The sequence below is a fragment of the Coturnix japonica genome, chromosome 2, assembly GCF_054131305.1.
Source record: "Coturnix japonica strain WE chromosome 2, WE-NBRP24, whole genome shotgun sequence".
Lineage (NCBI taxonomy): Eukaryota > Metazoa > Chordata > Aves > Galliformes > Phasianidae > Coturnix > Coturnix japonica.
This window is the reverse complement of record NC_140664.1, coordinates 5,865,020-5,937,108: the sequence shown is the minus strand read 5'-3', so window position 1 is coordinate 5,937,108 and position 72,089 is coordinate 5,865,020.

Genomic DNA, 72,089 nt, shown 5'->3' with positions numbered 1-72,089 from the left:
GAAAAGGAGCTGACTCTAATTAAATGAGTTTGGGAAGATTTGGGCTTTGCATGTATTCAGTAACCAAATCTTCTCTGAAAGCATCTATTGAAGATCACAATCATAGCAGGCTACTGGTTGTATGCAAACAATAAGTTTATCAACCATATACTTTACAGAAGGGAAAATATCACTGTTCATACAGAGCTTCCTTTGACCTGAGGAGGTCTCTATTGAAAACTCCTTTACAAAAGAGGACCAGCAGTGGGATCTAACATCCCTCAGAGCCTTATAAATTCAGATCTCAACTACTCCCCATAAGACTTCAGATCCTTCACAGCTTGGCTGCTCTTCTCTGGACACACTCTAGGGCATTAATGTCTGGTCAGTGCCCAAATCTGAACACAGTACTCAAAGTGTGGCCTTACCAGAGCTGAGCACAGAGGGACAATCACCTCCCTGCTCAAACTGGCAACACTATTTCTGATACAAACCAGGATCTCATTGGCCTTCTTGGACACCTGGGCATACTGGGCTTATGTTCATCTGAGCACCAGCCAACACTTCGGATCATTTTCCTCCACTGTCTAAACTGAACAACTTCTATCCCTCAGCCACTCTCTCCTGATCTAGTGTTGTAGACCTGACCATTTCAGCGGCCTCCACTGAACTTGTATTAGTTTGTTGACTTTTCTTTATTGAGCTCTTTTACTTACATTTAAGTGATTTGAAATATAATGAGAGTTAAATACTGAAAACACTGTGGCCTTGACACTGTGCTCAGACTAGTTATGTGATGGATAATAACTTGCCCTTTCCATCTATGAATGCATAGAGGATGGAATTATCTTGCTTTCTAGATGAGATGCAGTGGTATCTCTCACCATGGACAGAAGTTGAATAGTTTGTCATTGCCAGAGTCATGCTTATTACCTGGGTCCTTAGTCCCTTTCCAGCTATGCTGGACTAGACCTCAAAAATCCATCTGATTTCACTGGTACGGAGTGGGAATTATGGCTGAATTGGGAATGAGTGTCAGCAAGTACTCCCAAGAGGCACTCAGCACCCTCTACAGGAAAGTCAGCAGCCAATATTAAAAATCAATTAGCATTTCCATAGTACAACCTTTGCCTTACAATGTATAATGACCTTTACAGGCCAGTTTACAGCCTGTTTAATTTACTATATAATACCAGCTGGTAATGTCTTTCCTCATTTAGGTGGGTTGTGATTAAGCTCAATTTTCTCAGCTACCAATTGACCTTTATCCATCTCCCACAATTTAGTGAATGGAAGTTGGTTAAAGCTAAAAGGGTGCATAGATCACATTCTGACAACTTCTCCTTATACCAGTACACAAGTGGGCAGTGAGGCACATCAGAGATCCAGTCATTTTAAGCACATATTGAATTTGTCCTGGTAAAGGAGAACTAGTTGAGACACAATCAAGTTACTTGTATGTCTGTCATGCCCTACATGTATGTTTTCCATCCAGTGAGAAAACTGTAAAACTAGTCCTCTCTTCACTGTTGAGCTGTACTGGAGGTAGACATTAAACTTGGTTGTTCTATTCAATAAGTGAATGATTATACATTTGTCATATCCTGGCTTGTGTCCCAGTAAACATGAAGGGAGTTTATCCTCTGCCTCCATGTTTGTAGATCTGTCTATTTTCAAAGGACATTCAGTACTTGATAACTTAGAGGGGTATAGAGCAATTTATAGCCTTTTCATGTGTTGTTTGTCTCCTTTCTGATACAATATCTTCCGATGCAGACAGTTTCTGGCATTAGAGGTCTGGCAGATAAGGATGCAATACCAGTAGCAAAGTGATGCGTCCCAGTACAGTTTCTTCCTTCTCCTATGATCCAGTGCACATGCTACTCTAAAACAAGTGACAAGAAGATAGATTAAATGGGCTCGCTTACTACAGCATGGTGAATCCATGCTGGAGATAGGTCTAGTTGACATTTCATTATAAACCACATACATTTAAGTGTGTGTGTGCAAGGAAAGTAATTCAATCTGAGGTATTTATCATTTACAATTGCCTTTTTACTGGGAAATCTTGGCTTTTACAAGGCTGCAGCTTGTATGTGGTACACTTGCCTTACCTGGTAAGGTTCTCCCAAGTAACATGGTCCTGTTTCTTTTACTGTTCCTCACAACTACTGTGTCCTGAACAGAGTCTCAGGATACCAGATCCAGTAGTCTGCTTTAACTGTGAGCTGATTGGAGCTCTTCCTATGGAGCAGGATGTGGTTAACTCTATAATCCAGTAATGCCAACACATAATTCAAAAGGCTTATTTTAAAGGAAACAGCTTGTCTTTGTAAGAAATTGTTTTGTTTCTTCAACACTTTAACACAATTTTCTTCTAGTGAAATAGTAGGAAAGAAATTAAGGGAAGCATAGTTTTATCATGACATGTTCCTATGGGCTCATTTTTCCCTCCTTTGCTCATTTTCACGCTGCTTGCTGTGTTATAAGTGATGCCTGAAATTGCTTCCCCATTGCAATTGTCTTTCAGAGCATTCCTTTAATGAAGCTTTCTTTAGGGTTATTTTTTTTTTTCCAGACCCCAAAGGTGTCAGCATATGGCAATGAAAGACCACCACTGAATTACTGTCTCTTTTCACAGTAATTAGTTTAGACTTTTGGACTACATCTATCCCAGCTAATTGAACAGTGCCAGGGAACATTCCCAGGGATGAGAACTTGATCACCAGTCATGTTAAATGGCTCCCGTTATGGTTTTCATTGCAGCCAACTGGTGCTCTCCCGAACTCATCCTGGACACATTGGGGGAATCGGCACAGAACAGAAACCATTCCCAGTTAGCAGTTTGGATGTGCTCACCCAGTTTTGCAGGCTAGAAGAGTTTAATAGTACAAATACAGACCACTCGGTGCCAAATAATGATCCCAGACATACATACATTTCTAGCATAACTGTCTGACCATATTACAACCCAAAAGCAAAGTCTTTCACTAAGAACAGTGCTGTTTGCTATTACTTCTTAACAATATAAAATGTTTTGTTAAGCAGATATAAACATAGTATTGGAAACAGTTTCTGTTCTACCTGAATTGGTGTTGTTCTTAAATATTATCGTCCATACATTGGCTATGCAAATATACACACATACTAATTATATATAACATTAATATGTTTATATATTATGCATTATATGTTACATATTATACATTATATAAAATTCAAAGGATCATCATGTTGAAGGAAAAGACCTTCAACACCATCTAATCCAACTGTCTGCCTACCACTGATATTTTCTACTAAATTATGTCCCTCAATACAACAACTAAATGTTCCTTGGACACCTCCAGGGATGGTGACTCTACCACCTCCCTGGGCAGCCCATTTCAGCACTCTTTCTGATAATAATTTTTTCCTAATATCTGAAAAAATCATCCGAACCTCCCTGGTGCAACTTCAGGCCATTACTTCTCATCCTATTTTTGTTACCTGGGAGAAGAGGCCAATGCACACCTCTTCAAAATCTCCTTTCATGGAGTTATGGAGAGCAATAACATCACCCCTAAGGCTCCTCTTCTCCAGCTAAAACAAGCCTAGCTCCCTCAGCCGTGCCTCATAAGACCTGTGCTCCAAACCCTTCACCAGTTTCAGTGCCCTTCTCCAGATATGCTACAGGACCTCAGTGTCCTTCTTGTACTCAGAGGCCAAATGCTGAATACAGTACTTGAGATGCAGCCTCACCAAAGCTGAGTACAGAGGGGCAATCACCTCTCTTTTCCTGCTGGCAGCAGTATTTCTGATACAAGCCAGGATGTCTTTATATATATTGGGCACATTTTACAGATGAATCAGGACTGTGTACTGAAAGTGCTTCACTGCCTAGAAAAATTGATCTTGAACCAATTATATAGATTACAGCAAATTCAGAAGTTAGCTTAAAATAATCTTATTCTAGTTTCATACTATCCTTGCTATGCTTCACCGACAGGAAATTTGTGGCAATATATAGAATTTCAGTTCAAATTTGGGAAGATTCTGAAAATAATTCTATTTTCACGGAATACATAGATCTGAATAAAGAAGTTCTACTACATTGCACGACCAAGTTTTATACCACTGAAAATGAAATAAAGTTTTATTTTTCCATTTCAGCCAGCTAAATGTATTGACACGTTCTATAAATACACCTGTGCTCCAGAGATATACAATTAAATATCCTCAGAATGTAATATCAATGGCAGCAAGTAATATTGATTGATTTCACAATACAGGTTACAGTATTCACTTTAGATAGACACTCAATGCTAGTTACCAAAATATACACAGAGGACAGATGGAGGTTATGGAATTGTCTGGTGAACACAGCTAACAAAGTAAAGTCTCAGCTACGCTACGTTCTGTGCATGTCATTACTTCTAATAAAGATTTGCATATTAGAGGCCCGATTGATCATTAGTAGCTGCACTTCAATTCAGAATTAACAATGGTAGAAAGACAAACACAAAAAATAATAGCCCATTAATCTAGGTGAAGTTTGGCATCTATTTGAAAGTCGCTGGTAGAATAATTTACTTCTATTCATGTAATAGATACAGGAGGGAGAAGGAAAGGTAACGGCTTTGCTACACCTTTGACATTGGTATCATAACTGGTACTACTACAAACCCACATTGTTTCCTCTCTAGAAGCATTTTTTTTCAGTGTCCATAATGTCTAACACATATATTTGTTTTCATTTATGTACTTTAACTCCTACTACAAGCAATCCATTAAATGGAAGGTAAATGGAATGATTCTCTAATACACATAGGCTGTAAATCCAGGGGCAACTTGTTTGATACTTCTCTACTTCTGTTGTTCCTTTTATCACCTTTCCTTTGCATTGCAAATAGTTTGCCAGAATATCTAGAATAGCTACTTACCTTTTCTTATTCAGAGCCACTGGTCTTCCCATTACATATGCAACCTCCAAAGCTCAGTTGTAATACATATGAATAACAGGCCTACTAACAACATTCAAAATTCATTGCTCTTTTGATAAAAAATCAACTTGCTCCCTCAACTACAAACAACAAAGTAAAAAACCCCTCAAAATCACCTCAAAATCTGGCATAATTAATTAATTTTTAAAGTCTCATATTTATGAAGTTACCTGGAAAATTCACACTGGAAACTAAAACATTTTTGTACACAGTAGCTTTAGTCAAAGCTATATTAATTTCACTGAATTTCCATTGTTGTTTGCAGTTATTTGAGGTGACTAGGAAAGCAAGAGAGGTGGACTGTGTCAGCCAGGTGATGAATGTGGTAGAGATCACTCAAGTTTCCTCCTCCTACCAGCTGAAATGAGGAACCTCTCCTTTTCCCAGATGGATGTAGTCAGCCAACCACCTGCAACATCGAGCTGTTACAGCCCAAACTCACTGACCTGCAAAGTCCAGGAAGAGTTAGGATTCCTTTCTTTATAGCTGAAAAGAAACTGGAAGGAGTCATGGCCCATAAAGTGGAAATTAGCACACTGATCTCTGTCACTGTGGTGACCATCTGTCTCTGGCAAGCTTGCAGATTCGTTTAGCTGGTAGAGACACATGGTGTACTGAATTAACAGGAGTGGAGAAGGCAGAAATTTCAACTCACCTGAGCTCTGTAAAATTACTTTTCCCTATGATGTGGCAGCTTTGTCATCTTTTACAGTGACTTACGAGTGATCACAAACACCCTTTACGCAGAGGCAAGTCTAACTCTCCTATCGATTTTTCCCAGTCCCGTGTGCTTGCTTAATAAGAAAAATGTTGCTTGAAACTGACTCTGATAATCTTAAAGATGTTATTTACTTTTTGAAAGGTGAGCTGGATTATGATTAATACGGTGAATAGCTAAAAGCTAATAGAGTCAATGCTTCTTTATATCTCACAGTGGTCCTCACACTGCACAGTCCTTATGCAGGGAAGAAAGTAACAGCCAAGCCTGAATTAAACACTCTTGGTTTTCATGTTTGTGCAGAAGGTGTTTATATATTTATTTATTTATACCTGTGCATAGACCTCCATTTAATCACAGGAGTTGATGCCATGCTGCTGCATAGAATGGGGTTGACCAGCTCAGCTGTCTGATGGGTACAACTTAATTCTCCACCTCCTCTGCCACTTTCTGGGGCAAATCTCAGTGGGAGCCTCCTCAGGCTCCCTTCCTGTTCATCATCTGAATAACCAGCATGGCTTCATTAAGGGTAAGTACTGTCTGACCAATCTAATGGCCCTCTATGATGGCATAACTGTGTCAGTGGACAAGGAAAGACCCACTGATGTCATCAATTTGAAAATCAGCCAGGTGATATGTACCTGCCCTGCCACCATATCTCTATCTTTTATTTACACATCCCTCTCCTGAACTCTTCCCTTTGTCACCCGCAGTTGCATCCCTCTGGTAAACCCACTCTCAGCAAATCCCTTAGGAGTCACCTTAGTTGGGACCAGCCAGCTGCCAAATGCCTTGTGTCTCCCTCTGCTGGAAACAGGGGATCATTTATGATGAAACTGCGGAATACACTTCTGCTGTTCCTTGCTGGCTCTCAGAAGGGGATCCAAGGCTCAATCAGCCACTAAAATGTTGTATGAGATCTGTGTTGAGTCTTTTCAGTAGAAGAGATAGGAACAGGAGTTCTTTTTGCTATTGATTATCAACAACTCAATATAAAAACGTAGGAAATGGAGCTTTACTGGAACTGCAGTTGCTCCCAGTGCTGCTGACTCTCAAAGACAGAGCACCATTCATTACACACTTCCTGAGCTCATCCTCCTTTCTCTTGAGATCACAGCGTACATTTGTCATGTTATGTGGGAGGCTACAAACACCAGTGCTTGCTTTGATTTTCCTCTTGGCATCCCAGCTGGGCAGTGATATGTTGTCTTGTCATGCTGAACTACCACATCGTTTTGATATTTTTTACTCTATGGCATTTTATTTCCCAACACCTTACCTTGACATTGGAGCTGGGCCTAAATAGATGAAAAACTAGTTGCTAAAACTTGTTAAAATGGAATTATAAATAAAAATAAAAAGTTAAAAACCTTTATGTGTTTGTAAGATTAAGAGAATTTATCTAAAGCTTAGTTTGTATCATTTTTTTTACACAGAAGTTTAAGCTGTCAGTAGTTTTTACACAGCTAAAATGCACTTAAGAAAATGACTCTAATAAAGCATTTACTCAGTATAGAAATCTTCTTTCCATACTCCAAATAAGATAAAAAAAAAGAAAGAAATCCAGTCAACTTAAAAGGTAATTCAGTAGTTTTGTTTTTTTGTTGTTGTTGTTGTTGTTTGGTTGGTTGGTTTTGGTTTTTTTTGTTTTTTGTTTTTTGTTTGTTTGTTTTTTTTCCTTACTGATGCTGGGAGGAAGTCATGAGGTGTTTTGTGAATTCTCATCAGAGATGTTTGGCTGTTCATCCAGGACTTGTTCTGCTGAGGAAGAGAGCACAATTAGGTTAGTAGCATAGCAGTGAAACTGTCATGCAGCGATGAAGCATAAAAAATCCCCACAACAACTCACGATCACTAGTTGTGCCTCACAGAGAATAGTAATTAAAAACACTGACTGCAGGAGGGTTTTGATTGTTTGCTTCTGTTATCTCTCTCATTTGCTTTAACAAGAATACAAATACACATCAGAAAGATACTGATGGATATGATTCTATTATTTTATAAAAAGACATGAGCAGCAAAACGAGTTACATAGTGGGATGTCTGCTGCTTTGGAGTCTCATGTCAAGATAATTGATCTTCATTATACATTATTTCTTCGGGTGGAAAATTTGTAACATTCCCCTCACATGCAGGGGCTTTCATGTTTTTTATTTCAGCTAAGATCAGTGTTCACCTTTCCTTTCATTTAGGCCCGCCTAAACATTTGTTAGTTTAAATGTAGGTGTTCACTTCCAGTTATGCTAGATTTCTCATTATCATCACTTAAGCATCTCTTAAGCATCTCATAGGCGATTTAAGATGATACCTAAGCCAGGTAGATTCTAGGCCACTAGAGGCCAGGTAGGACAGCTTGTGGAGTCTTAGACCTTAGTAGATGTTTCTCTGTAGGCAAGTAAATCCAGACCAAAGTCATGACAGAGAGACCTACAGCATTATTGAACTGACCAAGTATTGTAGGATCTGTTCAGCTGATGTCCCAAAGACAACTAGTCCTTCTTTTGATGCCCTACAGTATCTCTCACATCTACATGATATAGAACTATAGAATGTTCTGGGTTGGAAGGGAACTCAAAGAATACTTAGTTTCATCCCCCCCTGCTGCTGGTACGGTTGCCAATTCTAAATCAGACACTAGGTCAGGCTGCCCCAGACCCCATCCAACTTGTCCTTGAATATCTCCAGGGATGGGGCATTCACTACTTCTTTGGGCAGCCTGTTCCAGCAACTCATTACTCTTTTAGTGAAAAATTTCTCTTGACATATAATCTAAATATCCATGAGACAGCATTGGCTAGAGCTCTACAACCATCTAGAGTAATAGCTAGAGGCTGGGTAGCTGTCAAGCATGGTTGTCCAATTGGGCAACTAAGCTGAATCCCTATTTAAGAGATTGTAAGTTCTCCCTAGGCTTCTCTGAATTTATTGACTGTTTCTCCATTCTGATGATTAAGCACAGGCATCTAGTGTCAAGATACCTGAATGAGATTAGTAGATCTAGCACACGACTTATGCTGGGAGACCAATATCATGTTCCTGAATCTAGGGGAAAAGTAAGATGCTCTAAAGTCTCTTAAACAAAAGAGGATGTCTACTTTTAAGGCAACTGAATCAATCTCTAGCTCCCTGTACTATGCAATGACAACACTGGATCCTATTGCTGAGATAGACATGTAAGTTTGGAGTACAAATCTGTAGCTGCATCCCTCTTACAGAAACACTGAGGCCACTACCCATCTGTCAGGTTTATTTGACAGCACCATTTTAAGGAGTTTTGTTTAATTGTTTTAATATTAGAATGCCTAGCTTAAACCTGGATGGACTAAAAAAACCCACAATCACCCAAACGTCCATTCCAAACTAAGAACAGAAGACCCATATGCTTGCTTTTCACTTCTCTCTTTTTCAAGCTTATAGATGCTTTCCTTACCTTAACTCCCATATGTGGGAAAAACCTCTATATTGGAATTCATAACCTTTGTTCTTTTTACTCTCAGATGTACTCAGCCTCTTTTCCTTTTCCTCCCTTCATCTGTCTGAATGGCTCATCTATTGCAGCCCTTCTGGCATTTAACTTCTGAGTTGTCTGGGCAAGGACTGTACTGTGATTTCACATTTTAACATCTAATTTGAAGGGGCTCTGATCCCCAGTGACAGACTTTCAGCATTCTTGCTTTCCCAGTAATTCTGTCTCATGTAATAGGCAGCTCTGGAAATAACTGAAGATATATTAAGCATATAGTAGAATGAGAATTCCAAGAGAACCTGAGTTAAAGCCAACTCTTTGCTTTTATTGTATACTTTCTTGTTGAACAGTTCAAATTGAGGACACAGCATCAGCCTAAATTTACCATCTTTCCTTACCTCATGGCACAGTCTTCGCATTATTTTTATGAAGTTTGCTCAGCCATACAACAAATAAAGGTCGTTTCATTCTACTTATAAGAAGTTTTATTTCTTTGCTTTAAGAGTGAACTTACTGCTAGTGTAGAGCAGAGTGTGGAAGAGTTGGTGTTTATACCATTGATAGTAAAGCAGCAAATGTAAAAGGGAGAAGGCAGCTATTCCTGACGGCTTCTTTAAAGAGATACACATGAGCTGAGGAATGAGAACCCATGCACTTTCTTCTAAATACCTGCTTGGCTATTAATATCTAGGAGCATGGGTGGGAAATAAATGCTAAGGAAGGGTGAAGCATGGAACATTTAATTGTTTGGTTGTTTTTTTTTTTCAAGTACATGTGGGGAACGTTATGGGATGGAAGTGATCACTACAGATACGTGCTCGTTAGAACACATCTAGGTCCAACAAGGTGGAGATAAACTGTGTGTACTAATATGTGGATGGAGTATATGGAGGGCTACCTCTTCAGATATTTAAATAGTCTAGAAAAGAGCATGGCATGGACATCCAGCTATGGTGGGACCACAGCAATTTCTGAGAATTCCACCTTTATGTGCAGTTCTCCTTCCAGGCCATGCCACAGGCTGACTGGAGAGATAAAGGTGGATCATCTCCCATACTCCAAGTCTTAGCTGAATGGTGGTCCTTGTCTCTATGTTACACAAGAGGTGATGCCCTGTGCCTTGAGACTTTCAAGGCAAGGCTGGTTTAGGCCCTTGGCTGACTTAGCTGTGGTGTCTCTGTTCATTGCAGGGGAGTTGGACTAAATGGCCTTCAGAGGTCCCTTACAACTCTATCCTTGGGAAACTGTAGGGCAGTCTAGTATGAAATCTTCACTTCCGTCCTCTAGGAGGTGGTTCTGCAAATAGGTGAGGAAGCTTGAAATAAGACCATGTGAGAACTTCTGAAACATTTAGAACTAGACAACATTTAAAAGCAAAGCTGGAGAAAAAGTTATATCAAAAGAAATAGAAGAAATAAAGCAAACAAACAAAATAAAACTGCTATTTTTACATACCCTAAGGGGTAAGTGAAATACTGGGAACTTCACATAATGAGACTGTACATTGTCAAAACCATAAGGGACTGAAATAAATATGTAATGTCAGAATCATAAAAAAGGGAATAAAAGAATTAAGCTGTCCGGTAATGACCTCCTCTGTTTTTCCTTTGAATTCTTAAACATCAGTCCTGTAACCATACTCCTTCCTTCCTCTAAATCAGAATTAAATGTAAATTTTTCATGTTTGTAGTGTGATTGTTCATTTCAGCCTCAGCATTGTATATGAGTGTCTTACAATGACCGTGACATCGTGTAATATTTGAAGAACACTGAAAGGAAATTAACCTGTAAACCAAAGGATTGGTCAAAGAAAGATGTGCACCAAGATTTTCCCTGTCCCACAGATCACCATCTGTTTGCTTAGTGACAGTAACAATAACTGCACTATAAATACCATTTTCCATTTGACGACTGTAATATTGGCAGAAAAATTTCCTCTTTATCTTTGGGAATTGTCTGGAATTTAATTTTTAGGAAAAGAAGAATCTTCACAAAATGAAACAAGTACTTAAGTTTGTTATTGCTTTTATTAGTAGAAAATAGAAGTAATAATACTATTTGCACAACAAGGCTACTGTAGCATATAATGGAATATAAAGCTCCTTTATAAAAAGGATTCTATTAATCTTTCTAGCAAACAAATAAAAAGGAGAAAACGACAGTAAAAGCAGAATAGATTTCCTATTGAAGTAATAAAATGAATGAAAAAGTAATGAATGAAAAGTAAATCTTTTTCAAAATAATTACAGTATATTCAAGTGACATAACCTGCTGAACAAAGACTGAAAAAGCCAGTTTAGTATGAAAAGTGACACAGTCCATGCAGAGGAGTGTCACAACAAACTTTCTCAGCTCTGCATGTTGGAACATTCACATTTGTTCAATGGATCCAGTACAGAAGGTCCTGCAAAACAGAGCTTCTTTGTAATTTGCATAGCATTGAACCCAGCGGACTGATGATTTAAACAAGACATCTAGTTTTCCAAGTAGATATGTAATCAGAATGGAAATGCATTGGAAATTCTTTTATTCACGCTACACTGGATTTATCTCACATAAAGACACTTTGCAACGTCCTTTTCTCAGGATCAGCACTGAAATGTCATTCTAGCTAACGCTTTGCATTAAAAAGGGCATATTCTATGAAACGTGAAGCTGGCTCTCCTACTAGTTAAAAGGATAACCCCGATAGAGTATAAAATGATGAAGAAAAGAAACTGCATGTTTTTGCCTTGGAAATGTCAGTATAGTGGCTTTTGCTTTGTGGGTGTGAAGAGGAGTGAGAGAAGCTATATTAAATTACCCAACAAAAGAAAAGGAAAACAAGCATGCTACTGCGAGACAAAGATGTTGTATATGGACATTGCCTGCTATCCCCAGCCCCTGCCCATAATGCATTTAGAGAACTGTTGCTATTGTTTAAGTGAATAAGTGATATTAATTAACAGAAGAAAAGCACTGCAAATTCCTACTTGGATGTTTCTAAATCAGTTTAAACCAGAATTATTTCCCATTGAGGCAGCTAGGAATAATCTTTAGTGAAATGCGATTACTGCTGTTTTACTTTACAGTAAGTAAGTCAATGAAGGTACAAGGGCTGTTCTGGAAGTAATGCCTCCTATTTTATTATCTTAGCCCACAAAGTCAGAGGCAGATGTTGATGGTATGGAGGTATTGCACTCACTGACATTTATCAATGATTACTGAAAATTTATGGAGACCAAACAGTGGATGTGAGCAGAGTAAGGTGGTAGATGATGTATTTCAGCTGTGGCAACAGCAATGAGAAAGACAAATATGTTCCAGATGGACATGCAAATATTTACAAGCAGGGCATGCGGCTCTAGTTCATCACTGGTGAAAATACACAGCTAACAGTGGTGACTATGTTGAAAAGTAGTGTTTTGTTGCTAAGAATTTGCTCTATCAGATAGCATTCCTGTGCTCCTTGTATCTGTTGTAAGTTCCATGGGAGTAAGTAGGAAGCATTACTTTCAGAGAGTATTATATCTTTTCCAAACTGAGAACACCTTTTTCTTTCTTTCATATAGGTGAAAAACAAAAAAAGTAAAATGAGCAGCAGGCTGGAGGTTTCTTTCTTATCAGAACTGACCAGTTCAACAGAATTGTGCAGTTTTGAGGAGATAATGGTCAATTTAATGTTTTTCGTGTGCTCCGTGACACATTGCCTATCTCAAGCATTTCAGCCCACTCACTTGTCTACCAGATTACAAGTTTTGAATTGTTTACTGTTTCTTGACACCTCTTCTACTATGTGGGGCAATACGGGAGGGGTCTTTTAGATCCTCGGGAGCCAAAACTCAGTTTACTAGTTAGCAGAAACTCTGAAGTTTCCACTCTTGTTCATCTCCTTCAAAGTCGGAAATCAATCCTCTTTCAAGGTAAATTTTGATTGGTACTTCTCCTCTGAAAGCAGAAAATAAATCTAAATGTCAGATCTTCTGAGAAGGTGTTCCTTGCTCATGTTCCTTAGACCAGAATCCAGAAGTTGGCTGAACCAGGTCTGGCAGGTGTACAATGTGGTTTTGTTTTCTTCAGGTTGCAGCAAGAGAAGTGTTATTGCATGGTTTCAGATGTGGCCATTTCTCAGTTTCCTGTTACTGTCTCAGGTCCATTTGAGTGCAATATGAGGGAGACTGGATTAAACCTCGATTTGCACGTAGGTCACTCCAAAAGTAATGCCTCCTATTTATTTATATGGAGACTACAGCAGATACAAAGAGCACAATGACATTATTTGATGGAGAAAATTGTCAGGTACTGAATATTATTCTGCAACATAGACACCTCCATCAGCTATGCTTTTTTACCAGCAATGATCAAGGGCCTGTATGCCATGCTTGTAAACATCTGCACCAGCTGAAGTGCCCCTCTGTGGCTGTTTCCACTGCTGAAATGAACTGCCCACCACCTCATTATGATCACTTCCACTGTCTGATCTCCATAAAAGTTCAGTAAGTTTTGATGAATAGGTGCAATTTTTGCTGCATAGAAGAAGTCAGTTACACTCCTTTGAATCATATGCACTTCCATTTTGCACCTCTGCTGTCATGCTGTCACACAGCAACAAAATTCAATGGGATATTGGTGGGAAGGTTTACCCTCTACTGCCTTACCACCAACATTCATCTCTTTTGTGGACCAACATAATAAAATAGGAAGCATTACTTCTGGAGCAGCCTTCATGTTAAATAATATTATTACACAAACAGGTGTCCTTTAAGTTAATGGAACAAACAATCTATCAGCTTTGATGGAATTATGTTCAGATTTGTCCGTTGTTTTTCAGTTTCTATTCACTGCTTGGTTCACTGCACCCACAGGAATTGCTAAAATGTTGCTAAGAGGTTAGATTAGCAGAAGTGAAATAGAGACGCAGGAGATGAGATCCCATATGGGTGTGCTTGACTCACCAGAATGCATAATCATGTGTTGATCTGTTTTTCCTGGCTAAAAAGCTATCTCTGAGTCTTTAAGATGTTCACCTAGATCCTAATTAATCAAGGTCATCAGCCAAGACAATCAATTAGTCAGTCAGATTTTCATAAGTAGTGATATTGATAGAAAAGAGGTGTTGGGGACAAAAGTCCGATTTACATAATCCTAACTTGGATATAGACATATTTCGAACAAAATAGTGACCCTCTGGGAATGCAAGAAAACCAACCACTTCTTATTACATACAAACTCACATAAGAGGGCTTTTCTCCTTTCCCCAAGAGGCAGTTATGGTGCTCTATTGACCATGAAGTTTTATGGCCCTTCTGTTTTTTTATTCCCCCTCATTCCTGCATGTGGATTACAACCAAGGCTCAAGGGCATGGTGCCAGATCAAACACAGGCAATATAATTTATTTTCCTTTAATAAGAATAAGACAGTGCTTACATAAGCAGTAACATACTACAGGATATCAGAGCACTAGGTTCTGCATACCTGATTTTGTAGAAAATTGGTGACTGTAACTTGGTGGGTTTTGTTGCAGCCTTACAGATGCTGTCTACAAACAGCTCCATTGCTACTTCTAGCTATGTTCAACTTTGATGATCCTTCGTATTCCCTGTGTGCTAGATTAATTAGTTGTCCTCTGGAAGGTATCAGTTTTCTCTAATTTGATTACACATCTGTCAAAATATACTTTCTTTGAAATCCTCTGCATCTGTGTTATTTTCAGATAACATGCTTAACATAGGCACAGAAAATGAAAGATTGGATAGATGGATGTATATGTGTAATACCCCTATAATTACTTGTAACTAGTGTAGATGTAATTACAACACTGTTGTTGGTGTTTATCAAACTTGTTTAATGAAATTTTTTCAACTCTCTTGGGATTCATCTAAGTATAAGCAGATGAAGGATTATTCCTTTCATTTCATCAGGATTAAATCTTTCTTGTAGACTTTGCTGTCCTGCCTTACCTCTCTCTGCCCAAGGCAGGACGTGAGGGAACCAGGGGCTGCTGCCAGCACCTGAGCATGGTGGTACTCAGCTCCCATCTGCTCAAGTTCGTTGCTAAGGAACATCTGCTGCAAAGAACAGCAGCACCTTCCCACCTCCAAGTGTGCTGCTCCCTCTCCTTGACTCCTCAGACAGAGAAACACCAGCTGCTCCTGCTAATGCAAGATTCTTTCCCAGTCAGTCCTTAAATTTAAGCACCAGCTGCTATACCTAGAGGAAGCTTTTTAGCGTGCTCTCTCCCCATGTGAATCTCAATCACTAAGAGTTTTGTTTTTTTCCTTTGGGCTCACTTCCTTGCTGACTTTCCTTGATCTGGTGTGGTACATCATGATTTAGGCCTTCAGCTCCAAATGGCTTGTGTATGGGGTTGCAGCAGCAGGGTGGGAATTCTAGTAGCGAGTTCCTTTCACTATCCTTTTCTTACATGCATGAACAAGACTGTGGTTTTGATTTCATAACTGTATTCTTGTAGGGAAATAAAAAGTCATGTGCCAGGCTATCCTCTTACTTTAATGATTATTCCATTTGAATTAACTGTATTCCTTTCGGCATTTTTTGGAAGGTCTGTGGCTGATGGTGTGAGATGTGATTTTGTAAGAACAGAAAAGCTGACCGCACATGTGATTATACAATGGTATACAGTTGAGTAAAAATTCTTTATCTCTACTGAAAGCTAAAAAAAGTTCATAGGAAGAGCACCCTACTATGAATAATCTTCTTATTTCTAATGCCACCCAGCCATGCAGACTTAAAGATAAGTACAGATGAACTAAGAGAGGCTGAACTTATTAAATGTAATGGAAATGGACTTTAAATTTGGTGAATCAAAATTTTGCATTAGCTTTTTTTCTTTAATACACTCAAATTGCCACCGTAGCAGTTCCATTTTCCTCATCAAATTAGTTAAGTGGGAGATGAAGTGATGCAAGTTCTGATCTATCAAGGAATCACAGCTTCTAAGCTGAAACAAGCGAAATATGGAAATGGCTGTTGCAAAACCAGGCCTGATGCCAAGGGGAAATTGAAGCCTTTATTTTCTTCAAAGATCCTTCTGAAAGTAAGCTTGTTCCTCCAGTGAATGCAATGGTGCCTGCCATATTCTGTCATTTCTTCCTGTGTTGGATCCTCCAGGCTGTTTTACTCTTCTCTTTTGGCAGCACAAAAAACAAAAACAAAACAAAAATGAGGCTTATTTTGCCTACACTGACCACAGAGGAAGGAACAACTGGGTCCCTGCATGCCCCTCAGCCAGAGCCAGGAGGTCTACACCTCTCTGCAGCAGTGGTCTTTGTGGCTGTAGCTGTGTCCAAAGACTCAGTGCTTGAGCATGGGTTAAAGCTAGGTATGGGTGACTGTGGATAGGAAGGCTAACTCTCCCACTTGATCTCACACCTATTTGAGATTTATGCTCTTACAAAACCCCTTTTTATTCCATATATGAGAGAAACATTATTTCAGCAGAAACAAAACAAAAAAAACCCGACACTGTAAATATCACACAAGAACTGAAAACACACAGAATGCAACACTTCAGGATCTAACCGTCATCTTCACAGAAGAAATTGCACTGGGAAATCAAAGGTTTCTCTTTCATTTCCGTTTAATTTCCATTTCATTTTTAAAGCAAACATCAAAAAGCCCAAACATTTACTCGTTTTTCTTAAATTAATGCCTCTGTTGTAAACCACCCCAATTAGCAAAGCAGTACAAATTCAAAATATTGTTGAAATCAGCAGAAATATCCCTAAGTTCTGGTCTTCAATAAAAATGCTTGTCTATTTTAAATCAATTTGGTCACAGTTATGCTATCCAAAGACATGATTCCATAAATAATAAAGCGTGTGAATAGCTTGTCTCTGGTTACTCTCCTCACAAGTCAGGTGTCCTTATGAATTTGCAGGTTTGGGGGCTATAAATACTGTGATTCTTCTGCCAGCTGAGCCAATGGAAGCTCTGCCGGTAGTTTCAGATGTAAAGGGACATTTTTCATATATCTTGGGGATCTCCAATTCTGTGGTCTGACCTCAGCATGGCAATAGGTTGAACTCAGTTTTAGACTAGAAAGGTGAAGCAAGTACATCCCCCGAGAAAGCTGGCAACATATAAACTATCTCTGTTTAACAGAACCAAACCAAATATTGTAGAATCATAGAATGGCCTGGGTTGAAAAGGACCACAGTGATCATTTAGTTTTAACCACCTGCTCTCATTCACAGGGACATCCGAACTTGCTCTGGAGGACTGAGATGTAGATCCCAGGCTCTGGAGCACACAGCAAAGAGATATCAAGGCTGGCTTGTATGGGCAATTTGTGTACTCTGAGCAAGACGATAGATAAAAATTTTGGTACTGAGCTGAAGCAATTCACTGCATTGCTCTCTGCTCTATGCCTCAAGGGTGCACTGAGCAGTCAGTTACTATGGGAATCTCTGCACTTCACCTCTGATGCATTGACAAGACATGCACTGCTTTATCGAACTGGGAAGATTATTTCTATTCTTTCTTGTTTTGCTTACTACAGCAGCTGTTATTTGATGTTATCGGAGGTTGGGGAATGGGGTGTTAGAGTTCTTTTTCATTCATTCTTCTTTAGGATGTATCGATAATTTACATGGCAAAATGACTTATCTATTTAAACCATATGTTCTTTAATTAAACTTTCAGGTACCCAGGGACACTGGCATTGTAACAAACAGGAAATCCAAAGCTTTTACACAAAGAAATGTGAAAATTACAGTTAAAAGATCAGTTCAGATGAATGGTGAGGATTATTTGACTGTTCCAGCTGATGTTCACAATAAACCAGGGCTGGAGCCTTTTGCCTCTGGTTTCTTTGATCCCTCTTCCACTGCTGCAAAGATACAAAACGCAGTAATTGCATACCAGGCTGCCAGCTCCCCATTTCCCATCCCTAACCAAATCCCAAATATTCATGTTAAGGGGATGTTTATAGGGTGTGCTGTTAGTAGTTGGTTGGATTTTTATTTTTTTTTTTTCTCCCCTTTTTACCATCTGTCTGCTGTGAATAAATCTGAAATCCCTGGCTTTACCAGCTAAAATGTACTTAGCTACTCAGTATATTTTTTTTCTTTTCTAATTATCATTTTAATTTGCTTCTGCTCAGCTCCTACACCTCCTCCTCCTTAACAGATTGTTTATATTTTTCCAAAGAGCTTCTGACAATACCTTATCCTGCTCTTTGCACCCTTCCCTGCTCCTCATTCCAGAGATTGCTGTCTCTTGTGTTCAGGAGAGAGTGTGGTTCACAGCCTTTCCAACTGTTACTGATAAATTGCCCCATGGAGCAATAATCTGCTATATTAAGAGATTTTTTATTTTTTATTTTTCCTGTTACTCAGGCCTTCCTGTTCTGAATCAGCAAGTGGGACAGATTCTAGTGATCACAATGAGATTTGGTTCAAGCATGTATGGGATCAGTCCAGGGAAAAATGCATCACTGAAAGATTTAGGAGCAAAACAATTGTTCCAGTCCTTGGGGCTTGACCAGACATGGATACAAACAACCATCATAAGGTCTAAATGAGACTGACGTGTCTAGCTCCAAAATAGCACTCCCACAACACCTTTTCAGGCACCATTCAAATGCTCCTTTCCTTTGAGCCAGTACCTCCTCTATAAATGTGATCCAGGAACAGAAACAAGGCAGAGAGAGGCTGGCGCCTCCTGAGGAGTTCCATACACTGTTTCAGATCTTACCTAACATGCAGTGACAGAATTGGGTTCCTCAACAAGCTGTTGGTGGTTGTTATATGTAATACCCAGATTCATTATCACATTTATAGATATCTATAAAAACACATATTCTGTAGCATCTGCATATAAATTACTACAAATTTCATGGAACATACATCAGTGTATACAACATGATACATGTGAGACATCATTCACAGCAAACTGTATAACCACTATTCTGTGTCACTGTATAAAAATAATCACCATACTTATACATGTGTGTGTGTGTATAACATAAAAACTAAAAAAAAACCTGGCTGATTGGAAGATCCATCAATGAAGCAGATCTTGCCTGGGACTTGAGTGTCCAGTCTATGCCTTCAGGTATGATCTTTCATTTCTACAATGGAAAGGCAGGGAAGGGGATAAAAAAAGTGACAAAATTCAGTCCACTGCTGAAGCTGAGCTACTTACTATACGGATAAAAACTGTAATTTCACCAGAGAGAGACCATGCCATCAGCAGACACCTTTGCCTTCAAAAGTGTGGGAAGTAGAGAAGGAGACAGATATAGTCCATTTTGTCATTTTTCTTTTGCAGCACTTTTTTTTTACTGTGAAAAATTCAGAAGCATTTTCTCCTGCAGGCTCTTCCCCGCAGACTGTTGTTGGGAACCAAGGACTCACAATTCTTTGAACCTCCTCCATCTCTTCATCTAATGCATTTGGGAGATATATTTTCCTCTTTTATGAATACTGCTTCTTGCATCTGCAAGAATAACAGTGAAATCAGCATATATGGGCTACCGATTGTATTATATTTTTATATGGTTAGAAATGCTGGAGAACAGAAAAACATGATGAAGACAGATATTGACTATAAAAAAGAGTTGGCTGGAGGTAGAATGTTTCAAGACTGCAGAGAACAGAAGAAGTAATAAGGTTAAAACTAGGGTAAGACACAATGGTGCTACAGAGTGATGGCTCTACTGCTTTGAGTATACGTCAAGAATAAACCTGGAAAGAATATCCTTAGTGCTATAAAGATACAAGAGAAAAAAAACAAACCAAAACAACCAAACAGCAACATCATCATCATCATCATCAACAACAACAACAACAAAAAAAACACCACAAAATCAAACAAAAGCAGATACGGCCCAAAAATACTGAATGTGTATGGTAAATATATCTAAAGAGGTGTACATAAGCCCTGAAGCTGGTATGAAACAGAAAACAATGGGAGGGTATCGTTTTATAAGTTCTTCTAAAGTAGCTGGTTTTTAGAACACTATGATGTCTAGTCTGAATTTCACTTTGACAACTGCTAAACAGAAATTCCGGTCCTTGAAGGAAAATTATTTATAGTGATTAGATTTTGAATAGATAATCTGTCAGTACTGTTCTTTGAGGAAAGCTACTAGTTACAGGTTGCCAGTTGGACTTTGTACCACTTATCATTGCTATTTGAGGCTGAGGCTCTTGCCAACATACTGTCAACGTCACCATCCACTTATCCAGTCCATATCTTACCTATTTGGCTAAAAGTACAATATACAGAGATGATGTTAAAGGCCTTGTGAAAGCCAAGATATATGACTTTGTGGTTAATTGACTTTGTACTGTGGCTTGACGCCCACTCAGACTCTCACTGCTCACAGCTGAAAAGGACAGGAAAAAAAATACAATGAAATAACTCATGGGTCAAGATAAGAACAGGGAGATTATTCAACAAGTGACAATCAAGGAAGAAAGCAATTAAACCAATTCAATGACAATTAAAAACAAAACAATAAGATGAGAAACAAAGGAGAACATAAAAACCGTACCTTCCTGCCCCTTTCCTATGTCCAGTGCTCCTCCATCTTTCCCAACTCCTCACTCCTAAGAATTGCAGGGAGTGGGATGGGGGTTGTGTTCATCAGAGACCAACTTTTTACATGGTATGATAGGATGGGAGCTCTGAGAAACCTATTCCAGTACAGGGGAGTTGGACTAGATTGCCTTTATAATCCCTCACAAATCACATGATTCTACAGTTCTCTGACAAGGAGATTGGTTTTAAACTAAAAGAAGGGAGATTCATATTAGATGTCAGGAGGAAAGTTTTTACTCAGAGGGCAGTGAGGCCCTGGCACATGTTGCCCAGAGAAGCTATGGATGCCCCATCCCAGAAGGTGTTCAAGGCCAGATTGGATGGGGCCTGAGATGGTGGGTGGCAGTCCTGCCCACTGCAGGGTGTTGGAGCTAGATGATCTTTAAAGCCACTTCCAAACAAAACCATTCTGATTCTATGATTCCTGCTCAGCCATGCCTGTGCTGAAATCTGTTCTCTGGGAGGCACCACCAGCTTGGTTCTGGGCTCAGCTATGCCCTGTGGTCAGGATGTTGAGGCCAGCTGGAACTTGCTGGACTCAGCCATGTCCAGCACAGGGCAGCCCCAGTTGCTGCCCAGAGAGGACCTGCAAGACCCTGGACAGCACCCACATGCTGACACACATATCTATCTCCCTTATTCATACAGCTGTTCTCTTCATATAAGACAAACAGCTTTGTTAGGCGTGATTTGCCTGTGGTGAATCCATTCTGGATGTTTCTGACCACATTCTTATTCTTCATATGCCTGGGTATAGCTTTTGGGATGATTTACTCCACAGAGACTGTGGTGAGGATCAAAAACCTGGAGGTCCCCATGAACCTATCCCCCAGGCACTGAGAAGTTTCCCTAACACACATGACCTTTCTTAGAACATGGTAAGTTTGAAATTTAAAAATTTAAAAAATATTAAAAAAAAAAAAAAAAAAAAAAAAGAGAGAGAGAGAGAGAGAGAAAAGAGAGAGAGAGAGAAAGGGAGTATGTCTGAGATTTAGTCTTTCAATTAAGCAAATTAAAACAAAACAAAGAAGAAACAAAAGAGTAGACTTCTCACTGACTCTTTGGTAGTGTATCCACTGCCTGTTAAATTCAAGCTAAATTTTTTCCTGAACTCTAATCTGCTCTTGTGAAAATGAAACCATGTCACAGAGACCTTTTCCTCGGTTAACTGTGTGGATACACGAGACCACAGGAATTCTTGCAAATTACAGGGTGAGAGACTAGCCTGAGCCAAAGGATGGAGAACAGATAAAAGACCCCAGATCTGAATCTGTTATGAGAACAGTGAAGGACAGCTGAGGGAAAGACAGAGGATGCCAACTATACAGTAATGTAGATTTTACTACAGTATAGTTTCTGATCCTGAATCCTCATACCAACCTGTGATGCTGCAGTACTGGCTGTACAGTCAGGTTTTCAGCAGAGCAAGGACCCTGCCTGCAGAGTTGATCAAACAGGCCATAAATCAACTGGTTCACATTATGTACTTAAACTTCCTTTTCAAAGTCAGGTTATAATTCATACGACTGACGACCTCCCAAAGCAGCTGTGTTAAACTTAAGGTAAGAGCTGCAAAAGGAGGTAAAGCAGCAGTAAAATTATATCTGCAGTTACTAATAATAAACACCAGAACCCCTTTCAATGACCTCTTCTTAATGGGTATCTCATAAAATCATAGAAATGAGGGTTTTTAGCTCACCGGGGATTACACTTGTGTGGTAATGAAAGGAGGAACATTAAAGAGATTACTGGCACAGGAAATTGCTGACCATGCAAAGAGTGGGCAGTGAACATGGACTTAAAGAGATAGCACTAGCCAACTGTGAAAGGCGGGCATTGTTTTCTTGTTTGATTCTGCAACAATTAAATTCTGTGGGGCTGGCTGGAACTTCAAACCTTAAAGGAGCTCAACACTCAAGGGAGTTGTAACGTCCCATTGCAAAACCACCACATTCCCTCTATGCAGCACTGGTGAGGCCACATCAGATGTCCAGTTCTGGGCTCTCCATTATAAAATAAACATGCACATACTGGAGAGAGTCGAACAAAGGGCTACCAAGGTGGTGTAAGGACTGAAACATACTTCTACGAGGAGAGGCTGAGAAAGCTGGGACCATTCAGCCTAGAGAAGAGAAGGCTCAAAGAGAATCTAATCAATGTACATATACAGCAGTTGAAAGTATGAAGAGTACAAAGTCATATTCATTTCAGTGGTGCCCAGTGCCAGGACAAGAGGCAACAGGCATAATCTGGAATACTGAAGACTCCCTCTGAACATGCAAAAGATCTTCTATGCTGTGTGGGTGATGGGACACTGACACAAGTTTCCCAAAGAGATTATGGAGTTTCCTTCCTTGGAGATCTTCAAAAGCTGACTCAATATGGTCCAAGACACTCTGTTCTGGATGTCTCTGCTTGAGCAGAAGTTGAACCAGATGGACCCAGAGATCTCTTTTTACCTCAACAATTTTGGGATTCTGGGATTCGTTAGATCAATCTAGTGGAGTAAAATTGAAGAAGTAGGTTTTTCTATCACTGAGTGAAAATAAGGGAAAAATCTGAACTTTGGTTTTGTTTTTAATACAAGTTTTTAAAATCAAATTCAATATTGTTACTTATCTGCTCTTTGCTATTGTCATTGGCATGGACAGCACAGAACCACAATGTCAGAGTGCAAAGAAATGTGATAAAATTATCTTAAGTGTTTATCCCAGGAACACACATCATCCCACAGTCTGACTGTACAAAATCGTTTATGTAGTGTGAGAAATTTGCAGTCCTGGACTTGACAAGATACTGAATACAGTTGTGCTGTAGATTTCTGGATTTATCTAGTCTTTTTTTCTGCTGAGATTCTGTATTCTTGGAATAAAATGTTGTGTTGCTCGAAAATGTTATCAAGGGATGGGACTGTATTCTTCTAAAGCTGAAACTACTCTGGAATCTGAAGCAGTAGAACACAGTAAGTACAGGAGATTGTTCAAAATTTTGTCCAGTACTTGGGAACTCTCTGATGGTATAACTTGGTTCAGAAGATCCAAGGTACTTTTGTTCCTTTTCAGAAGTACCCCTTCTTCAATGGAATCCTCTCTGCCACGGCAATTTTAAAGTGGAAGACCCGGGCTTGTGTAGGGCAGCCCAGTATGTGCTCTGTCCATGGAGATCCTGTTTCTTGACAGAGTTCTCTGAAGATTATAAATACAAGGACTCCATGTCTTGTTCTTGTTTTCAGTTCAGTCACAGACTTTCTTTTTGACATTTGGCAGATGGCATCATCTATGTTAAATGGCATTTTCCTATCTATAAAATGAGGCTGTGTGGGGAGTAGACAACATTTCCACATGGGAGTGCCAGAATGTAATTTCCTTTCCTTAAGCACAGCAATGGAAACTGGGCCTGCATGGGTTGAATCTCTCAGACACAGCATGTGGCTTCTAGTGGCTCGGAGCTCCTAGTTGTTGTGACCCACAAGAGTGTCTGGCCATGAAGACCAGAAAGACACTATTCTTCCAGATGGCTCCTTCTTTGTCTTCCCTGAGCCCCTGATACTGTGTGTTGCCTGAAGTCTTTCCATGGGATGTCATTTTTGGCCATATTATTTCATGTCTGTCTTCTTATGGTAGCCATGGGGAAATATATAAATATATGGCAAAGAAAGGAAAACAGTGGCTTTGGGACCCAAGGAAAAACATGAAAAATATTTCAGTGGCTACCCAGCATCACATTCTGCTCAAATACAAGGTGAGTATAATGTAGCAGGACTACATTTCTGCCTGAACTAAAGGGAGCTATTGCTTTTAAAATAAATTTTACTTTTAAGTATTGGCGGTCATATGAAATCCTATCACTATATCAACAATGGCTTTCTAACTCTCATAAAGTATTGAAAACTAGTAAAAAAGAGAACTTATCAAAATTGGTTGTCAGGAGAAAAAATATGCTTGTCAGTAAAGACTTTAAGATATTTTAAGAGAAAATACAAAGAGGATTTTTCCCATAGTCTTTTTTATGTTCCTGAACTGAATTCATATTTTAATATGCAATATGGATTTATGGGCTTTTTTGATAGTGTGTACTGTAGATTTGACACAAACTAGCCATGTAGTGTATCATTGTAAAGAGAGGTGGGAATCCAAAATGACTTTAACAATGTAATTGTCTGGAATTGAATGGAGGAGTACTTTTTACTGTGTTATCTGTATTTATTGTGATTTCATTTTCTGAAGTTTTATTAAGAAAAAAATTCAGAGAGCCAGTGAAAAACAAAATGACAATTTTCTCCCTTGTAAATTGGTTTTGTTGTTGTCAGAATCTCTTACCCAGGATCTTCTCCCATACTTTTGTAAATAGATCAGCTAAATTCAGTGGAGAAGCACTGATATAAAGCCAGTGCAGGTCTTTTCTGTACTGTGTTATATAGCATTCCTCCCTCCCACCACCTTTTATTGTAAAAGAGCCAAGAATTTAAAGGAATGTCTGAATACCATATAATAATTCTTATATTTTCCTTTTCTGTACTTTCTTTCAAGACCTTTAAATTCTGTGACAGTCATCAATTAATCATAGGAAAAATCTCATAGAGAGATGAAGGGTGTTTTTTAGATATGCATAGAAGATTTGAGAGCAAGATTTCTCTGGAAAATGCAGTGGCCATTTACTTCTGCTATTAGGAATTCCAAGTTCTTTTCAGAAGGGTTTAGTTCTAAGAAGCCCTTTGCCTCCTTCACAGTAAACTTTTTCATGACTGTCAGAACTAGGCAGCAGCATCCTTAGAACAGAACATACAACTAAGGCTTTTAGAAGCAAGGTGAAACCTGGAAGGTTTTGTCTCTACCAGCAAACTGCCCCTGAGGAAAGGTTGCACATTGCAGATTATTTTATATGGCTAAATTCCCTTTTCCTAACTGCCCATAAGGATGGTTCTGCTCTACGCTGTTCCCTGGAGTATTGTGACTGTGATCTGCAAGAGAGTTTGCAGATAATTAAAGGAATGTGCAGTTACAGACAGTGCTGGCACTTTGTTCTTGGTCCTATTATTTCACCATTCTGGATATAGCCTAAGAGACAGTGTCAGTCTTATAGCATCTGTAGACTCTGGTTCAGCTATGTTGAAGTAGTATCTACATGTCTCAGATCAAATTAAGACCTGATGAACATTTGTGGAGCTAGCATATACCCACTACTCACACATCAAAACAGAAAAATCAAGAACATGCTCTGAAAGATACAGTAACTATGTCCAAATCCAAGTCACTAGAAGAATAAGAAAAATAATTCTGTTCTTCTGCTTCCAGATTGCCATATGGCTTGCTAGCTTTGTGCATAGCAATAACATGCTGTTAGAGGGAGGTCACATCTCAGTGTGAAACAGCAGCATCAGAAAAAAAATTTCTTTCGTTATTTAGGCAGACTCCAAGCTACTAAAGCTTGGAAAGATAATGCTAGAACAAACCCCACATCACTATTCAGGAATTCTCACATATCCATCCCTGTTTCATATCTGTCTCATGGAGAAACAGAAATTTGGCTTAGCCATTCCTAATCCATTTATCCGCACCAGTATTGTGCAGTTCTACATCAGTTCTATCCAGTTCTTAATATCTAGGTTGCATTGGCATACATCTAAATTGCAGGAACTTCTCTTAGCTCTTTGTAATTCTAAGTAATTCTAGTCTAAGAAATATTTGTTTCTTTTTCTTTTAGCTAGAATTCTGCCTGCTTGAGTAACCAGGAGTTTTTGTTTTGTCTCAGTTTTCAACAAGCGTTGTCTGTTTTGTGTTGATGGGGAAGCCATCTTGGAAGGTGAGCACATAGATAGTCTCAGGTGGGATGCCCTTGCTGTCCTCTTTATACACACATAAAAAAAAAATAATAAATCTTTTCAAACTTAATCTACTTTCCTGTCAGTTGCAACATCCCTCCCTTCCTCCTATTCCCAATGTCAGTGTCCTAATTTCCTCCCTGACTGATTGCATGAGTCTTTTTTCCTTCTGCTGCTGCTGCTGTTACTGTCATTGTTACCTGTGTTATTTGGAGAAGTTTTCTACAGTTCAGTTAAGCATCTTGAAGCCAAGGAAAAAATGTAATAGAAAGTCACAACGATTGGAAGGCATTCAGTGGGGACATCTGCTGACAGTTCTGTTAGGTCAACAGCCCATGGTGTTGACAGCCTGATAGTCTTGAAACTTAGAAAACTACAACACTGGAATGCTGGAAACTCATGCTGCCAGAAATCTGAGGGTCACTTGTCATAACAAATGCATGCACAGCTCCTGATCTGTCAGGGTAAAAAACTGAGCCTGGAAGGTACAGAATACCTTTGCCTGCTGTTATGAAAAAAGCAAACTGAAAATGATCAGTTTGCAAATAGTCTTGGCCTGGATTTTCTTACAAGAACAGACTTGCAGTGCTGTGTCCAGTGCAGGATCCCCAGTATGTGAAAGACATCAAAAAAACTGCAGGGGGCAACTGAGGTGACAGGGGCTAGAGCATTTGCCCAGTGAGCAGAGGATGAGGCAGCTGTGTTGTTCAGCCTCAGAAGTCTGAGAGAACATCTTAATGGGAGGCTATAGGGAATATGGAGGGAGACTGTTGCTTACAACAGACAGGGGAAGGCTTGCAGATGACAGATGTTAGGAGTGGTTATTAAGAAACACTTTACAAGGAAGGTAGTCAAATTTTTGAGCAGGGGCCCAAATAGTCAGGATAAATCAGCAGGATAAAGTGTTGAGCTGTCTTATTTTAGCTGGCTGTTTTTTTTTAAGCAAGGGGTCAGACCAGTTGTCCTGTAGAGGTCTTTTCCAACCATCTGGAATTCTTTGTCTATAGATTATCTAGTAGAAACTCTTGGCTCAAACATGCTTCATGTCTTTGTGGAAAGTAAAAAAGATAAAAAAGCTTCTGCTTAACTTTAGTTAAGCTAATGGCTAAAAACTAATGATGGACAAGAAAAGAAAACAAAAGTGTGGTAAACATAAGCAAAAATGCAAGTTTTAGATTATTTTGAAAGTGCAGAAGGCATTCAGGGAATTCCACATATCCCACATTAATGAAGAAATAAGGTAATTGAAAACTTTTTCTTCGGAAAACATCAAAGTGAGATTATTTGACACTTTACATTTCAAAATGTGAAATGTGACTTAGAATTCAGTTTCTTTGGTCTTCAAAGAGAAACTATTTTTGTTCCATTTTGTCAACTCCATCTAATCCATAATGTCAGAAATAATCTGTAAATACAAGGTAGAATAAATTTTTTGTTGTAACAGGATACTTGGCTAGAGAGTGTGCGTAGGAATCTCTTCCAGTATCTGAAAGGTGCTTACAGTGAGAACGGGGCAAGTCTCTTCTCACTGGTGACAAGTGACAAGATGAGGGGAAATGGCCATAAGTTGAGCCAAGGTAAGTTTCAATTGGACATTAGGAAACACTTTTTTTACAGAGAGAGTAGTTAAACACTGAAATAGGCTCCCCAGGGAGGTGGTTGAGTCACCATCCCTGGATTTGTTTAAGAGCCGTTTGGATGTGGTGCTCAAAGATAGGATTTAGCAGAGGGTTGTTAGAGTTAGGGTATTATGGTTAGGCTGTGGTTGGACTTGATGATCTTTGAGGTCTTTTCCAACCTGAGTAATTCTATGATTCCATGATTCTATGATTCCATGATTCTATCTCTGAAAGAAGCGGCACCTCAAGCCTTTAAAAGTCTACTCGGCAAACCAGTAGAATTGAGGTTGCTTCCTTGTACACTGTTGATAATAGCCACTTGTTTTCTTCTGAATCTCCATCCTTAGAGTGAAATTTTTCAGATATATCTTTTGCCAGAAGGTCACAGTTTGTGGGTTGTTAATGAAAGTTCAGTTATTTAGGTATACAAAATGAAGGCTATGTAAAAACACCACAGTCATTTTAACCATTTTCACTTTCTTTTGCCACTGTTTTCTTTGCTCCAAACTTTTTATTTAATCTATGTGGACAGTCATGTAACTCTTAGATTGAAAATGGAAGTTTTTATTTTATATTTTATTGTCCTTTCTCCATTAAGCTAAAGCCAATTAGTTCTATTTATGTTGCCCCTGAGTTTTCCATTTTCTATTCTTGCTGAAATATACTTCTGATCCCTGCAAGACAATTTGGGTAGTTTAGACTTCAGAATGGACTGCTCCCAACAGAGTCCTAAAAAGACCTAAGGGCTGAACTATTTGTAACATCCATAGCTTGTTCGTGAGGTGGCATATGCAGGACCACAGGTAATCCATGGGACAGATTACTTTGGAATGACTGAACAGAGACTGCAGATGGGTCTGCTTTTATTAGCAAATGCAAAGGAGATCACTTTTACAGCTTGCAATAAAGAACACCGCAGCTCTTACTTTTTATTTGTATGGTTGGCATGGCCACATCCCCTTCCTCCAGAAAAGCATCAGGCTCTTTATAACTACCACTGGAAACACTGAAAAACCCCATATCAGCTGTTCTATCTGAAGAGACAGGGTAAAAAAATCCAATTATGCCGCATGTCAGAATTGTAGAAGCCATGTCAGGCTTGGGAGAAAGGCATTATGTTGGGTGATCTTCACAACAATCTTCTACCTCTGTAATCTTCAAGGTATCGTTGCAGCCAACCCAGTTGCTTAACCTAACAGATGTCAGATCCAAAGAGTGACTTGCCATCAGGAATTCATTAAAAAGGTGGGAAAAAAACCTTCCCCACATAAGAGTCAACGAGTCATTAAAAGGAAGAAGGATCTTTCACTCAGGTTATGCTAGTTGAAGATATGACTAAGAGCTGCGTAAAATCAGGAGTGAGGCTGCAGGAGCTCTCTTACTCTTTAGTGTTACTAGTCTGGATGAATAAAACATGCCTTGTTGCAAGCCTGGCTGGCTGTAAATGTCTGATCTGAAAGCTGAGGTATCTTGTGTGTGTATGTACATGTACACATAATGCAGAGAAAGCAGAACTCATGCTGGAATGGCTGAAGTGCTTATAGAAATTGGAGAATTATTGTGTATAAGGGTCATTAGCTACATCGTCAGAGATCTAAAGCCATCTCAGACCAAACAGTCAGTACATTTTCTAAAAACATTAAGTATCTTTTAGCATGAGAAGCTTCTCCTGCAGATGCTTGCTTTTTCCTTTCTGTGTTTAAAAGGGGTGTGATGTGATACAGAGCAATTCCTTCGTAGAGTCAGAAAAATACCCTGATGAAGAAAATAGGGCTGTGACTGCCTAAGGACATAAGATAATGTTCAAATTCAGATCCATGATCCCTTGTCTGAATTAGGCCAAAAAAGACTTTTACCCTTGATGTCTCACCCTCAAAGTGACCACTCATTTAATTTATATATTAGCCAGCATATTGAAGCTTAAAAAAGGGTCCCTCAGATGTTTATAACAATATAAAAAGAGATAACTCTCTTCAGTGAGTTATCATCTTGTGGCAGTGACACCTGCCTGGTGGTATGCTCTGGAAGAGCAGCATTGTACTGCCATTGACTGATCCAAAGCCCTGATCTCTGAGAAGTGCAGTGGTGAAGGAACCAACACATTTTTTGGTGAACTGTTTTATATAAAATATTTGTCCCTCTATGTATCTGGAACCTATGGAATCACTGTCGCCACTCTCTGTGCTTACCTGAAACTAAAATCACTGACAATTAGGCTCATGCTAAGGAGCATTAATGCAATCCCAGGTCCTTTCCTTGCTACAAAAGTTCCAAATGAAGCAGTCTGATTCTCAACTTCACTTTTAAGGTTTTCTCAGGAGAAATAGGCATTACGACTATTTTTTATTTTTTTTTTTACTCTTCCTATATTAACCAACAAATCCATTTAGGAAAACCATATGAATTAAGGTTGCTAATTCCCAGTTATTATAAGAAGAATGAAGAGAATACTTTGAACTGAATAGCCTAATTGTACATCTTTCAAAGTGTTTGAAAAACATGGGCTTACTTGATATACTTACTGCCTTTATTATCTGTACAATTTGTAACCAGAAATACACAGGAGTCAATTAAGGTTTTCAAGAAAAGTTTTCTTTTCTTTTCCAAATGAAAGTGTCGTATATCATGCAATATCAACTGTAGTGTTAGTCTAGCAGAAATTTACTGCACTGTGTCCTCGCAGTGAAAATTTGCAGCTAGATTAATGTCCCTTTAGATGGCATTAAATCAATTTCATACGTATGCTCGTATTTTCACCAGAGCGACATTCTGCAATAGCTGATGTTTGGTAGAGGCAGCAAAGAAAAAAACTCGGTGGATTTTTAATCAACTTTCATGCAAACAGATATATATATGTATGCACAGTAGACAAGAACGTACTTCATGCTTCACTCTCTGCAAAAATGTCTTGATTTTTCAAAGTTAGATAGATTTCTACATGTTATTCATATATACTATGCTATCTGTGCAGCTTCCCACATTTGAGAAACATCCAGAGTTACACTTATAAAAGCTGAAAAGAACTAAATATATGTATTTTTTCAACTATATTGTAATAGTTCTTAAATACTTTACACTGCAACAATTGTTATATGGGATGAAAAACACGTGGTGGATAATTTCTGCCAGTAACCAGGTAACAAACTTGAGCCTGTTTTGCAATGAGTTTTCTATCTTCCTATGTCTTAGCTATGTTGATTAATTCTAGCTCTAGCTCAGTTCCTGTGCTTCTAAGGGGCATCCAGAAATGATGTCATCCTCTTATTTTTCTTCCAAAGAGGGATTCGATTTAATTTTCTGGAAGGCTTCATATGTCTTTTGTCACTTATTTCTTAACCCTTTGTCCTGTCATGCTGAATACTTTTTGTCAGCAGAGTATGCAGTTAATATTTAATTACCAGGAAAAGAGGACCTTTTTTTCTGCTATTAGAGGCTGCAAAATTATAAATTAATACCCGTGTCAAGAAGAAACTGACCTATTAAGCATTTATGGTTGTAAATTGCTTGGATGACTTGCATTCAGCTTTTGTCAACAGTGCTGGGAGAAAGGGAGGCCTCTTATGTATGCATTCACTGTGGAAAAAAACAAAAGAAAGGATCAAAAGAGGCTGTACAAATATGGTTGCCTTCTAATACACACATTTTGGAGCTTTTTTATTTTTATTTTTAGCTATTTGTGTATATGTATATTTATTTTCCACATGATTATTATTTAATTTTCAGTATAGGGCAAACTATACACTAGCAGAGTCATAAAAGAAAAGATGACTGCAAAAAATCCCCAAAGATTTGACAGGCTTGGAAGACAGCTGCTTTGTAAACAGTTGCCAAAAATGTGCATGGGACAGCCATTGCCTATACCTCCACCTGCTTTATTGCTCTCAGGAAGGCTTTTCAAAGTTTCCATGTAGGTGAATGCCTTTCTAAATTTAAAGATGAGCTGCACAAGACTTTATTTCATATATTTCTCTTTTGGAATATGTGCTATGTGTTGTATTTATTGATTCTTTAGCTGTGTTGTCCTTTGAGGCTTTATGATGGAAGAGAATAGGAAAATAAATGTTGAACATTATATTAGATTTAGACTTGAATCGGGTTTATGTGGAAAGATTTTGGTGGTGGGGGGCTGCAGAGAAGACCTTTGTGAGCAGAACACAGCACTGCATCATATCAGATCAGAGCCAGCTCCAGTTGCTCCAAAGGAACACAACACTGGGCAGAGCCGAGCTGTGAGTAATGCTGGGTGTGCTGCGGGAGAGAAGATTTAAGAAAGGGGAAAACTGCTTCACAGCATCAGCTCGGAGAGAAGAGTGAGAAATGAGAGAGAAGCAAGCCCTGCAGGCAGTAAGGGGAGTGCAGGAGGAGGGCAGGAGGTGCTCCATGTGCAGAGCAGGAGTTCCCTGACGCCCCTGAGAAGCCCACAGTGAGGCAGGCTGTACTTGTGCAGCCTGTGGGCACCACACTGAGCAGATCTCCATGTGCAGTCATGGAGAAGCACAAAGTACAACAGTGGATGAGGCTGAAGGAGGCTGCAGCCCATACAGAGCCCCTGCAGGAGCAGCTCCAGCCTGAAACTGCAACCATGGAGAGGAGCCTGCAGAGGGGCAGGAGGGCTGGGGGGGATGCCACCTGTGTGAATTCCTGCTGGAGTGGTTCTGAGAGGATGGGGCCCATAGTACAGACCCATGCTGAAGAAGTGTTTGGGGAACTTCAGCCTGTGGGAAGCCCAAACAGGATCAGTTCAAAAAACAGCATTGTCTGCAAGGGACAGACAGTGACCATGAAGACACCATACAGACAAAGTGATATGGACAGACTGCAGCCTCCATTCCCTGTTACTCTGTGCTGCTCAGGGAGAGGAAGGAGAGGAGAGTGGATGGAGGAAGGTGTTTTTAGTTTGCTTTTAGTTTCTTACTGCTCTGGTCTGTTAGAAATAGGCGATAAATTACATTAATCTCCCTATGCTCAGTTTGTTTTGCCTGTGACAGTTGATCAGTGATCTATGTCCCTGTCCTTATCTCTACCCTTGAGCCCTTTTTCACTGTGTTTTCTCCTGCTCCTCCTTTGATGAGGGGACTGAAAGTGGTGAGGTGCAGTTCAACTGCACATCAGGGTGAAGCCACCATAGGGCTTTGGTCTTCAAATGTTCCATTTTTTCTTTTCTGCACATACTTCCTCTGTCATTTCTATTGCCTTTCTTGCCTGTTTTAAAAATCACTTTTTAAGTTTTCTGACTATTCTCCGTGTCATATTTAATTTAATCCCGTATTTATAAACATGGTAAAATGAAAAATCACTCAGAGATTTTTTGTGCATGGTTTGCAGCAGTTTTCATAAATAAGGATTTAATAAAAACCAGACTCTATTTTTTACACTCTAATTAAAAATTAAGAGGAATGTATATATATATATATAAAGGAGCAATAAAAACAGACCAAATTCTTCTCTCAGCTGCAAGCACTGGGCAGATTGGATTTGCTGGATTTACTCTCGTTTATAATACGTGCAGAGAGAGAAGCAGAGCTTGCAATAACTACTTTAACAAAGCGATGAGCTGGAAGGAGTAACAGGGTAGTAATTAAAGAATGCCTCTGGCATGCTCTTTTGAAGGAGCTCACATAGCTTCTCTCACACTCACGGAGTGTTACCTGCACATTCGTTAATCACAAAACTTAGAGATTTTCAAGGCAGCTAAGCAATGACACCATTGAATTACTGCAGCTCAACTGGTTGTACACTTTCCTACCACTGCCCTACACTGCTGTGTGGGGATTTAGCAAAATTGTTCCAATGTGATCCTGTCAGAATCCTCAGGAAAGCCTCTCTCTATGGCATTTAATTGTAATGCTCCAGCTGACATTTCTGTATCTGGGATTTTGCCCATTTTCAGAAAGACTGAATCAGGACTACAGTCACAGTATTTTTGGCAACATATTGAGTGAGGTGATCTTTCCATTTAGTGCTGGTGAGGACACTCGTGGAAAACTGTTTCCAGTTCTGAACTCCCTATTATAAGAAAGACAGACACACAAAAAGTCAGAGATGAGATTGTTCAGCCTGGAGAAGAGGACGCATGGGGGGATCCCGTCAATGTCTTTGAATAGCTGAAGGGAGGATGGAGAGAGGATGAAACCAGGTTCTTTGCAGTGGTGTTCATGGCAAGAGGTGACTGGCACAAAATGAAACACAGGAGGTTCCATCTAACCATCAGCTAGCACTTTTGTGCTATATGAGCGGCTGAGCACTGGCACACATTGCCCAGAGAGTCTGTGAAGTCTCCTCCTTAGACCTAGTTGTGACCCTGGGCACTCTGCTCTGGATGTCTCTGCTTAGGCAGGAGTTTGACCATGTGAGGCCCCTTCCAACCTCAGCCATTCCATGAGTTTGATCCTGCATTAACTTTGCAGTTTTCTGCTGGGTACACTGTGGGAATTTCCATACTATTTTAGCATCCACCCACTGACAGCATGGTGGAAAGCTTTATACTGTCCCAAGACTTTTTCACTTTCAGCTCATTTAGTTCAGTGGAACACTTAAAACCAATGGAAAATATGGATGGACAAGTGGGTTTTTGATATATGAGGTAATAAAAATGAGTCGTGTGACAGAGTTCTTTTTCCCTACAGTGTGGCTATGAGAATCAACTACATGGCATAGGCAGATTTTTGGTGAAAATTAGTTGCAATTAAGTGAGCTTAAGTTGCCAGAGATCTGGGCTGCAAAATTCTTGATTTACTCTTTTTTTTTTTTTTTTTTTTTTTTTTTTTTTTTTTTTCCCAGCACAATGCTGAGAGCTGATTTGCCTTCTTAGTGAAACAATGCCTTTATGAACTGGCAAAAACAGCGGTATGTGAGGATTTGAGAAGGCAGTTTGGAAAGAACTCTGTAGATACCAAATCTGCTTTCAGCAATAGTATAGTGGTAGTAAAGAGTACATGGATAAGAACAACTGTGAGGTATGAAACAAAATTGCATCTAAGGACTAGTATTGATGCATTGGAACAGGCTGCCAAGGGAGGTGGTGGAGTCAGTGCCTCTGGAAGTGTTCAATAAATGTGTAGATGTGGCACTGACATGGTGGGGATGGGTGGATGGTTGGACTTGATGATCTTAGTGATCTTTTCTTAATTGAACAATTCTATGATTCTATGATTCTTTGAAGAGAAAACAGTAATTCAGTAATATTTATAAACTTTCAATCCTTTGCTTTTCTTGGAGAAAAAAAAAAAAAAAAGAAAGAAAAATGCCCAAACATATTTTCACTTCTTAGCTTGTCTCATGTTGATTTATTTTAAGCGAACCTGAGACAATTCAGGTATGGTGCTTCTCTGGAATGAAAAGGTGAGTTTAATATGACATCTGAATCTAATCCCCTTCCACGATTTGTACAATAGGAAGCCCACCTAACAAGTCACTGTGTCTTGTCTGAATCAGAATGTGTTATTTTCATATCTGAAATTGCCATTTGTCCAGTTCTGAGAAAAGATTTCTGCTATGGAATTAAAACCCAACTGCTATCACAGTGGAGGCAACTGCACAACAGTGAGGGGACAGGACAAATCATGTTTTTAAAACCACAGTGTTCGTTATGGGACAGCACATCACATATGGAAATGAAAGACTTTCATGTGCTAAATGCTTAAAAGTGAAAGTCTTTGTCCTAAGGGAGGGAAAGAACTTTTATAAATTAAAACATTCTCATTTGGGTTATTAAATGATTTCTCAGTGGGAAAAGAGTAAAATTAGAAAGAGTACATTTAGGCTGAGAACTGTGACTTTTAATGAAACTCTTTTAGGACCAATGGAAAAAGTTGCCTTTTTTTTTTTTTTGACTAATTCTTGTAAAATCATTCACACTTGGTTTCCAGAGGGCCCCAAACAGTGCATGTGAGGGAGGGAGGAGGTATTCAACTGATGGGATGTACTATCAGAGAAGGCTTCTAAGGTTGCAGAACTCAGTGATTGGTAACATGGAGAAAGGTTGTTGGATTAATGATTGCTATTAAGACTGTGAGGCAAAATCATGAGAATGGGATTTAAACTAATTATTCTTTTAATATTTTTGAAAATGGTGCTTATAGTTTTGCAGGTTGGCCTTGCACGGATAAGAACTGGAGACAGCCAGAGACTGGATATGACATAAAGCTTTTTCCACAGTTAATTGTTGTTAAAATAGAGGATTGTAATAAAGACGTCAGAGTAAAACTGTGCAAAGATCATATTTATTTATGCTTTATATACCTACATATACTGACTTTTATTATTTCCTGTTGCAAGCAAGTCGTAATAATTCTGTGTCTGGCTTCATAAAGTGTATGGATTTGAAAATATGTCTGTATCAATATATAGCACGACACAGCCGGCTAGCATTCTGTGTGCATCTAGCTGTATTTCTGCAGAGCTAATCTCATCTTCCATCCAATATAAAACTGCCAGGTTGTCTGTCATGCCAGTAGACCATTTATTTTTTCACTTGTTTTGCAAGTGGTTTTTCACTTGGTTTGCAAGCAGCTTTTAAAGTTTTCTCGTTGTGCCACTGTGTGTCTGTGTCTCTATTTCTTTAGTTCTTTGGATTAACAAATACTGTGTTGGGAGCTGCCCCAAAAATCTTGCGAACCCAGCATTAGAGTCCTTCAAATACCACTAAACACTGTTATCTTTCAGACATACATAGGTTAGGAGATATAGTTTCTTGTTTGTTATAGCCTCAGTGCTGTACACCTTATGTTGTTGATTAAAAGGATTTTAATAAAGCCTTGTGGGATTAGGAAAAGGAGGTAAAATACCAAAACAGTCTGATTATATTGGAATCAATTAACTGCACTGAAATCCTCATTCTCTGATGATGGACTTCTAAAAGAACTGAGTTTCCCTTCACTGTAGTTTATAGCAAATTTCGAGAGCTGAGTAAATCAGACCACAGAATTACAGCCTCTCTCTGACTCCTAGACAGCATGAAAAAAATATGATAGGAGAAAAAAAGGTCATCAAAGTCATTATTTTGTCACTTGTATTACAGTATAAACAACTGCTTGGGTTTCTGAATATTCACTGATCTATATTTCTCTCCTTTTTTTTGCATTCTTAAATTTAGGTCAGCCTTTCAAAGCAAAGTTAGTCATTCTTCACAGAGGCACAGCCCTATTTGATGCATTTTTGTAGGCTGCTCGAGGTGTTTCATTGCTGCTTGGAATGCAAAAGTACAATCCTCCTCCAAAAAATAAGAATAAAAATAAAAAATAAAATAAGAAAGTAAGAAAAGATTCAAACTTCAGCTAGCAGAGATATGCAGCTCCATTGCCTATGAAGTATGTGTCAAGTGAAGAGGTATATAAAAACTGTGATTTTCCTCCTTCTCAGTGTAATACTTATGTACCCACATGTATATTATGTATCTTGGAACACAAACCTAGCGACTCTTCTGCAAAAGTGTGGCAATGAGGCGGTAACAGGCTTCTCAGACTGTGTAGGTGCAGCCAGCCACATCCAGCAAAGGGAAAAATGGAAGATCTTTAAAACTGTATTTCTCCCACATTTGAGACAATTGCTGTATTGCTTATTACATCTTTTTTATACACACCAAGTCCTGTCCTGCTGAAGTCTGTTCATTGTTTTTCCATTCATATTACTGGCAGTGAATGTAACCCTAGCGCAAGTTAAAAAATAGCCTTTGAAAAAAGAAGTTCTATTTTTCTTTTGGTTTTTAAATATTTTCTTTTGACTTGGATTGGTGTTTATTTTTTTCTTTTCTTTTCTTTTCTTTTCTTTTCTTTTCTTTTCTTTTCTTTTCTTTTCTTTTCTTTTCTTTTCTTTTCTTTTCTTTTCTTTTCTTTTCTTTTCTTTTCTTTTCTTTTTTTTTTCTTTTTTTTTTTTTTTTTTTTGGGGGGGGGGGGGAGGGTGAACGTATCTTGCAGGATGCCCTCATGGAGGCAGTAACAATGATAAGCCAGGGGAGAGTAGATCTCTGTAGGACACAGATGTATCTTCAACATAAATATAAGCAAATCTTCTATTTTGTCTCCAGATGTAACTGTTGCCAGTGCTATTTCTTGACCCATTTGGTCCAATAAGTGGTCCTGAGCCCACTTGCACAGCATGCGCTTCCTTATGCTCATCCTTTCAACAGTGTGGGTGATAAAGCACTAGCACAGGTTGCCCATAGAGGCTTTGAAGACTCCTCCTTGGAAATCTTCAGAAGCTGCTTGGGCATGGTCCTGGACAAGCTGTTTTGGGTGTCTCTGCTTGAACAGGAGTTGAACCAGATGCACCCAGATGTCCCTTCCAGCATGAGACATTCTGTGATTCTGAGAGGCTGTGAAAATACTGAAACAACAAGATTTGGGTTGCTTTTTCCTTCTTGGAGAAGTCTAAATTTGGAAATCTTTGGCACTGTTGATGGGAGATTAAACCTGTTGGTTTTTGCGTGATGTATCTATCCCATAAGCATGTGCGTGTGTATTTCCTATTATCTGTAATAAGGATAATGTATTGAGAGCAGATGCTGTTTAACCAATAACTGTCTCATACTGTTACATCTAGGTTTATTTAAATGCTGTGCCTCTCCATGCCATGTGAGCATTATAGTGAAGCTTTCCACAACAAGCCATGGAGAAAATGCTCATTGCTGCTCATCATCAGGCTGCAGGAATGCATTTCAGATCCACAAGGCTGACTTTTCTTCTAAAGCAAACTTCACTGTTGGCAAAAAAGGTTTTGAACTACAAGAAGTGAGTGTTTTGCTTAATTGAATGCTGCCATGCAAAATCATCTTGGGTATGAGATAGCAAACCTCCTCATATGTGCTCAGGCTGGCTTGCACATAGATGAGATTTTGATCGGAATTAATAAAAAGGCAGAGATTGGAGAAAAAAAAAATCTGTAACAAGTTTACTTTTGGGGTGAAAGTGCTATTTGATGTGAGCTGGGTTCTCTTGCTTCTCAGTTAGCAGTCGGTGTCCTGAAGTATAACCAAACTCACTTTTCAGCTCAAATCAGTGAGAGCAACAGGTCAGAAGAGCCTCTGTGCAAACTCTTGTGTAACATAATGGGCAATGCAGTGTGCCACAAAAGTAAATAAATAAATAAATAAGAAGGCAAGGGTAAAAAAGAGAGAGACACAGAAGGGAGAGTATGGGAGAAAAAAAGCAAGACAATAAGCACAATAAGAAAACACATTTACTGTACACAAGTAGTATAGCACAGGGATCTGAAGTGAGTCAGAGAAAGGTAGGGATTTTCTTATCACATGCATATTTCATCTCAGTCCTCATCTCTTCCCACACACAAAAGCAAAGGGATAGGCTCCATCTATATAGCACAGGATTTCATGTTTATCCTTTAGCAGTGCCTGTGCATCTAGAAACTCAGGACTGTCCAAGGATCTGTCTTTTTTGGGTGTTCATGCCTTCTCTTTTTGAGCCTGTGGGTCTGTGACTTCAGTTTCTGCTGGTAGAAGAGGATAGATTTTTTAGAAGCTACAGCTGAATAATTAGATCTCCTCCTTCTATACAATATGAAGTTTTGTGGTGCAGAACAACCTTATGGTCAGATTTTGACTAGGGTATATAATGTCCTCCAACTCACTTTGCATAAATTACTGGTTCTGAACTCTTTGGTCAGGAGGTTTTTTGGAACACCTCTGTGTTTAAGTGGGAAGGCAATTCTTAGCAGACACCTTAGGGTAGTGTGGTTAGGGTTTATCAGTTTCTACCCAATGCACAGGAGTCTAATGTGATCCTCTTGTTTCATAGCCAGATTCTTTTTTGTCTCCAAGGTGACCAGGAGTCAGCTCTAAGAAGGAGCCCAGCCTGTATGAATCTATAAGAAAACAACTGAAACCATGTGCTGAGTCTCCAGTTTTATAGAAATCCAAGTTAATTCAGTGACACTTGTCAGTACAAATCCATATTTATCCACACAGTTCCTCAGTGTGGGTGCGAATGTGTAGCCGAGTTAGATCTATACATTTTTGAGCAGCTGGTTATAATCGTGTGGGTGACTTACTTTTTGCATGGAACATTTTTTTCCTCTGTATATTTAATGTGTTATGGAAGATGAGCACATGTCAGGGGTTATATATACCGAACACTCCAGAGCAACAGAAAAAATGACCTTACTGACTGGGTCTTTTGGTGAGCAAGGGAATGTTTCTCTGATGTTTGTGGCTGTTGCTTCAACCTTACAGGGATATTTTTGCAGTGCAAATGTCTGACCAGCCCTCCAAAGGCTGAGATGATGAATTCCACAGGGGAAGCAAGTCAGGCATTCAAGACACAAGGAGTTGTTGAATTCACAATGTTTTTGTCTGCTTTTCTAACCTAAACCCAGACTTAACAGATGGTTCCTGAGGTATGTTTCTTGACCTCCTGTGCTGTCACTGAGATTGGAAGTCCCCTCTGCAATCACTTGCAAGTTGCTCTGTCCTCATCTGTTATGAATGTTGACTCCCCTGGGAGAACATAACCAAGAAACTGAGTCATGCTGACATTGTGATACTGAGCTAACACAAATCATTATCCTTTGCTTTTAGGGGGAGTAACATATTATTCCATTTTTTTAAGACTGTCCTTTCTGGTTCTCCTCAACTCTTAGTAATTAAAACAATATATTTAAAGGCCAATACTCTATTGCATGGGAAAAGGTCAATTATAACCAGAATAAGAAAGGAAGCAAAAGGGGCAGAAGGAGATAGTTCTGCATTGCTATGGATCCCTCAGTAAATTTTGCAAAACACAGAATGCTGCAAGCCCTGGAAAGGTTTCAACAGCAGGCCCTTTTGTAAAGCTGAGTGGCTCTACATCCACTTTTGTAATTGCAGTCTTTGCTTCAGTTACATTATTCTTCCTCAGCTTGACTAAGTTTTTCTATATTTCCCGTCTATTTTTTGAAGAGGCAATTGTTGTGAATGGTGGAGAAGGTTGAGTGCCTAACTGAAATAAAGGAAAATTAGTTTTTAAGAAGAGTAAATTGGATAGAATAGGACCCATAAGGATAACAAGCTGGTGATAATTCAGTGTAGTCTTCCTGTTCTGCTTCTGTTTATTAAATATTCTTATTGACTTCTGCTTCTCAGTACTCTATGTTCTGTGGTGTACTAAATTACAGTAACTGAATATTCTGTCTACATATGCTGACTGGTCATTTGAGAGATGAGTGTACTTAAGACAGAAATGCTTTCCTTTAGTCCTTGCATCTTCGAAATGCCTATTATAAAATGCACATCTGTGAGAAGGCACTTTCCTCTGCCAAATGAGAGTTAATGCTAAAAAAGCTACAGAACTAAACAAAAGCATAATATTTAAGGAGGAGCCTTCTTTCTGACTAACAGTTCTGTTTCCTATCCACGGCTAGGATCATGGGTAGGAATTAATGCCAGTGCCTCTATACATAAACCTTCCCTCAAATAAAAGAAGTCCTACCAAAGAAACATTTAAGAAAGCTCAGTTTCCCCTTATGGAGATCTAGAAATGTTGATGGACATTCTTTGGCTATATAAATTTTGCTTTTTTTTTTTTTTCTTTGCCTAGGAAACAAAGATGCTCTGAATGCCATCCATTTCTGGCAATTGAGGGTAAATTGCACAAGGCAGAGGAATGCTCTCAAGAAAAAATAGACATTTATTCATGATGTTTAACTGATATCACTTTCTCTGAATTATCTTTGACTAGTGTGTCAAAACTCTTTTGGACGATGCTCAGATGTGTCATGGGGAATAGCATAAAGCAGTGACTTCCCCCAGTAGATTGCACTTAAGATGCCATCATGCTCTGGAGAAAGAGTTTTCTCTCCATGGATGTACACTGTAATTTTGTAGGCAGATGGCTGGTCTTGGGCAGTTTTCATTGATACTGCAGAATGGATGAGTTTTTTTCAAATTTCTCCCCTTTTCAGAAGAGGAAAAGGGAAAATATCACTTCTCTTACTTCTCTAACTTATCTTCCCCTTCCCTAACTGTTGAGTTGCACAGTCCTATTCCCACTAACGCTCTTTTTCTTTAGCTAAAAAGATATTTAAAATTCTACTTTTTTCAAGATTATTATTATTATTATTATTATTATTATTATTATTATTATTAATTATTATTTTTTCCTGTGACATGTCAGACTTTCATTGCCAATCCCCCATAGTATACTCTATTCCTGAGAGACAGAACATTTGCTGGGTTATAGCTCAGAGGGTCATTCCCCTGAAGAACAAATTGAAACTGAGTGTCCCAAGTGCCAGGAGACTACGAGTCCAATTTTACAACAGTGCAACCATTTTTACAGCAGTGTGGTATTTCCTCCAGCTGAAAATTTTTTAAGTGTCACTCATATCTGATATGTTGGTTGTGCTCTGAGAACACTTCTTGCGAAAAACTCACAAAGGAGAAAAATGAAGGGAGAAATACCTGATTTCCAAATCCCAGTGAAGCTTGCTTCTTAATCAGATATTGAACTGCTCAACAAACAGCTCAGAACAAAAGAAAGAGTTTCTCCACTTCCTCCGAAGTAGAACTTACAGGCTTGAGAGATATTTGGGAATGAAAATAGTACTATCTACAGACTTCAAATGCTTCTAAGGACAAATGGAAACAGAACAAACTTAAAATGCTAATGTTGGTGTATACATACATTCAATTTCTTGATGCTCCCCAATCTCACATTACAGGACTACCTCTATTTCCTGAACGAATGATGGAGATTTGTCCTGCTTCTCCAGCACAGCCATTCCTTATCTTGCATTTGCTGAACTAACAATAAGACTAAGTGTCTTGCTTAGCTATCTACAGCAGAGGCTAAACATGCATCCAAAAGGGAATTCTACAAATTCAACATACTAGGTAATTTGGAAGCAGCAAACAGCAGCTGTTCAGAAAACATTCAGAGTGTTGTCATTGATCTCTGTTTTCCATTTGGAGTAGCAGTCTTTTAAATCAACTATAACCTTCTCCCATTGAGCTGGGCCCTGGAGCATTGTACCTCCCACCAAAGCTAGGAGAATTTCTTTTTCCTTATAAAACTGTAAAGTATATCTATATAGGCTTTTACTGGAGGGACATGTATTTCTAGAAAGAAATAGGCAGCTTTTTATTTCTTTTTAGCCATTTTACATAAAATATGTGAGATAAGTGTATCTAATTACTCTAAGATGCCATGCTTTGAACTTTGGCACCCCATCTCAGAGAAATATTTGGGAGCAGGAAAAGCAATTCTAGTCCTCAATACACTCAAGGTGCAGGTTTTATGCCCCGGGGATTCTTTCAAACAATTAAGGCTGTGCAAGTGTTTCACTTTATTTTTCACCTTTGCTAACATATTTGTTTGGTATATTTAAAGAAAGAGGGTTGAGAATTTCCTCAGCCTTCTGATTGAAGAAGTCCTTCAACTCCAAGTGCAGTCTTCAGAAAAACAGAAGATGTTTGTTCCCATGCTTGCATGAGAAGAATCATTGTGAATTATGAAGCAAACCTGTCAGGTTCTGATATTTCTCAGGGTCAAATTCAATCCATTTAATTCAGGAGTTTATTTTATCACTCTGTCATGGAGAAAGGAAATGAAGGAAATAGAAGCAACTCAGGTGAACATAATCATTTAGGCAGAATAGATTTATTCCATGTGTTGTGTTTGTTTTTTGTTTTTTTTTTTTTTTCCAAGATGAAGAATTTCAAGACTAGTTTTCACTTGTTTCCTTTTTGTCATTGTGGTATATTATTAGAAGTGACGTATTGAAATGTCTACCTCTTGAGAGAAGGTAAATCTCAGGGTGAAATGTAGTGGATAATCCATTCCATGACAACTCTCTAAGGGATGTGGCCTGCAACCTTGGCTGTTAGCAAACACCAGGGTAGCCTCATATAGCCCTGGCCAGGGTGGAGGGCCCTTGGCCAAACCCAATGATCATCATGCAGCGATGGGCACTTCAAGATGTTGTTGAAAGTGATAAAATATGTTGCTTTTCTAAGCCAGTCCCAAGCTAACAGTTTTCCACCTTTCTGCCTAAAATGTGTTTTCATGGAAACATTGCAAAATCAAGGAATGTTTGACTAAAATCACTCAAGTTCCACCTGAAAGTAAGAAAATAGTATAAAATAGCTAAGAGAGATGGAATCTGGGGGAGGAAGGATATCATCACAGACGAGTGGAAGATACCATCACAGACAAGACTGGAGGACTGGGACCAGATGATGGGCTGAGCCCATATTCCCCCTCTGTAGGGACACTAATTGGGTAAGACTCAGACACAGTTGTTTGAAGTGCTTCCACCAGGAAACTTAGAAATCTCTGTAGAGTTATTCCATAACTTAGTGCAACTGTAGTTGGCTGTGATATTCATGTTCTTGGTTTAACCTCTCATCTTTTACAGTGCATTTATCAAGAGCAATCAAAAATTTTTTGATGTGCTGCTTTAATAAACTTCATTATTCATTAATCTAGCCATGAGAACTCTCACTGGGCCTGGTCAATTTCTCATGGAGTGGTCATGAGACTCCAGTTGAACATGACTAGATGAATTCAGCAGAGTGCTATTTCCAAATCTGTAATCATGTCAGTTCAAATACTGAACACAGCTGGACTTACAGCACCAAATAGTCACTTGTAGTCCAAGCTCAGCTGCCCCTAGCCACTCTGATATTCAAGGACAAGGAAGATTACAGAGGGATTTATTTTCTGTCCAAATTCTTTGCCTTTTTTCATGCAACAAGCATTCACAGGGGCAGAACCTAGAAAAGGCCTTTGAATCATTCTCTCAAATCTGCTATTGGAAAATTCACTGTCTAAATAAACTCACAGACATCTCAGGGATGTGCAGGCATCTTGTAAACTGTTGACATTTCTTTCCAGACCCAAATATGAAAAAAAATAAAATAAAACATGGGTTCTGACTGAACAACTGAGCTTGGTTTGAGTTGGACTTCATGATCCCTATACGATCCTTTCAACCTAAATTATCATATAGTTCAGTCATCACAAGGTATACAGGTACTTGCAGGTGCAAAGACTACCCATGCAATACACATGGTAGAATCAGTAAGGTGTTCAGTGGAGATCATAGAATCATTAAGTTTGGAAAAGTCTCCTAAGATCATTTAGTCCAACCATTCACCACTATTATTGCCTTCTAAACCATGTCCATCAGTGCCACATCTACCCTTTCCTTAAACACCTCCAGGAAAGGCGACTTCATCACCTACCTGAGCATCCTGTTACAATGCCTCACCACTCTTTCTGAGGAGAAATGTTTCCTAGTACCCAACCTGAACCTCCCCTGGCAAAACGTGAGGCCAATACCCCTCATCCTGTCATAAGTCAACTGGGAGAAGAGGCCAACACCCACCCACTACAATCTCCTTCCAGGTAATTCTAGAGAGCAATAAGGTCTACCCTGAACCTTTTCTTCTCCAGACTGAACAATCTGAGTTCCCTCAGTTTCTCCTCACAAAACTTGTGTTCCATAGCTTTCACAGTGTAATTGCCCTTCTCTGGACATGCTCCTGGGCCTCAGTGTCTTTCTTTTAGTGTGAAATCCAAAACTGAGCACAGTACTTGAGGTGTGGCCTCACCAGAGCTGAGTACAGGGGGGATGATCACCGCTCTGTTCCTGCTGGCTGTAATCTACAAGCCAGGATGCCACTGGCTGCCTTGGCCCCATTGAGCACACTGCAGGATCATGTTCAGCTGAGCAATAACCAGCACCCCCAGATCATTTTCCTCTGAGCAGCTTTTGAGACACTGCCCCAAGCCTGAAACAGTACCTGTGGTTGTTGCACCTGATATTTGCTCTTGTTGAACTCCATCCCATTGGCCTCAGCCCACTGATGCAAAAATGTGCAGGTCCCTCTGAAGGGCCTTCCTGCCTCAGAAGGATCAACACTTCCCCTCAGACTTGGTGTCATCTGCAGACTCACTGAGAATAGACCCAATTCCCTCATCCAAATAATCAATAAATATTTTGAAAAGGATGGGTCCCAATATCAGCCTCTGGGGAACGCCACTGGTCACCATCTGGATTTAACTATGTTCATCACCAGTCTCTGAGCCTGGCCATCCAGCTATTCTGGATACAGCTATACCCAGAAAAGAATTACCTGTCCAAGCCACAGGCTGCTAGCTTCTCTAGAAGAATACCATAGTAAACTGTATCAAAGGCTTTGCTGAAGCCTAGGCAGGCTACATGAGCTGCCTTTCCGTCATTTACCAGGTGGGTCACCATTCATAGATGGAGCTGAGCTTGACCAAGCAGGACCTACTTTTTATGAATCCACACCATACCTGATCCCCAGGTTGTCCCACACATACCCCATGACTGCACTCAAATTTTCACCTCTCCTGAGCCTTTTGGAGAGAATAAAAATGTGATAAAACAATTGTTTGTTTTTTGTTTTTTTTGCAAACGTTCTAGATGGCTGTTTTTTTTCTTATTCCATGTTCATTTTACTTCAGCTTCATGTGCTTAAGCCCAAAAATGTTTCAAAGCAGAAGTTTTAAAGGGATGCTAATGTTTAGAACAGGGATAGACATGGAGCAGTAAAAACCTGTTCAGTGAGAGAATAGGATGGAGAAGAAAAAGTTCATCTTTATTTCCTTTATTACCACCACAACTGTTTCCTTCCTCTTATGTTAATTACTAAAAGTGGAAATCTCTGGAGTGCCAGACACACAGCATGAGGAATAGGCAGAAATACATCCATCTACTGTAGTATATTCTCTACTTCAACACATTCTGGATCTCCACAGAAGGAAGAAAGCAGAAGTGATGGCAGGAAGGCATCCCTTCACCAAATTTGCTAATGGTTTGTTAAGTGTAACTATCTATGGGCCGGATAGTCTCTGCTTCCAAACCCTTGACCAGGCAGAAGCTGCACTAAGAAAGACATCAGAAAGGCAGAGAATGTGAAATAATTTTCTGTAGTACTTAGGGTCTGAGAGGTTCCATGGACACAGTGCTGAAGAGCAATCTGATTTGAAACTGTATCTGTTTTCAGCAGCGTGTCTGAAGAGTTTCTCAGCTTCTGTTCCTTTTCCTATGCCCCTTTGCCATTTATCTCCAAGCGAGGAAAGCAGATTGAGCTTATTGTCATGATTCCAGATTTACTTTTGAATATTTCTACATGTTGGCAGAAGAAAAGAGGACAAAGAGCTAAGATCAGCTTTGTTCTAGGTGCCAATGAGTTATTCAATTTGTGCTAGAGAAAGAACAGTCATTATAGGACTGCTCAGTAAGGCTGAAGCTGGCCATGCAGAGCCAGCATTTCGACCTGTTACATTTTTTGGAGATATACCAGGAAATCCACCTTCAGCTCTGCTCCCAGGTTCATACCTTGTTCTCAGTGTAACCATAGCCTTTCTTATACTTGTTATTGCACACATGGTGTCAGTGAGTTGTAGGGAAATTTTAAAGGTCTTCAAACAGACTGAGCACAGTGGTAGACAGAGGTAGCTAAGGAAAGACTGCTGCATATTGCAGAACACCAATACAAGTCAGCAGGAGACCTGCAAAAGGTGACAGCTCTCAGAGTTGTATTTCTAGGAAAAACAAGCTTTATCTCAGAACTGTCTCTCTCTATTGCCTCAGCTCCAGGCTGTGCAGTTATTTCCTGACCAAGAAGCAGTCACTTAAGTAGCTGCTATGGAAATGTGTGCATTGAACAGATACTCATTTGAAATGCTCCATCCTAAACATGTCTTTTATGAAAACAAGTAGCACAAAGCATTATATTTCAGTGTCAGTATGAATGTAGTGATACTGATGCAATCACTGATGTCATTACATGTATTCTATGTGCACAAAAGATCTCCTTGGACAGATCACAGCTCATTAGAACAATCACTCATTCCTGAAAGTTGATGAGGGAGAGAAAACAAGAAAAGACAAGAGTAAGATTTCGCCTGATATACCTTCCTAACTCCAGGAAATCAGCATTTTTTGAAAATTCTGTCTGGGCACTGAATCCATGTATTTATGTTTAATAGTTGTTAATGGGTTTTATTTCCAAGAAAGTGTCAAATCACATTTTGGCATCACTGAAATTGTGTTTCCATGAGTTCCACTACGTCCTTGGGCACTATATGAAAATATAAATCTGTTTGATGGTTGCCAAATAACTACTTCATAATTTTACTTGTGTCCTTACTCCCACATATTCTTCGGTTGTGAGAAGTCTTGCATCACTGCCAATTTCTTTTTTTCCAGGATTTTTAAAACTTCTATTTTCTGCTATCATATCCCCTCATCATCTCTTCTCCAGACAAACATATCATCTGCTTTTTAATATCTTTTCAGTTCGAACACTGTTTATCTTTTTGGTTATTCCTTTTTCCCTTCTCTGTATTTTTTCTAGTTCCAGTGTATCCACTGGATAACCAATCCTGTTTTATTTGCCTTTGCATCTGCACTGAGATTTTTTTTTAAAGTGAGTCTGTTGTAGAAAGAATCAGCGCTCTATCAAACAACAGTGTTGGTGTTTTTGTTAATCTATATGTAGGAAGGATAACGTCCATCTCATAAAATTTTTTTTGCGTAGCAGCATGCACAGAATACAAATCTAAGGGTATGTTATCAGTCTAGAGAGACAACCTCTTGGTCTTGAGAAGAGGTTTCTGTTTAAGATGATTGGGGTTCACATTGAATGGAGATCTATATATTCCTCAAATGTGGGCATCTCTAAGAAAACCATGATTTTGAAAGATATGTAGCATGACTGTGACTGAATCTACTACAAGGAAAGAAGGAAAGAAGGAAGAAAGGAAGGAAAGAAAGAAGGAAGAAGGGAGAAAGAAAAAAAAAAGAGTGCAAGAAAAAAAACAAAGGATGAAATAAATAGATAAATAAAGAGTGAATAAGAGTGAAAGAATGAAAGAAAAATAAAAAAAAGTAAAGAATTTATTTCAAAGTGATTGTTTCAGATACTCTTTGCTTGCAGGCTAATTTTGAAGTGGAGCTCACGGCACCTGTTCAAGACGCCGGGACAGAGGGTGTTGTTCACAGAGGGATGGAACTGTCCTTTATCAATAACTCCAACTCATTCAGTATAAACAAGATTCTCTTCCATCTGTGCAGCATCCTGTCATTGACTAAACAATGCTGAAAGGAAAATCCTACGCCCCACTTACTTCCTGCTTCTGACATATGAAGCTCCAAGAGAAAGAAGACAGCACATGGTTGAAAAGTAGGAAAATAAATGAGGTAATGGCCAAACATAGCACAGCTCTTGTATCTTGCAGACTCCTCTACTGATTACAGAATATATGGACTTGAAAAGGAATCTTTTGAATGTCATGATGTGACGTGAATTTTAGGTGTTATGTTATGCTCTGGCTTTATTGAAAAACAGAAGAAATAGCAAGTTGGGTCATTTGTTTCCCAATCCTAGAAACTGACACTGATGAACAAAAGTCATCTCCAGTTTTGTAAGCAGTAGTTCTGAGATGCCAGGGTGAGGAAGACCAACTTTCTACTTCTTGTGAATATTTAAGCTGAGTATTCCAGCATGAAAAGAGATAGAGAATGGAAAGATTAAATTAATGGACCTAATAGAACTAGTCATACATGACATACAGGGGCTACACTGGAAGAAGACACTGCATACAGGAAGTATGAATCCTGCTAACCCTAGTAAAACTCATCTGAGAGACAGGCATCAAACACATATTACAGGTTATCATTCAATTCCTCATTCTTTGCTGAAAAAGAAAAACAAACAACTGCATTTCTGGAGATCTGGGAGAGACTTTTCTTCATGGAAATGGTGGTAAAAGCTGCACATTCCCATGAAAAATCAGCCTTTTCTTCTCCCACCTTCAGACAACCTTTAAGTCTCATGGCCTCACTGGAGAACAGTTATTGCTCAGCCCCTCATGTGACTGAAGTCAAAGTATTTTATGGAGGCAGTGAGGCTTGCCACAGAAGACCAGTCTTTTCTGGCAAATGGCAGAAACCTCACCAGCCTTTTATACTCCTGTGTTTAGTGTGTTTGCTGGCAAGATGAGCAGTTCACTGCACTGCAAATCAGGAGCATCAATGACAATAAGCTATTTTAGACAGTTCTTCATTCCCAAATCCCATAGCTAATTATGTACATCATACCTAGAGGAAAGTAGTGTTTTAGTTTTCTGCAGAGTGCCTGATTACTGCTTAGTTTATGGAGAGAGACATATGCTGAAGTCCTTGTGTAATAATTCCTTCTCACATTAGAAAAACATCCAGACTAAGGCAAGTGTTCACAATAAGCCCTTCTGTTCTTCTAGAAGCTTTCAGTTTTAGCAATAGCACCTCTTCTCTTTCCAGAGAAAGGTCTGGTATATACATGTCACCAGCTGAAATCTCCAGGTTGTGGCCCACAAGCAACCTCTCTTTGTGTCTTCAGTGGGATGATGTAATTACCTGACGAAGCCTCAAGGCCTCCATTTCCAAGTAAGATTTGACAGATGTCACCTCAGAAATTCCTATTCCTGCCTCAGCTATGAGTGTAACTTTCTTGAACAGTTTTGTAATCTCTCCCTAAGCATTCTACAGTAAGCTCAGGTACTTAATTCAAGGTTGACAATTTGTCTGGAAGCCTACTAAGGTTTATGTGATGGAAGCTGCCCTTAATGGACATGGATAGTGGGATCGAGTGCACCATCAGCAAAGTTGCAGATGACACTGCAGATGAAAGATGGGCCCATGCCAATATCATGAAGTTCAGCAAGACCAAGTGCAAGGTCCTCCATCTGGCTCAGGTATAGATACAGGCTCAGCATAGATACAGGCTCAGAGGAGAATGACTTGAGAGCAGCCCTGAGCAGAAGAATTTGGGGTGTTGAATAATTAGAGATCCAAAATCAGCTGGCAATATGTGCTTGCAGCCTAGAAGGCCAACCATATCCTGGGTTGCATCAAAAGAAGTGTGACCAGCAGGTTAAGGAAGGCTCTCATGAGATCTCACCTAGAGTACTGTGTCCATTTCTGGAGCCCCCAATAAAAGAAGGACATGAAGTTGTTGGAGCAGGTCCAGAGGACAGCCATTAAGATGATTAGAGGGCTGGAGCACCTCTCCTAACAATGCAAATATTAATAGCATCTTCAGTTTTAGTAAGGGGCAAATAAACTTAAGTAGACACTCAGTTTAAAGCAACACTATATTTTGTTGATGGCGGTATATCACTGTAGGAGGTGCTAAATCTGGTTTTAAAGTGACTGAAAATAAAGCAAAGAACATGCACTGGAATCTGTCCTCATTAAAAACCTTGTTACTTCTCTGACTTTAGCAAAATCAGAATATTGGTTTCTAAAAGCTGATTTTAGCCTCACAGATAACTCTGATCATATACAGTGCTATAAATTGCTAATGGGCTTGTAGATTCTGTGAAGCAGGAAGGAATTGGTTGGAAAAGTGCTATTTTCAATAGAGCTTTTGAAAAAGGAAAGAAGGGAACATAATAGGGAGCCTAGCAGAAATCCAAGGTCACAGGCAGGGAGAAGAACTTCAAGGAAGGAAATGAGAAAGAAAAGTTAGAAGGGCAAGAAGTGGGGACTAGCTGAGGAGCAGTTTACAATAATGATAGAAATGAAAAAGATGTCATAGAATGTTAATAATCATGCAGAGACTTTAGATGTCCCTACCTACATGCCTAAGTTACTTTGCCAGTGCTCCCTTTTGTGATATTCAGCTGGGACCAGACCTCCGTAGTTGTACAGAGCTCAGCACAATGGGGATCTGCTCTCTGTCCTTTTAGATCTCTAGGCATTGTCATCACACAACTAATTAGCAGCAGTAATAAATGATATTGTTCTGCCTCTTAACCCTCCACATTAAGATTTCTGTGGGTTGCACTAAAAAGAACAGGGAAAAAAAAATAGAAAAAGATTAATAATCCTCAGTCAGAGTAAAACTCTGGAGAGATGGCAAGATGACACCATCTGGATGATTACTACTTGTTTCATTTGCATGTTGAACTCGGTACTCTTCCGGCACTAATTATTGCATACCCTTCCTTATACCATGACTTCTGGGGCTTTGTGTGTGATATAAATAGCAGACTAATGACATGCTGCATGTTGCTCAGGAGACCTCATGTTAGTTTACAGCATTTCTCTGATTATTACTTTTTTTAATAGAGAGAAGATAAAATACTGATCTCGCAAGCAAGACATGAGAGCCTTAATTTGTTCACATTTTTCTAAGGGCCAATGCATGATGAAATATTTACATGTTCTCCTCTGACTTTATCATTTTGAAACTCCTTGGTTGTTTACTGTTGTGGTTAAGAACCAAGGGAGAAAGAAATGCTGGAGCATGTAGCAGGATATCCATGTAAATTATGGAAGTATAACAGGCGTAAGCAAGGTAAACTTATATACGCATAACGTTAAGAGGCTGACTGACATATTCGCCAATTAACCTGACTTATCCTGGGACCTCAACTGTCTGGGGGAGAGAGACACAAACATGGATGCCATCATGTCTTCTCTCAATTTATTGCTGCGTCACACACTTTATATACCATCCTAAATCCCGCGCAGACACGTACACCCGCTACGCAAAACCCAATGGACACGAGACAACCTGTACACACACCTACCTAAACCCCCTGCCCACTAACTCTTAACCTACAGGCCTAACTCAGCTATTCTAGAACATTCCATCTACTCAGAACTACTGTATGCACTCATAAATCCTTGCAAAGACAGCTTAGCACCCTAACAGCTGACCTATCCCATATGAATAAAGAAATTTATAATCTGTCAACTGGTGGAACATTTGTAGAGGATGTGACAAAGTCGGATGCTGTTCCTAATGTCTAAAAGACAAGGCAAACCTAAGATCATTAAAATGACATGTAATGGTAACTAAAATAACAAGGTTTGTCATCTTATGGGGGTGTAACAAAAACTGTCTTCAAAGGCTAAGAGAAGGATCTACTGCAGATTGGCACAGTGTTTTTGGAGTCATCAAATACAGACCACTGGGCAGTGTCTATCCTTTAGTTAATTAATCTAAATGTGACCTGGCAACACATTATCCTCCAAAAGTGTCACCCTGACATGTTCCTTTCTAGCAGTAAATTTACACTGTATAAAGATCAGTAACTGATGATGAGCACAGTGAACGCTGGTGTGGCATTTTCACTTCTGCAATGACATTTTGGTGGGTTAACTCATCCCCCTAGGGGTGAGTTGATAAAAGCTGATTGTTATTCATTCTTTGTTTGCATTGGGACTGACAAAGACTTTTTTTTTTTTTTTTTTTTCCCATACACAATTCAGTTTTAGTCAGAGATTTAGGAAGAGTATCATATAAACAAGCCTATATATAAGCTTAAGGACCAGACTTAAGATCAAAGGAAGATTAAAGACCATATCTGCTGATGATCTTTGAAATAATTCTGTTGGCTGTTGTCAGCACAACACAATTCTGGAAATTGTCATAGATCAGCACCTCACCGTCTGATCACATTATAGCCCAGTGCCCCTTGGCTGTCAGTTTCTCTCCTCAAAAGCATGTTTGAACCATGGAGAATACTCCAGCAGCAATCTTGAATCTGTTCCTGACTTTTAGCCAGAAACTTACAGTCCTTCCTTTCTTTGCTAATGTTTACAGGTAGTGAGTCATCATTAGAAGGAAGAACTGATAGTCTGTAGGCTGATATGCAAGAGAGTCTGAAGTGCACCTAAGGTTGTGCTCAGGAGTCACAGGCAGCACTGAGTAGGCATAATAGAATAAAAGATAAAGGTGACTCAGAGCTTTTGAACTCATAAGTATTAGGTCAGGATGCTGGCTGTCAGTCTTTCCCGATTCACCAATCTTCAAATTATCCAAACACTATCCTGAAAATTTAAGCTGACTGAAAGCAGGTTTAATTTTTTTAGCTGTATTTTGTAGTTCATAGACTCACATAAATCTGCAGTCCATGATTTGAAAAAATAGTATTAAACATATGCCACAGAGATACTCTGGTATAGATTTACAAAGAGGTGGGAGTTTAGGGAGTCCATGGAGACTGAAAATAGAGGGTTAGAGCATTTAGAATAAAAGTGATATGCTCCTCTTTCTCATCTTCCACTGTGTTCTGTCCCTTTGCTGTCTTTTCTTCATCGGCTAGTCCAGAAAATAAAAGGATTATTATGTTTTTTTCTATACCCCTTGGGGTTTCCAGTCCTTTGTCTCTCCTTAAGATTTCATATCCAAAAAGTCCAAGGACCAAGTAGGAGTCAAGGAGAGGGAAGGCTGCCTGCAACCTTTTCTTATCTTCTTGTGTGCCCATGCAGTGCTAGCTGCAATCCAGGCCCTCTGTAATTCATAAACTATCTAATTCTCTTTTTAAAACTCTCTTAAATCAAAGAATTTTGTTTCATTGCCTCCTGCTGCATGAAGGTCAAAGCCTAGTGGCGCATACTTCACTGCTTCTTTATCACAATGACCTCTTCAAGATTGGTTTTCATTTGCCATGTGTCGATGGTTTCCACTCCTGTCTTCATATAATTACTGGAAGGTGACATGAACAACCCCTTTTCACCTGCATGAATGTCTGAAACACTGTCTGGGTGTCCACAGGTAATTAAGATTTGAACTTACTGCTCATGTAAAATGTTCTCTCTCTTCTTTATTTTTCTTTCCTGAAAAGATGCCGGGTGTCATAGCTTTGATTTTAGACCTGGCATGGAAAAAATCAGCAAATGAGAACTGTTTAGTATATTGGACACAGTGAATTTGAAGACAAATGTTTCTTTTCTTTTCTTTTTCTTTTTCTGTTTTTTTTTTCTTTTTTTTTTTCCCCTTTTTTCTTTCATATATTAGTTTGTCCTCAAATAAAAGAAAATAATCAAAACAATAAAGAATAGCAGATATTGGAAAGGAATTGAAATAACTCTTTTATAATAAGAAAAAATGTGTGGGCTAATACATATATGGTGTACTTAGAGAAAAAATAATATGAGTAATTATAATGTTATCCCTTCATTCAGAATATAGGATTTTAGGGATTTCACAATGCACAAAAGACTCACATTCTATTATATTTATAGTGTTCTACTTTTATTGCATATAGTGAAAAAAAAATGCAAAATGCAAGTGAAAGTTCTCTAGGCCAGATTTATTTGACTTGTTCTGATTTGCAACTCTTAAGTTCCCAAAAAATGTCACTGGAAATAATTCCAAAATGTTATTTGCTGGCATTGTAAAGAACAAGCTGGTAAAAGCACTACCATCTTTATCATAAAAAACTGGCATATGAAAATGCAAAATATTTCAATGAATAATGCAAATACTGAGGAGAGACTGTAATTTAGCTCGGTGACCACAAACGCTCTGGTTTGATCTTTTTCTATTAGGTAAATTATAAGGTCATTAATAAGTACAGCTTGATCTGCAGATACTTTTGCAGCACATACAGTTCCAGCTATCTAAGTGATACAGGTAACCTGAGAGTCAGAATATAGATGTAACTGCCTGAAGACAGGTGGAGAGCATGTTATATTTACATGGTTACATGTAGACTGTCCTTGTCCCATCTGGAAAAAGGTTTATGAGAAAGTTTGGAACTAAATGTTGTGTCCAGTCAATGCCCCCTTTTATTATCCCTTTCCCTCCCCTCCCACCCTCCTCCCCCTCCCCCCCCCCCCGCCCCTTTCTTTTTCTCAACAGATCAGTGGACAATACTGAAAGATAGATATGGGGCTTTTGAGACACATGCAGATGGTTTATGTCTGACCATCACGAGGTATAAACAACCATGCTAATATTTGTGCTCAGAGCACAAATGCCCTTAGGTGCTTTCCTGTTGGCATCACAGGTCCAGACTGTTAGCCTTCACACCACATGTTGCATTTATTACTTTAAATGCTTACATACAATTTTGAACCAGTTTGCCCTGAGTTTGTTTACAAGCTACTAGTACCCTCAGGGAGAATGAATTTGTACACTGAAAAGGACTTTCAGTGAGGTTAAGGTGGAGCAGCACTGCCTGGAGAAGCTGAGGGATTTCCTAGAGCAAGGAAATAATGCTTCCCATGCTCTGGGACTAATTCTAGTTTTGCTGAAGGCAATGGCAAAACTTCCATTGATTTAAATGAGTCAGAATTAAGGTCTTGGATAATAAAGATACAAGATTTGTAGTTTTTTGTTTGGTTTTTTTCCCTCAAGCTAATATTCAAAATAATATGCAAATCCAAGTACAGTGTCATGACACTATATATTTTATAATGCATACTGAAATAAATATTACACATTATAATGCATACATTACATTTATATACATTCATAATAATAAAATCATCTACTTCCAATCTCCTATCCATTGTCAGGGACAAGTTCCAGTAGATCAGGCTGCTCAAATCACCATCCACCCTGGCCCCTAGTTTTCTTGGAGAACCCTTTTTTATGTTCTAGAGGGCCTCTGTAATGTCTCCCTGGAGCCTTCTCTTCTCCAGACTGAACAAGCCCAACTCTCTTGGCCTGTCTTCATAGGAGAGGTGCTCCAGCTCTCTGATCATCCTTGTGGCCCTCCTCTGGACCCATTCCTCCTTACTCTGGGAACCTCGTGAGCTGAACTCAGCACTCCAGATGTGTCCTCACCAGAGGAAAGTAAAAGAGGAGAATCAACACCATCAACCGGGTGGCCATCCCTCTTTTGATGCAAACTAGGATATGGCTGGCTTTCTGGAATGCAGCTGCACATGGGAAAACATACTGCCATACTGCACAATGACATAGAAGACTTCTCTTTGTATTGCCATCAGGTGATGTATGAACATTTATTGATAGGAGTGTTGGGTGAGGAATAAGACACCATGGTGTTGTTACTAAAATGTACGAAATTTTAACAGCAGAAAAATGAATTATTGTGGCTAAATATCAAGAAAACGCCCCAATGTATCCTTGCAAGAACACAAAACAGGAAATGCCCATTTTTCCTTGACTTGCTTACACCATCTGCCTGAATCCTGAATGACTTTGGAAGGAGAACAGCCTCTGAAGGAGAGAGCTGGGACAATTAAGACTAGACTGGATGAAATCCAAAGAACAATACTTTGAAAAAGTAATGGACTAGGATATTAAAAAGACCCTTATGTTCTCTGTCTACATGCTATTTAGTACTTTGGATCTCATCTACAGAGATTATAGTTTAGTACTGAAATATTTTTAAAACTCTCATCAAAACAGCATTGACTTCAGAATCTTACTACTCGAAGTGGAATAGCAAAGTAGCTAGCTCAGTGCACTGCTGCTTTAACAGGGTCCGGGCAGGCAGGAGTAGACCAGATGGCTGCACTTGTGCCTGCATTCACACCTAGCCTGAGCCAGATAGAGATCTTTGACCACAAGTTGCTCCCAACTTAGTACTGATGTTTCTTAATCTTACAGGGGGTTGGAAACTTGTGAAAGAACAGTAGATCTAATGAAAGGAAGAGTGAGGAAGTGAAGGATCTGATGGTAAGGAACTTATGTAAATAAGATCATAAAAATTCTCATTAGATGCATAATGGGACAGTGCCCTGTATGCAGAGTGTCTCCAGTTTTCTCAGCTTACTGAATTGACAGCTGTGAGTGAGAAAAAGGAGCGTGGCCAGTCACGGATATTAGCTGATCTGAGCATCAGGATCTGCTTGCATACATGATACTTTGCTTCAGGTAACTGTCACTCTTCAATCATATGTCATTTTTCTGTTAATCTTACAAACAGCCAAAATTAAGATTTCCACTTTTCTTGCCCTCCAACATTTTTTATATAGCTTTTTTGAGCACTCTGTAAATGAAGAAAGAAAAACAGCCACACTCTCAAGATCACTGCAGCCAGTATAGATTGTACATTTTTGATAAAGCAGGCAATTTTTTTTCAGTAAACAAACTACAAATTGTCACCGATCTTGACATTTCTTTATAAAAAATAGGACATGTTGAATGTGTAGCAAGAATCTGCTGAACAGTAGTTTTGTTCATTTCCATCTAGTTCATGGAAAGCCCCCATGGTACTTTCAGCATGCTATGCCTGGTCCATCCAATCCAAGAGATAGAAACAGAGAATGAGGTTGTGAGTAGGAGGAATTTCTCCTAGGCCAATTGTTCCACAACTGATTCTTGCCTGTGATATCTCAGCATGTATTCATTCACTTGCAGCAACCTACATGCTTGACTAAGCCCAGCAAGCCTTGAATACAATGTGAGATCTCTTCTAGAGTTGTTAACTTAATGACTTGGAAGCATTTTCTTCATTTTTATTTTCTTTTTTTTTTTTTTCACCCTGCAATTTAAATCCTTTCCCTATTTACAAAAGATGCTGTGTCTGAAAACTATTGTTCCTTCCTTATTTACCGGAGATATTATTTCAGTTTCTCCAGTGACAAGCTTGTTCCTCAAGCAGGCAAATCAGATTTAAGAGAAGAGCAACATTTAGAGGATTTGGGGTACCTTGAGTCTTTAGTGTTGAGATTACTTAGAAATATAAGAACCAGCATGAGAATTTCTTTGGCTTGGGAAAGAATTTTCCAAGGTGCTTCAGATGGTTACCAAATTTCTGCAGTTAGTTGAACAGGTTTGTGCTTGACTTCAGTGGGTGAGGAGCTAACTAAAGGTAAAGGACTATGCTAACTCCCACTCCTTGCAGTGCAATCAAGCTGTCACTGAATCTGACATGGAAGGCTCTGCTGGGAGTAGCCAGACAGATCCCACGCATCCCTCATCCAGCATCTCATTGCATATAGCTCACAAAACAACCTTCAGCTGGTAACAGATGCTCTTACAGTCTCTTGAGGTGGCATTCTAAGACATGCTAGCCTGATGATTTTCAGGATGTTTTGTCTTAATCTTAATGTCTTAAGTATGCTTACTTCCCAGGTGAATTCAGAGAAGAACACAAATCTAAAGATACAATGCGAAGTGGAGAAAGCTTGGACAAAGATGAGTCTGATAGATGGCCTGACCAAAGCAACATTAAAAGAAAATTGACAGTAAATACTGCAATGAGGACAAGTGTCCATGGTGATCCTTACCAGTGAATATATCTAGCCTAATTTCATTGCCTTCTGAATTATTTTCAGAACATTGCATTTCTCTCTGTGGTTCTCCCCTCTGTCTTCTCTTCTGCTGCTTTCATCTTCTTATGACTACGAAACTGACAAAAGAAGGAGGAGGACTGAGAATAGCTAATGCTAAACAGCAGAAAATATCTAGAAGGGGAATTACGTTTTATATCTGAAACTGTCTGTGTGCTTTCAGTGTGGTATTCATCAAAGCTGCCTTTTCTCCTGATAATGCTAAAAAAAAACAACTGTACCAGTGCAGGAGTTATGGTCCTTCTTCAAAACACTTGGGAATATCTCTCTTTCTCTAGGTGCTTCAGTTTTCACTCCAATATCATTTTAGCACATACTGTAGTCTACAGCTCACAATTGTTAGAGGAAATATATTTTTAGGTGTATGAATGGCAGGCACACTTGAGTCTTACTTTGTATTGAGGAAAGGAAAAGAGTTGCTCAAAAGAAGAGATGAAAAAAATTCTACATATCGATAATTTTGACATTTCTTTTTACCAGCATTTCTGGGTTGGTGGTGCTTCCTGACCACTGAATGCTACTGCCCAATCTAGTATATTCCTAAGAATAACTGGTAATGGGAGAGAGCTAATAAGAAATGTACAGCATCTCCCTTCTTCTCAAAAATCAAACAAATTTAAAAAAAATAAAAAAATAAAAACTTGACATCCAAGCACTGAACAATAGATTGAGCTAATCATCTAAAGGCACTAATTTTCAAAATGTTACTTACTAAAAAGAAATAAAAAGGTTCTTTATGTCTCAGTTTAGAAATATTAAGTATCTTTGACCCAGGAGAAGAGAAAGAGATTAAGTTTGACATCTGAGTGAAAACTCTTAGAATAAAAACAATTAAGGCATAAATGTAAAAGTATTCAACAGTTTTTAATGTGATTGACCTTTGAAGCCTTATGAATCTTTTTTTTTTTTTTTTTTTTTTCCCAGATTGCAAAGCATGTTTAAGAGCCCATTTGGGAACATGTCAATTTCAAAAATGGAAAATGAGTTCCTTAGCTTCATTTCATTTTAGTTATGGCCTTGCAATGTTACCCATGAGATAATGTGCTCCTGTTTTTGTTTGCCACTCTCAGACAGTCACCTCTGTGGGTAAGTCTAGGAGCTCAGGGCATTTGTACACCATTGTACTGTATGCTTCATTCCTTCTCATGCCCAAATTGGATTAGGTCCATCATAGTTAAAGGAAGGAATGAAGCATGAATCATCTACTGTACTAAGTTTGACAGAGCACTATTAAGTGCTACAGGATTCATCCAGTGAATGATCTTCAGATGCAGCCTGTTTTAAGGGCTTCCATGTCAGTAAGTGTGCTAATGAAATTGTAGATAATGAATAGCAAGATCTTTTTAGATTTTCCAGTAACAGATATTTCTTTATTTTGTTTGGGCTGTGGGAATGAATCCTGGCGTTATTATTCATAATGTTTCTTTGATTCAAATGTGGCAAAGCACTAGGTAGGATGTCAGCCCTTGATGCCCTCCTTGGAAATTTCTTACTGTGCAGTAATGTTAGCACATAAATTAGTGTCATTTGGTTATCAAACAGGCTATTTTCAATTTCTTATGAGAGACTTATTGAGAAAAACATTTTCGCTCTCAAGTCATTATCCCAAGACGTGGGCAGGATTTCTCCGTTAGGAAGCAGCTAGTCTTTGACTTGAAAATGAACAGGACTTCACTAGAATGAAAGGGACTGCATATTCCGAAACACAGATTATTACTTAAGAAATACTGTATGAGGCTGCTTATCCCATTAGCAGTCAAGGACTCATTTCTCCTTCTGTGTTGAAGTGGTAGGGCATCAGGGTAGCCTCTACTTTTTCCTTTTTCTTGTTCTTCTTGTAATAGCGCAGATTTCCATCATGTCAAAGACAAATAGAAGGTCCTAATATTCATGCCAAAATTTTCTTCTTTCCCACCACCCATTCTGTTTATTCTTAATGTTGTTTCCCCTAGATTTCTTTTTTCAAGATGCTAGCTCCACTTGACACAAGGAAAATCAAGTGTCTATCTCAGCTCCTAATATTCTAGGTGTATCTACACTTGTACAGTATACTGCATGGGAGAGACAACTAAGATAGATAGCTATACATTGGCTTATTTGGATGTGTGGGGCAGAATAATATAATGAACTGCATAAAGCACAGGACCCCCACCCCTCTTTCACAAATCCCATTTGCTACATGTCTTTTCACCAATTAAATCTCTATATATTGTAGTTAGGGATGGAGCCAGTGTTCTTGCCCTTCTCTAAGATCCCAATGTTCTTATATCATCTGGTCATCTACAGTTTTGTCTTTTGTGCTGCTTCCAATTTATATAACAATGTTAGAGTCTGCAGTGCTTAACAAAAAGTTAGGCTTAGCAACAGTGCCTGGCAGGGCAGTATGCAGCCATAATGAAGTATTGGTACTGACAAGAAGTAAAGCTTGCTGAGAATCCACTGTTCTCCAAGAGACTTGATAGCCTGTGAGGATATATAGGAGAACAGTCAAAGAACTGATGTCTATTTTGGACTAAAAGCCTGTTTGGTAGATGCTGTAACACAGCTAATCCAAGCTAGAAGCTATTAGTATGGTTGTAGATTGAGGTTAGGTACTTTCTTTTCTAAGGAGTGAGGTGTTGAAGATTTTACCCTGGAGAATTAGAAAAAGAACACTGGTGTTTTGTTGTTGTTGTGGTAGTGGTGGTTTTCTGTTGCTGTTGTTGTTTTTTTAACCTTTTCAGTGTCCAAAATGATGATTAATTAGCACATATATATGCTACCAAGAATTAGTATGGTTGTTGCTCCACTACATCTTATTTTAAGGTAGCAGTTCAACTGTGTCTTAATTTAAGTGTGGCATAATGTTATACACACCCAATGTCAGCATGTAAGTATTTAGGAAGTGTTGCTATGAATAACTGTGGTGAATAAATCAGGCTGTACCTAGGGTCTCCTGGAAGAATTCCTGAAAACAGTGTTCCTTGAGACCATGTCTTGTAAACCACAAAAGACACAGCATTCTATAATATATTAAAAAGACAAATGTGCTAATATTGTAGAAGAAAATATGGCTCAGTGAGGTCTTAATTTCCAGGCAATAAAAACAAAGCCTTTTCTACTCTAAGTGCCACTTACAGAAAGAACAGTATCAGACTGTGAGGTATTGTTCCCCACCCTTAAAAAAATAAATAAATAAATAAATAATGGAGTGAATTTCTTTCCAGGAAAATGATAAATTGTTTCACTATACTCGATATGAATAATTCACAAATAACTCTATTCACATAAGCAAGAGGAATTCATGTTATACAGTCCTATTCATATGAGTAATGGAACCATAGTTTAGCTGAAAGTAATTAGCGAGGGGTGCTTTGGAAATCTAAATCAAAGCCAAAGAATAAATCTAAATCACTTGAATCTGGATGTAGATCCGTAAGCTCAGGAATTCTTTCTCTTTGTTGTTTGAAGTGGATCCCAATATTACATTATGGTGATCAAAAGTCATGAATTTTATTATTATTATTATTTTCCTACAGAAGGGAGAAGAAAATATATAACATGAAGAAATTCTCAGGTTTTTTTGTTTTTTTTATCTGATGCATATAAATATTTTTGATAAGTCTGAAATCTCAGATGAGTGAATGAATTTCAAAGCAGGATTTCGTGGAGCCTTTGGGAGAGCATCTGCTTGCAAACACACAACACGAAACAGATTTGACTAAGATAACTTTGGAACTCAAAGCAATGCATAATTGTTTTGGTATTGTAAAACCCTAAGGTATAACAATTCCAAAGGGAACTCATTTTTGTAAATCTCATTGTTCATTTTCTTTCCACATCCTCAGGATCATGCATAATGTATTTTAAGAATAAAATACAACAACAAAAAGAACCCATACATTTGGTAAGGAAAGAAAGGAGCCCCTAAAGAGTGTGAAAGTCAAAATATCAGTGACATGCTGACTCACAAGAGATATACAATGGTCTTATGGGGTGAGTAATATAATTTTTTATGTTTGTGTTAAATTATACAATATTTTGATGCTGATTTACCTTGAATTGTCTAAATTGTTATGGTGCTACAATAATTCTTTAACACACAGTGAGTAAAGAAAATAAGTGTTGTATCAGTGAAAAACAGTATATTTTTCATACATAGTTGTGGACATTTTAGGCACAGATGTGAATGTATTCCATATTGATGGAACTGATTGTACATACTAATGTTACAAGCAGTATATTTAAAGGATGAAAAAAAGAAAAACTATAAAGCTAAATTTTCAGGGAAAGGACTTTTTCACATAGTGTATAGAATATGGGACACCACAAACTTGTATTCATTTGTTGCTATGTGAACTGACTATATCAATGATCCAGACAACTTAAATAATCTTTTTTTATTTTTTATTTTTTCCAAACAGTAGCACTGAAATTATTCATAAAGACTAAGGAGGGAGCTGACCCAGTTTACCTGAAGTGAGATTCCCTTCCTTCCCCCCAGCAATAGCTGACTCCAGCAAGTTTCACTTCAAATTGGGGTTAAAGTAACTTTTGAAAAAGAAATAAAAAAGGCTTAAAAATTTAACAACTGCAAATGGGAAATAAGCATATGTAAGCAAGTGTTTTTTGTTGTTGTATGTTGGTTTGTTTGTCTTTTTAAAGCTGATGTTCTAAATCTGATTGAGTTCCTTGGTTATTTACATCTAGAGACCTCCACTCTTCAGAAGTGCCCATTTATATTTCACATGGCCAGATACACAACACTGCTGTTGCATGGCTGCTCCATGTGTGTAGAGATCAAATTATTCCAGTGAAATAAAGGCATGAGTTGTGTCTGCTGATGATTATACATTGTAGCTTGATGAGGTCAGAGTTTGTGAAATCAGGACCTGTTCCATCTGAGGAGGAACACATCAGATGACAAGGACCAAGAACCCTCCAGTATCACTTTTAAAAGTGCACCTGTTTTACCCTCCAGCACTCTTTATTTTATAGAAGTGAATATAAAGCAGACAGTAAATGAGCTGTCCAGCATGATACTGGCTGCTACTGACATGGGAGGATAGGAATTGGGAAATGTCAGGGCAACTGTCATGCTGACTTACAGCTGGGGAAAAGTTCAATGTTTTGCTCTTTTGTCTCAGATTGGAAAAGCACCTTTGGAAATCCTTATGCAGCCCTGAGATTGAGCAACAGGCTTCTGATACAGTTTGCCTCTGGTTAAAGTATTCACAGACAACCAGGAAGGTGTTAGACTGGGACAGAGAATCAAGGTTTCCTCAGCTGCAAAGATCACAGAGGGCCAAATCATCAACATATTGGATACTATAAAGTAGGTTTTCTCTCACTGGGAATTTCCCCCTGAACACAGGACTGAAATTCATTTGACACATTTTGTCATGAAGTGGTTCAGTTATCATTGAGTTGTATATTCTAAGGACAATGATTTCATTAAAAAATCTTAACCAGCTCTCTGTATTTCTGACAATAATCAGAGTTTGCAGCCTTTACAGAAATATCACCAGTCAGGTAGATGTGGGATCATTTGTTTTCTCTGTCCTCTGCCATGTCTTTTTCCTAGAAAGTTAGTGTAGGATATAATAAGAAACTCCCTGACTGCCAGTCCTACATTTAGGACATTAATAAATTCAAATGGCCAATAACGAGTGAATTTGTATCCACATTTTTGAAAATATAAAGAGATCTTCAGTGACCTCTACTCTGCAACAAATACTCTTCAAATGTAGATCAGAAGAAGATACCTGGTGTACTCAAAATTTCTCCAGATCATTGCTTTTCTAGGTCCAGGCTGGTCTCTCAGATCACAATATTCTCTTCTACTCCCACAGGGTTTACTTTGTTGGTTTGTTATTCCAAATCAGAAGTAGATATGTTTTCTTGAAGTACCATAAATTGCCTTAATGATCATCTTGTTTGAGAACAAATAACAGCCTAAGACTTACTCAGAGGTAAATGAGTTGTGGATTTATTTTATTTATTTATATTTTTAATTAGGGTGGTAGGAGGTTGTTTCTTTGGCAGAATCAATCTGTAAGTTTTCTTTCTGCACTGATTAGCTTGATGGCCATATGCATGTCTTCACCGTGTGCACATTATAAAAATCCATAGTGACAAATGAATGGAAACTGCAACCTGGCATCTCCCAGTCTGAACAGCACACAGGTGGCAAACAAGGCAAAATAGGCCATGCCTGAAGTACTGTGTTCAGCTTTGGGTCCCTCACTACAAGAAAGATATCGAGTCCCTATTGCATGTCCAGACAAAGGCAACAAAGCTGTGAAGGCTCTGGAAAACATGCCTTATGAGAAATGGTTGACAGCACTGAGACTGTTTAGTCTGGAGGAAACTCTGGGGAGACTTAATTGCTCCACAATATTCCCTGAAAGGATGTAGTGAAGTGGGGTAGACCTCCTGTTGTTCTGGTGATAGAACAAGAGGTAATGGCCTTAAATTGTGCCAGGGGAGAACTGGCCTGGATACTAGTACAAATTTCTTCTCAGTAAGAAGATGAAATGCTGGAACAGGCTGTCCAGGGAAATGGTGGAGTCACTGTCCTTGCTGGTTTTCAAGAAACATGTAAGTGTGTCATTGAGGGGCATGGATTAGTGGGCATTACTGATGGTGACAGTTGAATGGTTTGGCTACATGACCTTAATATTTTTCCAGCCACAATGATTCTGTGACTGTATGGTTATTGATCATCAAAAATGCCTTTCCTTTGGTTGTTATCACATTTTTAACTATAGAAAAATTGCTCTCATCTTCTGGAGGGAGTTATTTAAAAAAATAAAAAGATTTGTTTGTGCACGCCACAGTAGGACATTTTGTGAAAACAGAGTGACCAGATGATTTGTAGTGTATGGAAGGTTGCACATACACTGAGTTTACAAGGGTGTTGCTCCACACAGCCACTCACTCACAACCCCTCAGGGGGACAATGGAGAGAATATGCAAGGTAATAATAGCATGGTAACTCACTTGTTGGGTTGAGGTAAAAGTATTCTACTAGATAAAGCAAAAGCTGCACGGACAAGCAAAACAAAATCAGGAATCCATTCACTACTGGCAGGCAGATGTTCAGCCATTTCAAGAAACGCAGGGTCCATCACGCATAACAGTTACTTGGGAAGACAGACTCCTAAACTCCAAATGTCCCTCCTCAAGCCTTATAACGAACAGTGTGTGACATGAATTTTCACTAAGACATTGCAGGATAGTGTTGAGATCACAACATGACGGAGTCTCCTGCCAGTGCAGCTCACCCTCAAGCTAACCTTGGGGAAACGCTTTGAAATGGTAGCTGTATAATAAGGAATCCACTTCTTTGTATGTCAGTGGTGTTTCAGACTCTGACTTAGCTAAATTTAGAGCTGTTTCTTTACTCAAATTTTTGTATTTCACTAAAAGAGACTACCAGGGAAACAGCACCTTCAAATGGTCATTGATCTTTTTCAGCTTTTTCTTTGCAAGGAGAAAGCAATCTCTTTTCCCTGAACCCCAGCCTCTGAAAACATTACCCTGTTGTAATGACCTAGAAAAAAGAATTACTTGTTCACAAGAATTGCTGGATCATTGTTGTCAAATGCTCAAAAATTGATGCTCAATTTCTCACAGTGCTGTAGGAAGACACTGACAAAATTTGAAGAAAAAAGAGTGACTGGAAAAGATTTAAGATATTATTCAGAATCTCCTAAAATATTTTATAATTACCATTATATATGTGCTGTAGTATTCAGAATAGACATCAGGACATAGGACAACACTGGAAAATATATAGATTTTATATGTTGATTCTTAAAAATAATGCTATAAATAATGGCAGCTCATATCCAAAGAAGAGAAGTCCAAACCCCAAATAATTTACAGTGTTCTAGTAATATCAAGAAATACACTTATTCTCCATTTCTTTTGTACTTAGGACGCCTGTGAGGAAACCTTTTCTTTTAGGAAATAATGAGATCAGGCTCCTATCCTTATTGTAGAATTTCAGCTTAAATAGTACAGGAAGAGCTGATTACAGATGTTGACACTTCATCTTGCTGTATTACTCTCCAAACTGCAAGTTGGCTCCTTAAGCATTTACATTCAGCCCAGTTCTTTTAACCTTGGAAGCCTAAGAATGAACTAGAATATTAATAAGTAAATTTGAGAGGGCCAGTAGATCTAAATTTTCTTGCAAAAAATTAATGTAGAGCAATAAGGATTCTGCTTTCCCTTGTATCTCTCAATCTGAAGAAGGCTGATTTCATTTAAATGATTTGGATGAAGACAAAAGGCTTTGGAATTGCTGCAACAGCATATTTAAAGAAACATATGAGGCAAATAGCTAATTTCCAATTATGAATTGGAATTTCTTATTATGGAGGGTGAACCTTTTTGAAGTGAAATCAGGATCTGAGCAATACATTGTGACCTATATATTATAGCTGCTCCAAATGTAATGTCAGTTATTATGTTGGCCCATGACATCAGAGGTCAGTGTTGGTGGTATTTCTGTGGAGGCTGAAGCTTTCTGGAAATATTCCATCGTATTTTGTTGCCCTGTGACAGGTGGCAGCAGAGGGGAAGTCTGACAAAATGGCATCTGATCAAACAGGGGATGTGAGCACAGGGAGATGGTGGATGGTGTGTAACAGTGACAGTGGGGCATTTCCTCTGGTGCAGGTATTTACAAGCATGGCATACAGGCTCTTGTTTATCACCAACAAAAATCCAAAGCTAATGGTGATTCCTATGTTGAAGAATAGCATTTTATAGCTGAGAATTTTCTCTTTCAGATAGTGTGATTGTGCACTCTGCATCTGTTGTAATTTCCATGGAAATAAATAGAAGGCATCAATTTTGAATGAAGTAATTTTGACCTACATATCTTGCAGGAGGATTTAGCTATGCTGTGACCTGCTCTTTCCCTGTGAAAAGAATGTGCCTTTTAGTTTTGTGTGCACACTTTGTCCCCTTTTGCTTACTCAGTGGACTACTGACAGGATAATCCTTTGATGTTCAAGTCACATGCCAGGTTTTCTCCATCCCCTCTGCCTCCAAAGGGCCTGTGTAAACAAATTGAAGTGCTTTACACAACCTGCATTTATGGTCACTGTTGCAAGTGAAGATAAGAAATAAGGAAGAGGTTAGGCAGCGGTGACACCTCACTTCATCTTCTTGAATCCTTTGTCCTCTCCTTTGTTTGTCTTTCCCATCTCCCTGGCCCCTGTGACACATCTCTGTCTTGTTGCTTGGTAACCTCCCAGCACTGCTGTGCACACTGGCATAAGCTTCTCCACGCTCCCACTTCCTCCTCAAAGCGCTGAGAGACAGCTGAAAATCGGATGAGATTTTCTTCTCGCTGCTTTTGACAAGACAAATCAAATTCTGAGTAAAAGCTGAAAGCTGTGTTAGAGGCTAAATGCTCAATTAAGAAAATAAACAGGTAAAGATGCACATTTAGTAACAGCTTATTAGTAACATGGGACTTCTATGCTTCAGTTACTGCAGGCAGATCATACAAAAACAGCTACTGTAAAAATAAATTAACAAATGATAAAAAGAAGAAAAAGGAAGAAAAAAAACCAAAACCATACAGGTGGAGAGAAAAAAATATATATATTATCACTTGCATAACACAAGAGGCTAAAGATCCAGATGGATATGAAGCCCCATTAAGTTAGCTATTATATAACACAAATAAAGGAAGTCTTATCCCAAAGAGGCAGGGGTCTGAACAGATTGACTGAATACTTTAAGGATCAGGGCGTCACCTTGCTTCAGGACACTGTATCTTTCCTTTTTTTTTTTTTTCTCCCAAATAAAATGACAGCTCTTGGTGCATTTTATGTTCGTTGTTAGCATTCGTATTATTATAGAAGATTTCAGTTGAGTACATTTCTTCTGAGGAATGCTTTCACATCAAATATTTAACAGGAAAATGGAAGGACTGAGACACCTGTAGGCTGAAGTGAGATTTCAACACTCTGAGGAACTTGACTGTTGAAATTGGACATATTAAGCGGGGGATGCTTTCAGATATCAATCAGATCCAGATCTGAAGGGAAACACTGCTTTGGACTAAGGTACTTCAGGTGAATGTTTTATCTTTTCAACTTGGAGTAGTTCTTTTTTATTGTTAGGAGAGAGAAAAGTGGAGAGGAAGGGATACAAATACTTTTGCAAATTGCTAAATGGAAGTTTAGATTCATAGGCATTTTTTGCCTTTTTAGAATCATAGAATCCTTAGAATTCGAAGGGACCTATGTGGGCCACTTAGTCCAAATCCCCTGAAATGAACAGGGACATCCACACATAGATCAGGTTGTCCAGGGCTTTATCCAGCCTAGCCTTGGAAGTCTCTCAGGGATGGGGCATCGACCACAACACCAGGGAACCCCCGGCCTTTCTATTTCCTGGCCCAAGGAACACCTTCACCACAGAGATCTCTCATAAAGCAGCACAGGGGATGGGGTTGGGTCAGATGGAATGAGGGTTGCGTTCAGCTCACTCCAGTCCCTCTCAGCTGCTCCTTCCTCCTCACAACCTGCCCTGCTCCATTGTGCCCTGCCATGGGCCGCAACCCTTTAGGAGCACTACACTCCTGTGGGGGTCTCCATGGCTGCATCTCATTCAAGAAATGTCCCCTTGCTATTCTGTGGGTACCCCCAAGGGTGCAGGTGGGCATCTGCTCCAGGTGGGTTCTCCAGGGCTGCAGGGGGATCCATGCTGCAGGACAGGAAGCCCAACCTATGCACAGAAAGGTCCAGCATCTGGGCACAGGCAGAGTTATGCAGTGCTGTGGAAGAGTCTCCACCTAGCATCCAGTGAGGTTACATAAATATGTACCAGATATCCGCATTTCAGCAGCTGAACTGCATCTCTAGGGTTGGGTCTATGTTAGGAGCAAGCTATCTGAAAAGTAAGACACAGAAAAGCTGATGAATCACTGGGGTTCTGTCAGTGAGTGAAGGACCAAGTCATTTGTATTCACTTTCTTGATCCGAAAGATACAGAGTTGTACTTTCATTGACCTCATAATTTCCATACACTTCATAGACTGTTTTTTCAGGGTAATTTATCTGTGCCCTCTTTTATCCCTTATTTTGTGAAGAATACACATATACAAACACTGAAGTTGAATTTGACTTCTAACTTTTCGCAAAATAATAAAAGAACATGAGGTACAGGAAGGAAAGAAAGACAAACAATATTGTTTTTGTAGTCTTTTGATTAAAGGCATTGACAGCAACTTCACTTGAGGAAAGCTATATTTTATGGAATACCTGTCTAAGCACCATATGTTTATAGTCCATCTCCCTCTAAATTTCTATATTTTTCTAAAAAATAAGCTTTTACTGTTTCAAACTGTTTTTTGTATTGCATGACACTAATTCTAGGTGGCACCATGGGAATGTCATAAAAGGTGAGGAAAGACCAAAAATGCAAGAGCATAAAAAGCATTCCTTTTCTTTCAGAGAAGTGATGTGATTCATATATCATCAATTATTGCTCTGCAGGATTTTTGGTTTAAGGAGAAAAACACTTCTTTTTGGAACATATGGGTGAGTCAAACGGCAATGGGAAGAAAGAACATGTCTCAGTAATTTAGTTTCAATTGCTCATTTGTATCAATAAAAAAAAATCTTCTGTAAACAATGCAGGTTTTTTTTTTAATATTGATGCACTGGAATAGCTGTAGATGTCTGCATGCATATGCAACAGGGTCTGTCTGATACGTGCAATTTATGTTTTTATGATTTTCCAAGAAACAATGCAAGTCTTATTAAATTCTTCCGCATTAACTTAATGGAAGAAAAACAAAACAAAACAAAACAAAACAAAACAAAACAAACAACCTCCTTTGTATTAAATAACTAAGTAAATAGGATGTGTAAGAATAAAGTCACTCTGACTGCAGACTGCAGTGGGATAAGGATAAATTGCTGTACATATCACCCTACTGAATTTCCTGCCATAGTCAAGAAGTTCCACACTGACAAAAACAAGCATTAATATGGGCTGACAAGTTGATGGGGAAGGATCTGTGTAGACATAAATGACATCATGAGAATCTCTGTACTCTGTTACTCAGATTACATTTTTCATGTGAAGAATTTTCCTATTATCTGTGTGGCAATATGTATTCTCATAACCAGACTCATTCTGCATTAAAATCCCAAACAATCAAATGAAATATTTCTCTTTTTCTAAAGATTCTCTCTTGTAATTGACTGAAAAAGAAAAAAAAAAAAAAGAAAAAAAAATAGGAAAAAGTGTACATTTTATATCTCTGGAAAACATTTGCAAGCAAAAAATAAGTTGTTTTCCTCTGTGTGAGCTGAGAATAAGACAAACTGATTAATTACATTTTTAAAGATTTGTTGCTTCTAAAGTCAGTTGCAAAAATCTCCAGACATAAAAAGCAGGACATACTAGTTCAGTAAATTAGCTGCTTAATCCTCCATTTTGTTTTCAACTGTAGCTAACATGAATGAACAGGAACAAATATGATCAGAACAAGAAGCTATATTCAAGATACTTCTGTCCCATTTATCATTTTCGGTAACACTCATTGGTTATCTCCTTTATTTGCTCATTGTCTTGATAAATCAATGAAATGCTCTTTCACTCACTGATTTCCTTTTGCAAGGAATTTCACAGGTCTATTACGTATTCTGTGAAGAGCTAGCACATACTTGAAACTGTTCCTTGTCCTTTTAAATTCTCAGAATTTCTCAGAATATTCATATTGCCTTAATAATGTTTTCTTCAGTGAAGTAATAATTGAGGTTTTTTTATAAGTGGTTTTAATTAATATTTTTTCTCATTCTGTATGATATAACTCTTGCAAGGCTTTGAATTTATATTAGAAAAACAGAAGACAATAAGAGACATCAGGTCTGAGATTTACCGTATAAAAAGTACATTTCATAAAGACACTGAACTATTTTTTAGAGCACA